Genomic DNA, 59,520 nt, shown 5'->3' with positions numbered 1-59,520 from the left:
TTCCGATTCCAAATCATTCTCATTTTGATTACAGTTACGAACTAAATACCCCGTTAGTGAGGAAGAGAGTCGAAGTGTTGCCTCAGTGGCCTCAACCTCTGTCACCTAGTAATATTCTTGATGAGATGGAATCTTGTGCACCATCTTAGACGGAGGCTACCAATGGATTTAATTGGGGGAATGGTACCCACACCTTGCATTTGGGTGTTTGGAAGCTTATTGAATCCATGGAGGCTCTTGAAGTCATAAACATGTTAACAGCATGGTTGACTGGGTTGCCTTGCGATGTTGACCGCCATCTAGGGAGTTTTGCAAGGAGTTCATGTCCTCGATTCCTAGCTTTATATTTTGACTGCAAATGTAGACGGTTGTATCCACTCTAAAGCTATGTAAATTAGCTGTCCCGTCAAAAATAAGTACATTTCAACATAAAAAACAAAAATTTATGCTTCTATAAATAAATCTACCATATAATTATTTTTCAAAAATGTGATCCTGTCATGCTGTCTTGAAGCTTCCATATTTCGCCCCACCATGACATTTGCATTTAGACTAAAAAGTCTATCATCCATGTCTTTATTTAATGCCTATTGGGCCATTGGCAACCTAGTTTGAAAGCATGCTCCAATCTCCAACTTGGCCAACATCCTTTCCTTTTTACTGGATGCTTTTCTCCATGATTTAAGAGAAAGTTCAGTGGAGGCAAATAGATATAATGTGATTACCACTTGCTGCATTGCCTATCATGTATGGCTAGTAAGGAATCATCATGAATTGGAGAATATATAATAGGATGCTGCAGAAAGCTACTCAGTAGGTCTTAGAGTTTATTTACACTAAGATGGTGGAGGAATTATTGATAGCTAAGGAATTCTAAGGCTCTTTTGCAAATTCTAAAGTGATTTCGGTATCTTGGGAGGTTTTATCTTCTGGTTTCCGCAAAATCAACTTTGATGACAAAATAATCAGATCTAATAATAATGGTAGAATAAGATTTGTCATATCGAGTCTTAATTACTTCCTAGTTGTAGCAGGCGGCATGCATCAATTTTTTTATCACTATTGTTCTAATGGCTCAGCTGCAGGTGACTTGGGAAGTTCTCAATTATGGCATTTAGATTTTTCGAGGGATGTTCATTCTTTTAGAAAGTGACTTGAAAATGGTGACTAGTTGGATAATTAATTTTGCAATTGACATCAACCACTTCTTAGTGACATCTTGGCACTCTCATCTAACCACATTGCCTTTGGGACAACCCATATTTACATAGGATCTAATAGTGTAGTAGATTGAGTGGTCTAATTTGTTGCAATTCATCGGAGACTGTGTGCTTTATGAATCCTTCGCTTTTGTTCTATACCACCTTTAGGATCTATTGCATGCAGATTCTTGTGGATGTATTTATACTAGAACTTATCTGAAAGAAAACAAGCTATCTTATGAGGACCAAGATTTTTAGCTCTAAGAAAATCTCCCGATAGAGCAAGGTTGAAATTGTTGAGGAAACATATCACTCAAGATTCAAACCCAAAACCCTTCATTTAAGAGGTGGAGGGTGTACCATGGAGTTGCATGCTTAATTACTGATTAAATTTTCACTGATGTTAACAAGTAAATATTTTAATAGTAAAATGACTCTATTACTCGTTTGTACCAAAAATATTGAAAGATTTTACAATGATCTAATTTCATGAACAGATCTATTGGTTGCTAGTTAATTGTGAATATCAAAGTTTAAGATAACAACCTTTTTCTTTGAAAAAAGGGGAAACCCTTGATTTCGTTGACATAATGAAATTAGACTAAATAACAAACATTATTTATCTGTTATCTTATTTTGACAACTATAGTTGAGCATTTCTGTTGCTCATCAGAGTGCCATATATTTTTCAACAAAGAAAACAAATCCTAGTTCCAAACATATGTGAAGGAATTTTATTTTATAAAAGATAAAAAAATTCTAAAAGCATTAACTTGAGCTTTGGCGATTAGATAATTTGTTTCTGCTAATCTTGGCTTTCTCTGATTAGCTGCCAAAGGTGATTTTCTTGCCTTGGTTCATATCTTGCGATGAGAGGAGAGCATCCCACGGATAATAATAGGAAATACAAGGTTACAACCAAGCTCTTAAACACAAATCAAGACTGGGGTGGTAATATTCTCCTTTTTTGCTATCCAATTGATGCATGTGATGGCATGGAGTTTATGGTACACGGGTTGTAATAACCATTCTATGGAGGAAAAAAAAAAACTTGGGCAAATAATGCGTACAGTTTTTGTTATCTCCTGCTAGTCTTCCTTGACATGGGCTGTTAGCTAATAATGCATGTTACAACTTACATTCTTTTATCTCCAAAAAAAAGTCTAGCCAACTATTGCTATGAAAAAAATAAAACTAATTATTTCTGTTTTAGGATTAAATAATGGTTTTGGACAAGTAAAACACAAATAAAGGGTGAGTCAGAGGAATTATCAGATGAACCAGATTGACTGTGGATATAGAATGAAATGATTCTAAATAGATTTATTTTATTCTAGGATTACCGTTCTACTTTATAATATTTTATTATAAAAAATTATTAGTGAAGAATTTCACCGACGTCGGAGAAGCTGGAGTCGAGGAGATCGCATCCGCCGCCGAGACCTGCAAGGAAAGTCTAAACCGAAGTTGGGAGTGCTCCGGCAAGACCCTCCGACGCTCAAGTCAATACTCTGCCTCAACAGAAATGGAGCACTCGAATGGGATTTTAGCAAAGTTTCGAGATAGAGTTTAGAGCTTAGAGAAGAACATATCTGGGGGTCCCTTTTTATAGACGGAGAGCGTAACTGATTGACAGCGACGTCTGTAACTGCCTGGTAGTGGGCCGTTCGGGGCCACGTGGAGTTTGTTACGGAGAGTAGTGGCGTCAGGGGGCTGTTCAGGACCACGTGGAGTTTATTATAGAGAGTGGAGTGGTGTCCGTTGTCGCGACTTGCCAGAGAGTGGTGGGGCCACGTGGAATCTGTTACAGAGAGTGGAGTGGGGTAGTGGCCATTGGCGTGATTTGCCAGAGAGTTCGAGCCTGACGACTGAAACTCGGTTGGGACGTCTGATAGGGCGGAATGGCTCTCTGTCTCTACAATCTAAGAGAAGCTCAGATGTTTTCGAGGTTGCTGACGAGTCCACTGTTGTCGGGTGCCTTGGGTGCTGATGCTGCAGGCGGAAGTCATCTGCTGTAGAAGCTCGGACGGGGACTTTCTGTTGGAGAAGTCCGATAAGAGTCCGATTGCTAGAGGAGTCCATCTAAAATTTGCCTAATGTAGAAGCTCGTCTGAGGACTGTCCGTCGGAGAGGTCCGATTCATGAGGAATCCGACAGAGGGTCGACCGACAGTGGAGTTCGGATGGCGTCATGGAGGTTCGTCCGCTGGAGGAGTCTCGAGGACACTGGAGAAGGTTGAATATTGGAGGAGTCCGGGATTCAATTCTGTTGTAGAGATTCGGACGGAGTCCGACTCTAGTAGGAGTTTGAAAGGAGGCCGCTTATTGTAGAAGCTCGGACGAAGACTGATTGCTGTGAAAGCTCAGATGGAGATTTTTTATTATAAAAGCTCGGAGTAGAGACCCGACTGGTGGAGCCTGTCCCGTTGTAGAAGTTCGTCTGTGATCTATCCACTGTAGAAGTTCGGCTGGGATCTGGCTCTTGTAGGAGCTCGGGTGAAGTCCACTTGCAATAGAAGTTCGGAGTAGAGATCCGGCTGGTGGAGCCCGTCCGTTGTAGAAATTCATCTGGAATCCATCCACTGTAGAAGTTCGGCTGAGATCCAGCTCTTGTAGGAGCTCGGGTGAAATTAGCTTGGATGAAATCCGGAAGACGGTTGACCGCCGTAGAAACTTGGATGGAGTCTGGTTACTGCAGAAGTTCTGCTGTTGGAGAAGCTCGGACATTGATGAAGTCTGAAAAAAGTTCGGAGTAAAGTCGTTCGTGGTCGAAAGAAGTCTAGGCTGAGATTCGGAGAATGATCGATCACTGTAGAAAATCGACTGATAGTGAAGCTCGGAGAGCGTTTGGAGCAGTCCGATAGATGAATGGAGGAGCTCATTATTGGAGAAGTCCGGATGGTATTATGGAAGCTCGGACGATTGGGGGAGTTCAGAAAGATGCCACACAAGGTCGGGAGCTGGAAGAGCCCTGGAAGGGTCGACCTTTTACGAACTTCGGCTAGGGTTATTTTATACCCAACACCAGTCCCCCTACTTCCGAGTTCGGATTCCGAATGAAGGAAGTACAGAGAAATCTTCACAATCGAAGTTGCCTCCCTCGATTTCCGTACTCGATTGTTTTAAGATATTTTGGCGTTTGGCGCGCTGGTGCTAGAGCTTTTTTAAATCAAGGCGATCCGAAAAGATTTTTTAGAGTTTTTGCTGGAGCGTTGCTCTAGGTACGGTGCAATAATGATTCTGTCAGTTGTCAGCCACCTTTAGCTGCCTGCTACGATGAGTGGGCCACGCGGTGGTTACAGATCGGCCAGAGAAAATATGTGGTCATTATTGCGACGGATCCCGTCGCCTATTTAAACCCGCCTCCCTCCTTCAGGGGTCTCACTTTGTCTGGAAGTTTCTTCGGTCCCTCCTTCCTGAGAGTTTCATTCTTCCCCAGCATCCTTCTCGGCCTTAGGCGTTCTTCGAGTCGTCTCCATCTCTGCATCTCTGCATCCTTCGGACCAGCCTAGTTAGTTCCAGAACTCCTCCTTTTTTCATGGCTCTGTTTCTAAGCTGTGCCGATCTTCTTTCGTTGCAGATATGGACGCGGATGCGGCTCGGATGTTAGCCAAGAGTCTCAAGGCCCACAAGAGGAAAGACACTGCAACTTCTGGGTCGGCGAAGAAGGCGAGGGTAGAAGAGACAGATCCGGCCGTGCTTCGCCTTGATCGCCCAGAGCCCGCGCTTGTGGTACATCTTCGACTGCGAGTACTTTTCGATTCCGCAGAAAGGGGAAGAAAAAGGGGGACTGGAAGAAGAAGTTAAGTATTTAAAGCAATCCTCGATGATGGCTGGATCCGAGAGTTCGAAGTCTGAAGAAGCCGAGCTTCCTTAGAGCTTTTTTACCTTCTGTTCTTCCATGTATTCTTTTCTTTTCTTATCGTTTTTCTTTTTTAGCCTTCAAAGGCTTTATAATGCGCACTTTACTAATAAAATGAAAAGGAATTTTCTTATTACTCTGTCTATTCTTGCTTTCAGTTGTTGTTTACCGAGCTTTTTTCATCTTCTGTCTTGTTCGATATCGACATTGTTTGAAGGTTCCTGATCGTCGCCGTGTTGATTCGCTCTTAGGGACTGAAGATTTTCGACAAAGATTTTCTTTCTCGTTGAGACGAGGTCCCTTGAGTCTTGGATGTAGTTTATTTTTTTTTTGGTGTAACTCGTCGTTTTTTTTTTTTGTGTTAGGGCGAGGGTTTTCTTTCTGCTCCTAACGGGATTGTAGGGGTGTAGAGGAGTTGCTGAGGGGCTTTTCCCTTCATCCGATCTCAAACAATCAGATCTTCGTTTGTGTCAGGATGAGGTTCTCCTCTTATTTCCGACACAATCAATTTCAGCTCATGTTAGGATGAGGTCTTCCTCCTGTTCCTAACGTGGCTGCGGGGGCACATAAGGACCATTACAAGGGCCTCTCTCTCCATCCGGTCTCTAAATAATCAGACCTTCGACTTTGCTTGTGTTAGGATGAGGTTCTCCTCCTGTTCCTAACATGGCTGTGGGGACGCATAAGGACCGTTGCAAGGGCCTCTCCCCCCATCCGGTCTCTAAATAACCGGACCTTCGACTTTACTCATGTTAGGATGAGGTTCTCCTCCTGTTCCTAACATGGCTGTGGGGGCGCATAAGGATCGTTGCAAGGGCCTCTCCCTCCATCCGATCTCTAAATAACCGGATCTTCGACTTTGCTCATGTTAAGATGAGGTTCTCCTCCTGTTTCTAACATGGCTGTGGGGGCGCATAAGGGCCGTTGCAATGGCCTCTCCCCCCATCCGGTCTCTAAATAACCAAGCCTTCGACTTTGCTCATGTTAGGATGAGGTTCTCCTCCTGTTCCTAACATGATTGTGGGGGTGTATAAGGACCGTTGCAAGGGCCTCTCCCCCCATCCGATCTCTAAATAATCGGGCCTTCGATTTTGCTCATGTTAGGACGAGGTTCTCCTCCTGTTCCTAACATGACTGTGGGTCGCATAAGGGCCGATGCAAGGACCTCTCCCCCCATCCAGTCTCTAAATAACTGGACCTTCAACTTTGCTCATGTTAGGACGAGGTTCTCCTCCTGTTCCTAACATGGCTGTGGGGGCGCATAAGGACCGTTGCAAGGACCTCTCCTCCCATCCGATCTCTAAATAACCGGACCTTCGACTTTGCTCATATTAGGATGAGGTTCTTCTCCTGTTCCTAGCATAGCTGTGGGGGCGCATAAGGACCGTTGCAAGGGCCTCTCCCCCCATCCGGTCTCTAAATAACCGGGCCTTCGTTCGTGTCAGGATGAGATTTTTCTCTTGTTCCTGACATGCTTAACTTCGATTGTCTGAAGGAGCTACTCTCTGTCATTATAAGCTCATACCAAAAGAAAAGATATGCGAATATGAAAGAATTTTTTATTTAAGGTAAAGTTATCGGTAATACATTCGTAGATTTTCCGAATTCCATGGTCGTGGAAGGTCTGCTCCTTCGAGCTCTTTTAAATAGTATGTTCCGAGCCGAACCACCTCTCTGACTTCATACGGGCCTTCCCAGTTAGGGGCGAGTTTCTCTTAATTCTGAGGTTGTGAGACAGCGGCTCGCCAAAGTACTAAGTCCTCCGCTCTGAAGGATTTGCTCTTGACCTGGGAGTTATAGTAGTGGACCACTTTCTGCTTGTAGGCGGCCATTCGAACTTGAGCTGTCTTCCGCTTTTCTTCTAATAAGTCGAGGTTGGCTTTGAGATTCTGTGAGTTGCGCTGCTCGTCGAATGCCACAACTCGCATCGACAAAAGTTTGAGTTCGATCGGGATCACAGCTTGTGTTCCGAAGGCTAAGGCAAAGGGGGTCTCCCCTGTGGGCAGTCTTTGGGTAGTTCAGTATGCCCACAACACATGATAAAGCTCATCTGTCCAAGTTCCCTTTGCTCTTTCAAATCTCGCCTTGATTCCTTGCAACAAAGTCCTGTTAGTAACCTCGGCTTCACCATTTGCTTGCGGATGGGCTACTGATGTGAAGTTATGGGAGATGTTTAAGTCCTCACAAAATTCAGCAAACCTTGCCCCAGCAAATTGTCGCCCATTATCAGTAATGAGAGTTCTGGATAAGCCGAACCTACAGACAATTGACTTCCAAACGAAGTCCTGCACCTTAGCTTCTGTGATTTTCGTCAAAGGTTCAGCTTCGATCCACTTGGTAAAGTAGTCAATTGCCACCAGGAGGAACTTTCGCTGCCCAGATGCCATGAAAAAAGGTCCGAGGATATCCATCCCCCATTGTGCAAACAGCCATGGAGCACTCAAGGGTGTAAGTTCGGAGGCGGGTTGCCTTTGGATATTTGCATATCTCTGACACCGATCACACCTTCTGACATATTCGATGGAGTCGTGGTATATGGTAGGCCAGTAATAGCCTTGTCGGAGCAGTTTGTGGGATAAAGATCTGGCCCCCAGGTAACTTCCACAGACTCCCTCATGTACCTCCCACAAGATGAAGTCGGCTTCAGAAGGTCGGAGACATTTCAGGAGGGACAAAGAGTACGACCTCTTGTACAGCTTGCCTTCATAAAGAATATATCGAGAGGCCTGGTTCCTAAGCTTTCGAGCTTCTTTTGCATCAGGAGGAAGAACCCCATCCTTGAGGTATGCAACCAGTGGGTCAATCCAGCTGGGTTCATGGTTGATCTCCATCACAAGCTGCGGTTCTTCCGTACTTAGGCACTTCAAAACTTCGAACAAGACTTCCTTGGGCAGTTCAGCCGGAGCCAGTGTAGCCAACTTGGAGAGAAGGTCGGCTCTGGTATTTTCTGCTCTTAGAATCTGCTTGATGTCAAAGCTACCGAAGGCAGGGATGATCTCTTTTATCTTTTCGAGATACTTGGCCATACTGTCCTTTCGAGCTTCATAGTTTTCGCTGACTTGTCCCACCACCAATTGGGAGTCACTGTAGACTTGGAGCCGATCTACTTCTAACTCTTTGGCGATCCTCAGTCCTGCAATCAGAGCTTCATATTTTGCTCCATTATTTATCGCAGAAAATTTGAAGCGCAGCGCGTACTCCGCAATAATTTCTTTTGGATTGACCAAGATCAGGCCCGCGCCTGCGCCTGACATGTTGGAGGAACCGTCCACGTAGAGGGCTAAAAAACCATCAGGGAGATCTGTTCTTTCTTCAGGGGAGTTCGACTGGAGCCCTGAGTTGTCAGCTTCACCTCATTCAAGTTCGACCTCTTCTGGAATAGTGCACTCCACTATGAAGTCTGCTAATATCTGAGCTTTAATTGCTGGCCGATGTTGATAGTTGATGTCGAATTTCGTGAGCTCGACTGTCCATTTCGTTATCCTTCCAGAAGCATTCGCTCGATGCAGAACCGCCTTGATCGGCTGGTCGGTGAGCAGTGTTATGGCGTACCCTTGAAAGTAAGGTCGGAGCCTTCGAGCTGCAATCAACAAGGCGTAAGTTAGTTTCTCTAACTTAGTATACTTGGTTTCGACGTCTCTCAATACTCGGCTAATGTAGTAGATCGGCCGTTGAATTTTTGCTTCTTCCTTAACCAGAACTGCTGTGAGAGCCACAGAGGAGACCGCCAGGTACAGGAACAACTCCTCTCTGGGTTCGGGCTTTGCCAATAGTGGAGGTGAGCCGAGGTAGCTCTTTAATTTTTTGAATGCTTGCTGACATTCAATGGTCCAACAGAAGTTCTTCGACTGCTTGAGGGTCTGAAAGAAAGGCAGGCATCGTTCAGCCGACCTTGAGATGAAGCAATTCAGAGCTGCTACTCTCCCAGTAAGGTGTTGAACTTCCTTTATTGACTTCGGGGCGGTCATTTTCTGGATGGCATGAATCTTTTTCAGATTTACTTCGATCCCGCACTCCGATACCATGAAGCCCAAGATTTTTTCTGAGGTTACTCCAAAAGCGCACTTGGTCGGGTACAGCTTCATCTTATATTTTCGGAGGGCGCTGAAGGTCTCCTTAAGGTCGACAACATGGTTCTTTGTGGATTTGCTTTTTACAAGCATATCATCCACGTAGACCTCCATGTTGCGGTCGATCTGCTCTTTGAAGATTTTATTCACCAGCCGTTGATAGGTCGCTCCTGTATTTTTTAGGCCAAAAGGCATGACCCTATAACAATAAAGACCACGGTTAGTAATAAAAGCAATTTTTTCTTCATCCTCTGGCGCCATCCTGATTTGATTGTAGCTAGAAAATGCATCCATGAAAGTGAGGAGCTCATGGTCTGAGGTTGTATCCACTAATTGGTCAATTCTGGGCAGAGGGTAACTGTCCTTCGGACAGGCTTTGTTTAGCTTTTTGAAGTCTACACACATCCTCCACCTGCCGTTCGCCTTCTTGACAAGAACCACATTGGAGACCCAGTTCGGGTAGTTGACTTCTCTGATGAACCCGGCTTTCAGGAGTTTATCAACTTCCTCAGCTATTGCCATTTGCCTTTCCGGTGCATGACTTTGAATTTTTTCCTTCGTCGGCCGATGTTTGGGATCAATAGCCAAGCGGTGCTCCATGACTTCTGCATCAATCCCTGGCATGTCCGTTGGAACCCAAGCGAAAATATCTGCATTCTTTTGTAGAAAATTGATGAGCTGTATCCGTACCTCTTCTCCCAGGTTAGAGCCGATCTTCACCACATGCTCCTCATTTCCATCGCTCAAAGGAATTGAGACAAGATCTTCAATTGGCTCACCCTGTTCTTTAGCAAGGTCGTCACGTGTGTCCAATCCATCAACCGGACAGAGGTCGGACTGATCATTTCTTTGTAGGGCTATGTTGTAGCAGTGTCTTGCTAGGGCTTGATCTCCTCTGACCACTCTGACTCCTTGGCTAGTAGGAAATTTCAGCTTCAAATGATAGGTTGATACCACAGCTCAGAGGGCGTTGAGGCCAGATCGGCTGAGTATTGCGTTGTAGCAGACGACGCCCTTACTACCAGAAAATCCACTTGCGCTTTTGATTACTTTGGGTACCGGCCTACAACCACGGTTAAAGTTATTACCCCTTCCACTGGCACAGCATCGCCAGTGAACCCTACCAACGGAGAGTTTATCGGTCCTAATCGACCATCCGGAATGGACATTTTCGAGAATGCATCGTAAAACAGAATATCGATCGAGCTTCCACTATCAACAAGAATGCGGCGTACATCATAGTCAGCAATATTTAAAGAAACTACAACCGCATCATTATGGGAGAATTGAATCTTCCGGGCATCTTCTTCAATAAAGATTATAGATTCTTCAGTCCTCTACCGCTTGGGCGGTATGGCCGATCCACTGGCTACTCCCTATCGGGGTCCTCCAGAGATGGTGTTGACGATCCCGGTTGGAGGCCGATCTTCAGGCTGTTTCTCCCTCTTTGATGGCTCTGACTATGGTAGGGCCCTCGACCAATCCTCCCTACCTTCAGGTCGACGTCGGATGAATCTGTCAAGCCAATCTTGTCTGATGAGCTCCTCGATCCGCCGATTCATCTCTTGGAACCTTTGGTCCTGGAGATCTTCTCGACTGCGAGTCTCGAGGGTCTCCTGGTGGAACGGAGGTAGGGACCCTCCAAGGGTGGAATCGTGATCGGACGGAGGGCTCTCCGCCTTCTGCTTCCCCTTTTCAGGAAAGACGGGGCGACTGACCTAAGTGGCCCATCCGATCGTCGGATTCTGGAACTCCGATGATGCTGTTTCCAGCTGCACAAATGCCTGCGGCTGTTGTGGCTGCTGCTGCAGGGCCTGCACTGCTTCGATGAGGCCTCTGACCTGCTGAACCAGCAAGTCGAACTGCTCAATGCCGACTGCCATTGTCGGAGGAGGAGGAGCCTGAGAAACTGGAGACAAGGCCGGAGCTTGCGGGTCTCGCTGAGATCTGACCGTGGAGGTCGTGGATCGCCTGGTGGATGCCTTTCGGGAGGCATCAAGTGGAGATTTGGCAGGAGAAGAAGGAGAAAATATCGAAGAAGATGACCGAAGACAATCCCGTTGAGTACTCCTTTAAGAATAAGGGTACTGCGAAGACACAGCATCCTTCCTCTAGCGCCAATTCTGTTGGTGCAGAATTCTGCCGATGTCGGAGAAGCTGGAGTCGAGGAGATCGCATCCGCCGTCGGGACCTACAAGGAAAGTCTAAACTGGAGTTGGGGGTGCTCCGACAAGACCCTCCGATGCTCAAGTCAGTACTCTGTCTCAACAGAAATAGAGCACTCGAATGGGATTTTAGCAGAGTTTTGAAATAGAGTTTAGAGCTTAGAGAAGAACATATCTGGGGGTTCCTTTTCATAGATGGAGAGCGTAACTGATTGACAGCGACGTCTATAACTGCCTGGTAGTGGGCCGTTCGGGGCCACGTAGAATTTGTTACGGAGAGTAGTAGCGTCAGGGGGTCGTTCAGGGCCACGTGGAGTTTGTTATGGAGAGTGGAGTGGTGTCCGTTGTCATGACTTGCCAGAGAGTGGTGGGGCCACGTAAAATCTGTTACAGAGAGTGGAGTGGGGTAGTGGCCATTGGCGTGACTTGCCAAAGAGTTCGGGGCCTGACGGCTGTAGCTCGGCTGGGACGTCTGAGGGGGCGGAATAGCTCTTTGTCTCTGCAATGTAGAGAAGCTCGGATGTTTTCAAGGTTGCTGATGAGTCCACTATTGTCGGATGCCTTGGGCGCTGATACTGCAGGTGAAAGTCATCTGCTGTAGAAGCTCAGACGGAGACTTTGTCCGATAAGAGTCTGATTACTACAGGAGTCCGTCTGAAATTTGCCTGATGTAGAAGCTCGTTTGAGGACTGTCCGTCGGAGAGGTCCGGTTTCATGAAGAATTCGACAGAGGGTCGACCGACAGTGGAGTTTGGATGGCGCCGTTGAGGTTCGTCCGCTGGAGGAGTCTCGAGGACACTGGGGAAGGTCGAATGTTGGAGGAGTCCGAGATTCAATTCTGTTGTAGAGGTTCGGACGGAGTCCGACTCTTGTAGGAGTCTGAAAGGAGGCCACTTATTGTAGAAGCTCGGACGAAGACTGATTGCCGTGGAAGCTCGGATAGAGATTTCTTATTGTAGAAGCTCGGAGTAGAGATCCGGCTGGTGGCGCCTGTCCCGTTGTAGAAGTTCGTCTGTGATCCATCCACTGTAGAAGTTCGGCTGGGATCCGACTCTTGTAAGAGCTCGGATGAAGTTCACTTGCAATAGAAGTTCGGAGTAGAGATCCGGCTAGTGGAGCCCGTCCATTGTAGAAATTCATTTGAAATCCATCCGCTGTAGAAGTTCGGCTGGGATCTGGCTCTTGTAGGAGCTCGGATGAAATTAGCTCGGATAAAATCCGAAAGGCGGTCGACCGCCGTAGAAACTTGGATGGAATCTGATTACTGTAGAAGTCCTGCTATTGGAGAAGCTCGGACATTAACGAAGTCCGGAAGAAGTTCAGAGTAAAGTCGTTCGTGACCGGAAGAAGTCTAGACTGAGATTCGGAGAATGGTCGATCACTGTAGAAAATTGATTGATAGTGAATCTCGGAGAGCGTTTGGAGCAGTCCGGTAGATGAATGGAGGAGCTCATTATTGGAGAAGTCCAGATGGTGTTATGGAAGCTCGGACGGTCGGAGGAGTTCAGAAAGATGCCACATAAGGTCGGAAGCCGGAAGAGCCCTGGAAGGGTCGGCCTTTTACGAACTTCGGCTGGAGTTATTTTATACCCAACAAAAATATTTACGATACTATAGCATCATCATTTTTTTTATAATATATTTTGTTATTTTTTTAAAATAATATTTTATTATTTTAACTCTCTTTCTTTCTCACCCCTCGCCTCCCCATTGCCGCCTCCCTTCCCACTGCCCACCTCCCCACCACCGGCCTTCCCGCCCTCGCTTCTCTACCGTCGCATGCTGTCCCTTCCTCCTCTTCTGCCCATCTCTCCACCTCTCGAGCCACCACCGCATGCCGTCCTCTTCCTTCTCTTTCAGTCCATTCTCCGCCGCTCAAACCCACCACCATATAGCCACCCCGATTCCTCCTCCTTCTCCATCCATCTCTCCGTCGATCGGGCCCGCCACTTGCCTCCCCACCATCACGTGCTGCCCTCTTCTTCCTCCTCCTGCACCCACCTCTCTACTGCTTGCCCCCTTCTTTGTCTTCTTCCACCCATCTCTCCATTGCTTGGATCTGCCGCCGCACGCCATCCCCTTCCTTCTCCTTCGCCGCATGCCGCCTCCTTCTCCTCCTCTGCTGCCACTCACCTTCCCACGGCCATACACTGCCCCCTTCTTCCTCCTCCTCCACTATTTGGACCCATTGCTCGCCTTTCTATTGCCGCACGCCGATCGCTGACGAGAAGGGATGGTGCTCTATCAGGGAGGAGGGGAGGGGCCATGACTTTCAAAACATCCTACTAACTTTTTTTATTTTCATATTACATTTGAAATTTGAGTTATTTACTGTACTAGCTACGCATATGATAAATTAAAATTGATTGACGATAAATAGATCAATACCATACATTCATCTTAAAATGAATGGTTAGAAAATAACTCAACAAAACTTTGGAGTATCATAAAATCCTAAAATTATTAGACAGATTCATAGTAGGGAGAGAGATTCTCCCACGCCACGAGCAATGTCGTCTGCATTCTTTGGTCGAACCATCGAACATGCGGTCTTGCTCCCAACTAAGGGTGGCAATCAGATTGGGTCGGGTAATAAACGGATCGGGTCATAAACGGATGGGATCAGAAAATCGTCAATCCAAATCCTATTTATTTATTAAATGGGTCAAAAATTCAAAGCTGAATCTGATCTATTTATTAAACAGATAATCCGATCTGACCCGTTTAATCCGTTTATTAAATAGATCAAATTAGGTTAAATGAGTTAAACATATTAAACAGGTTAAACAGATTGAATTAAATGGATCAGAAACAGGTTAAACAGGTTTTAAATAAGTTAAATGGGTCTTAAATAGATTAAATAGGTTAAACAGATCGGATTAAATGGGTCAAAAATAGGTCAAACAGATTAAATGGGTTATTTGACTCAATCGATCTGAAAATTAAACGAGTTAAATGAATTAACGGATGAGATATCTAAAATTCAAATCTAATCTACTTATTAAATGGATTAAACAAATTGATCCATTTATGATCTAAATATATTTAATTTAAATTTAAATATATTTTTAATAAATCGATCGAATTGACAGATCAAATTATATTTTATCGATCCTACTCCCCGACACATCAAAAGTTGACCGCCTCTCATCGAAAAGTGCAAAGCTACCGTCGTGATCCCAATGTTTTGCATACAAAAGCTGTCACCGCTCACGAGAGACTCCAAACAACCATGCGGATATAAAAAGCAAGAGTGGTGTGGAATGATGAGTGCTTCCAAAGGGAAACCTCATAATTGCTAACCATTAGTCATCGTTCTGCAAGCTTGACCGACATATTCGAGTACAAGGCATGTGTGAGCCAAACCAAGGGAAACACAAGTTATCAGTTCTCAAACACCATGAAAAGAACATGAATGCAAGAGACTTCCACCAAACATGACATGATCCTTGTGTAGGATGGCTTGGATATGTTACTTTAATCTAACATACAGTACTTGAGCTTGTCTGGCATCAACAATTTGCAATGTAGTTAACGTTAGTTGCCTTTATCAAATTTCCTTTAGCTAATATACTGCGCCTAAGCATTCTGAATTTAGCCATAGCTTTTTATAATTATTTACCACTGTTATTAGTTGTTTTTGGAACATGCGGCTGGAGACCAAGACAGAGAACTGGAGTAAATTGCATGAGCAACGGAGGAGGAAGCCAGCGTCCAATTCTTTGGTCAATATTCTCTCTGTTTAGCAGGTTGTCCATACCAAGATGAGCTCGCCAGCTTATCTCGGCCAATACGGAAGGCTATAGGAATTAAACTGGACAAGATATCCTGAATCCCTGATATCTCGGCCAATATACAATGACTGAGACGTCTCTGGTAAACCTCCCATTTACACAATGCTTAAGATATCTACAAACTGAGTTGCTAATAAGAGATTAAACAAAGAAAAAACAAAAGGCTGGCCTAACTGAAAAAAATCAATTGGCCAAGATCATAGGAGTTGACAATTTTGCATATATCATATTGATAAGTGCAATACATATCAAAATTCTGACAAAGATGAAAACCAGGACTGGCAATCAGCCAGTAAACTATAAAGACTTTTCTTTTCTTTTCTTTTTTTGTTAAGAGTAAGGGTAGAGTACTTCAAATGTCTATGATTAATAGGCTAATCCCTGAGACGAGAGACCTTGTTAATACCTTAACTAGGTGCAGTTTCATTAATTTGTTATATACCACAAACCTGTTGGCAAAAGATAAATGGTGAGGGCCCAGAATAAGTGGGCACCTCGGCCGAAGGACTCAGGAGGATCCAGCGATCGTGCACAGCAGCAACTGGAGACGAGGGACAGAAAAGACTCCAGTATGCCATTAACTCCGGCATCAAAAGCTACCACACCAGAAAGCTCATCTTCCCCGCCACCCACCCCTTCATAAAAACCATCTATTCACCTCTTAAAGACTTCAACTACAATTTCCCACATCCACGCAGAGAGAGAGTGGGGGATGGTGGGGGGAGAGAGAGAGAGAGAGAGTTGGATTGCTGCCATAAAACCTCAGTAAATTGTATGGTCAATGACCCATGCAAAAGTTCAAAAATAATGGAAAGGTTGGCTTCTAAAAGAGGCAGCCTTAAATGTTACCTATGAATGCTTGGTCCTTTGAAAGGCCCCAACCAGCTACTGTGAATCCGTAAGTCAAACAAGCAAGTAAATACTCAACTGCTACCATTCAAGAGACGCATGATCTTTCATGACTTGGGACATCAGAACCATGTTGGGATGCTTCGATGCAATATGGCTTGGAGATCAGAACTTTCTGAGGTCAGAGGTTCAATTCCAGGCCTATCTGCCATGCAAAACAACAGCAACACGACATCAGACTCACAATGTTGGGTCATGTTAATGGATTTCCTTGTATACGCATGAAGGATGCATAACTTCTAACGGCTTGCTATGTGGGAGGTGCAATCTCTTAAAGTACACTAAATAAATGTATGGAGTATCTTCTTTTAACAGGCTCTACATTGTGCACAATCAGAATATTGTGTCTGTATTTTCTAATAGCCACCATACAATATCAAGGATCACCCTGAAGTGCTTAACTTTATATATCATAAATAAATTAACTACAGTATTTTGACATAAATATTTTTTTTGATAATTGTTAAATGTTAAATTAAGCTGGGGGGAATGCTATCAGAAATAAAAATCTAAATATCCGTTGAATATAAAAATATATATATATGAAAGGAAAATCTAGTGGGTATAGAATGAGGTCACAGATAAAATTTGCGCCCAAGAAATGCGCACTATGATGAACTTGAGTGCCTGGAACTAGATGCATAACACAAAAGAAATGGAGGATTACATGAAGATCCATCCACCTGGATGAATCAGTGGGTTGTCATAAGATATAATGCAATTTTGTATGCAAGTGATATGAACAGAAAAAAAGACACAAACTTATGCGAAATAATGAATCTGCATTTAATAAACCAATGTGGTGTAAAATACACCAATTAGTTAAAAAGGATGAAAGACTGATAAATGGCACGGAAGCTTTGGAACAAGATTGATACGGAAAAGATAGCAGTGGCTGGCATAGTGTCAATATAATTCCAGATAGTTGGTAATGATATACCAGTTTCATTTACAGAAACAGAGGGGTTTGTTCTTTTACCAAGACACATGGCAATTCATTAGGGATAATTGATCCCCAGCCCTTCATTTAGCAGCTATTTACACGTGGTCCTCTTGGCCAGCCACTTGATTACCGTCCCTTGGATTTGATGGCCTTTTCACATTAACTCTCTCCTCTCTGTAAGTTTGTATAAAACAAGTCATGACTAGTGCCAACAGGTGGATTGTCAAGACTAATCATAAAATTAAACATGGCGAAGGACTAAACATAAAGCGGCAATCAAACCAATGGCCTGAAATCAATTTGCCCTGTTTTTATTTTTTATCAGACTTCTTCCACAATGAGCACTCGAGGAGGTTTTTGATCATATTTCACGAGATCTGATGTCACCACAAGGAAACAAAAGATATCTAAATGTCAGAAAGAAAGCTTCTATTCAGACATAATGCCATCATGCTAGGGAAGTAATGTCATGATGAATAAAGTGTCATTATGCACCAGATTTAGTGCGAGTCTAACTTAACCATCTGGTGTGGGATCAAATGGATAGACGATAATTTACATAAACTTCCAATGAATTACTCATTACAAGAATACAATGCTACCACCTTTGCGGGACTGAGGGTTCTAACCATGTTCTTTCCACCCCACCTTAATACAGACATTTTAACAACACAATAGACATAAAGAGAGCATTAGATTAGCAGCAGAGCTGTTCAAAGAAGTAAACAAAGACCACATTTTGCTTGAACTTCTCATAGTCCTTCAATGCATTATATTGATGGACATTTGAGAAACCCCACTAAATAACGGTCAACTCGTTCTGACATCCATATTTTTTATCAAGTCGGTACAAATCACATAATCAATGAGGAGGAGATGACTACCAGAAACAAAGAAATGCAATTACAAAGATTAGAGTGACTGTAAACCAAAATTAAAATGGAACAGAATGTTATTCTCTTGGCAGACTAAAGAGAGATAACCAGCAATTACTCTTTGAGACAACAAACTGAACTTCGTATACAGAACATGTAAGTATAAAGTTACCATACAGTGTACTTCATCCATACTTCAGAACATGTGATATACTATACTATACAACTGTTCTCCTTGAATTTGGCAAGGGCAAAATCAAAATTATGAAAAGCAAGGAGATATCCAAAAAGGAACAGAATCACAAAGCAAAGTTATAGTAGAATCCAATAAGAACTCATTTTACGGTAAAGAATAATATAAAGATCATGTCAACTTGTTCAGTAGAGGTTAAAACAGGAGAAATGTTCCTTCGCTTGAGCAAACTGAGTGTAGGACATGTGATATTTAAACTTCTTTGAATGACCTTTCCTGCATAGAAAAATCTGATGAATTGTTGAGGAGTGTTTTATTTAGAACTTATATGGATTGATTTCCAAATAGCTATTATAGAAGTTATCTGCAGACCTCTCAAGGATGTATATCCAAATTGTCATTTAAACATCCATAATAACACATAGAAAATAGGTAACAATGCCATACAAGTCAAAACGGATGGAAATGCCAAAATTTTTGCTCTATAAATTATCACGGGTTTCTGAACAGAAGGGATTATGTACATTATACGCCAGAATCTCCATACTAAAGAAAAAAAAAAAAACAACAATACCAAGCTCTATACCTCATCCATGGGATGCTCTGATGAGGAAAGAATTTCTAAACCTCAGCACCAATAGTTTTTGATCTTTTCAAACTTTAAGAAGAACCAGTGAAGCTAAGCTCAGTATTGCATATGCCACTCCACACGATCATCAAAGTCCACACTACTTGTACAATCCAACAAAGCATTCTTCTGCTGCTCATACCGGCAAATATAGTTCAACCCAACAAGAAGCTCACATATAGCTGCCTCTGTCTTCTCCCTATCAGCAAAATATAATGTCTGAAGTAGAAGGACATTTTCCCTCAAAACAATCTGCTGCTGCTCAAAGTTGCGCTCAGTCTGCCACTGGATCATATTATGAGCCATCGGTGCGAGCCAGCTCAATGTTTTCTCGATTGCTTCCTTCCAATCATGTGCAAGAGGTGCATCATAGATAGCTAGATTCTTGACAAAAGACTTCAGACTCCTTCTCAAAGCCAACCTTAAGCTCGAGGGTAGCATCTGGTAGAGATCATCCCTCACCTCCTCCCCAACTAAAAGTGGATAACGCAGTAACTTCTCAATGATAATTACAATATTTGCATAATGTAGTGCAAGAGCAGAACCGCCGACAGTGGAGGGTGGAGCAAGCTTCGTTAATCTACTCTTCAGCCCATACCGTGATCTCCTGATCTTAACACTCCTGTTCGGCCCCTGTTCGTCACTGAAAGGAATGATAGCACCAGTCCCAAACCGGCTGTGGCAACTCCGATTCTCGAAATGGTCATCACTGATCTTCCATGAAAGAGAGGTACCCAAATTGAGGCACTCCATGAAAAGCCTCCCGGGGCTGGCCCATTGCCGGAGACCATCCCTGTGAAAATTTACACCAGAATCTGCTTCAGCTCCCATCTGTGGAATCTTCTGGGATTTGCCTTCACTTGCATCAGACTGAAGCAACCCAGAATGAGCTGCGCAGTGACCGGAAGGGATAATTTGGCCGGAAAGCTGCCGACTTTGATCAGAAACCAAGCAATCCAAGCCAAGAACAGACTCCCCGAACACATGGCGGATTCGGGAATAGATGGTGCAGACCGCCTGGGCGAGGAGGAGGACGACCTTGTCATAGGTCTGGTTCCAGAGGGAGGCGTCCCTGAGGTGCCTCACATCGCGCCGCTGCCACCGGATCTTCTGCTCGAAGGCCCGGCGGGTCTCCTCGTGCACCGGCGTCGGGGGGAACTTCTTGGCGGACTGCTCGAGTTCGGTGAGGACCTCGAGCTCGGTGTAGAGCGCCGCGGTGGAGGAGACGAAGCGCTCCATCTTGCGGACGGTGCCGTCCATGTCTTTGGAGAGGAAGCCGAGGGCGGCGGGGTCGATCCGGCTGGCGAGGAGGTCGGAGTAGACGTGCTCGAAGCCGAGGAGAGCCGGGTGGGAGCAGCGGCGGCCGAGGCGGGAGGCGATGGCGGCGACGCGATTAAGGTCCTCGAGCTTCTCGGCGAGAGCCAGGGAGAGGAGGTACGGCTCGTTGGCGGAAACAAGGTAGCGGACGGCGTGGGAGGCGAAGGTCTGGGAGCGGAGGCGCGCGATCTCGGAGTCGGAGAGGGAGCGGTAGAGGTTGACAGCCCGGGACATGGCGTTGGCTACTTCGAAAGAGAGTATCCCGACGGTGCTGGAGACGGCGGCGCCGCCATCCTGCGGTGGCTGCGACACCTCCTTCTTCTTCCTGGCCGTGGCGGAGGAGTTCTCAAGGGAGAAGGCGGTCCGCATCTTGTGGATCCAGGGCTCGGCCACCATGGCCGAAATCTCGAAGCAGATAGGAACCAGGTCGACGCCTTTCCTCTTCCACTTACCTCCTAGAGTTTCCCAGAGGGATATCGAGATCTCAGGGGGGCCTCTTTTGATGAGAAAGAAAAAAAAAATCAAACGCCTTTCCAATCGACAAATGGGAAAGATCCAATTTTTACAGCGAATTCCAAGAAAGGAAAGGATTCCCACAGCTGGAACATTCAAAAGAGGCGATTTCTACTTAAAAAAGAGAGAAAAATCCAGATCTTCTCTACTCCCTGTTCACGATTCCATCGATTCGAGCCTTCCCGCTTCGATCTAAGCTCCAAGCATCACACAAAACAACTGGAAACAAGAGGCAAAGCCGGGAGAGAGAGAGAAGGGATTCCAGCTTCTTTGGTCTGGATTGGGCTTCGGGTGCGCGGATTGAGGGACGAATCTTCGCTGTCTCCAAGTAATAAATGAGTGAGAGGGAGGGAGGGAAGCGCTCGGACAAAATAGACCAGGCAAGGAGAGGTCTGTATAACACTTCTCTGTGGGCTGGAGGGCAGTGGAGACGTTGGCCGTCCGTATTTGTTTATTTGTTTTGCTTTCGAACGCATACCAAAACCACGCGAAGAAACGCTTTCTGACCCCTAACGTCAGGAAGTCATAAGCACCCGCATTTGTCAGGTTATTTGACTTTTTTCGCTTGATCCTACCACCTTGTTATGAGAAATTATTCGCCGGTCTAAAAGATATTCATAGGTAAGATGGATGGATTTGGACAGATGGAGATAGATATGCATGCAAAGAACAAAGAAAAAAAGTCAGAATTCTCTATAAAACTTTTAAAAAAATAAAAATAATTTTTGAAACAAATCAAGCATTAAAATATCTAAAAAAAAATGTCCGGAGGTTAACAAACACATCCTCATTGGAAGGGGAAAAAAAAAAAAAAAAGTATAGAAAACAAATCTTGATATTTTTTTTTCTTTTGAAAATAGGAGTCGGGTCTCACTAAAAAGTCCTCCATATTGGTAATAAAAAAAAAATCCATATAATAGAGCCTAAAAATAAAATTGGGAAAAAATATCTCGGTATAAAAAAAAAAAAATTGATATTTTCTCTTTTGAAAATAAAAATACTTTTTTATTGGTAATCCATTGTCAGCATTTTTCTTCTAGAAATCATCAGCACTGCCAAACAAAAATCCCAGTATAGGCATCACGAGTCCATCGATTCCAAAGCTAATTTTGACAGCTGTCTTCTCATTTTTTTTAAAAAAAAGTTACATCTTTGCTAATTTTGGCATGACCCCGCTGCGGGCTTCCGTGATTACAATATATGGTGGAACGCTTATCAAATTCTGCAAGTATTGCTCCTCTCGAAAAAACAATTGAATTCCGCTAGAAAAAAAAAAAAAAAAAGAAGAAAACTAAGCAAAACTGTCATCTAGAAATTGTAAACACTCACCAATCCTTCTGTATACATGATTCTTGATGCAAGTTTGTTTCGTAGATAACATCCCCATTTGCATTTTCACAAACTTAACTTGCAAAGGAGTGGAATATCCTTCACAACCAGTGCAGATACTATCAAGCATGTGGAATGGTTACAGGTGGGCCATAGATGGGGAACCAAACAAGATTAGTTGGGCCAATGCTCCTTGCATTGCGCGGTTTCAAGGTTTTAACATTGACGGGTACGTGCACCTAATAAGAATTCTTTTGTTTTTCTTTCGGAAATAGGAGTCCAACCTATTGGCGAGTTGGGGACCTAATAAGCTAGCCAAGACTGGTAAGGATCCTCCCTTCTTTCAATCTAATAAATAAGCACCAAAAAAAAAAAAAGTCACGCACAAGAGATACAATGACATGCACATGCGCAAAAAAAAAAAAGAAAGGGTGCAAATTTTCAAATCCCAGTATTTTTTTATTGCATTTTGCTTCATAAATTATCGGTGGATAGAAAGATATAGTTCTTGGTGCCACTGGGATAAGTTTCTATACAATTATTTATTTTTCTATAATGTATTTATTTTCTAATACACTTTATATATTTTTTGTTTATATATTTAAGTTGTTTATTTCTATATATGTTTTGTCCATTATATTAGCAGTTTCTGGAAAACCTTCAAAATGAAAATATGTTATGCTGCTTTGAACGGAGCTATATGAATTTTCTCAACAATTGAAGATATTGGAGGAAAAAGCCATACATATATAATATGTTGATCATACTTATTCCAAAAAAATGAAATTTATGGAAGAATAAATCCATCTAGTCGAGGACATAGAAATTACCAAAATAAAAAATATATTACATTGCTTTGAATAGACTTATATGAAATTTCTCAATAGTTAAAAATATTAGAGGAAAACACCATACGCATGTAATATGCTAATCATGCTTACTTCATAAAAGTAAAATTTAATTATTTTTTTAATACATTGCATGATATTAGTTTACTCATGATGGATTAGCATAGATCTAGAAGCATGGTTGGATTATGGAAGAATGGGTCCATCTAATTTAGAACATGGAAATTACCCTCTATATATAGATTCACATTGTCTATTTTAGCATAATTCTAGTTTTTTGTTGTGGGTATTTCATTTTCTATCAAGTTGAAATGGGGGAACTTAGATAATATATTCATCTCAAAAAATATTTCTTTAGTATATCTTATATCAAGCATTGTGTTTTGTTGACAAAAATGGTCATGTTCTTCTTATATTTTATGTTCATCACAAATAATCTTCCTTATTTTATCACAAATTTAAAGTATGCAAAATATTTTTAAAATGACTGAAGATATTTGCATGTTATGTTATTGCTGATTGATAATTGTTTGCATAAATTATGTTAAATTTCAAAACAATTCAAAGTGCTAAAATAAAAACCATGGATAATATGTGCACAATACTTATGTAAGAAAGATAATGTTTAGTTATTTTAGGAACAAAAATATGGTCATAAACCAAAATGGATGAGATTGTGTGACCTAAGGTGACTAAGAGGAATTCAAGCTAGATTTTGAAAGGTGATCTATTAGACATTCAAGTTGCGTGGTCTATATAATGCCATAGTAGTTATGAATCAAAGCTACAACGATTTTTTTTATTCTATTCTTAATATCTACTATTATTATTAGAATTTTTCCTTCTTATAATATCTTTCTAGGTAGTTTATATCAAAGATAGGAGAAGTTATAGCTAAATCAAATCATGTCAAACACTTTATCTCTAGGTGTAATAAAGTTTGCTCATATGTCATGATGGATTAGGTTAGACAATGACTAGATGAGTTGTGCTATTTAAAAAGTAAGTCCAAATTAGATATGCATGGTAGGCCATTGTTATATTGGGATTTAAAATATACATATTTAAAAAGAATCTATTCATGTGTGAGGAGTGGCAATATCTATACTATTATATTTTGCAAAAAGAGAAAGTATTGAAAGGGAAATGCCTTCTCTTTCTCAAAAATCTAGAAAAAGGGGATAAAATTATAACAGTTTACTTGATTTTAGGTCAATTGGGGTATCAAAAATCTGTGGGCTTTATTCTTGTGCATCAGTTTCATTATATTTCTATCCCCTTTCCTTGCCTCTCCTTATTAACATCACTAGATTTTTTTTTTTTTGATCATATTTCTAGCATTTTTTTGATATTATTATTTTTATTAATTAGGTTTAAATTATGATATACTTTGGTTATTAAACTTTGCCCATAGAATTCTTTCTCTAAATTATGTATACACTCTTAGATGATACAGACATCGTCTGAGATACTATGGCTTTCGATAAATCCCTTACTTAGGATTGATGAGTTGGGTAACAAAGTTTTCAACCTATTTATCATAATCTTCATTATAGTCTTATAAAGAGTGATGTAAAGACTAATTGGCTAAAATGGTTGGGTTTGGATGCATCTTACCTCTTAGGAATAAGGTTAATCAAAGTTTCATTCCAAGCCTTGAGCATTCTCACTCTACAGAAGAAATACTGAATGGCAATGACAACATGACGATGACAATAAGTCAATATCTTCTAAAAAAGAGAGGGCACAAACCATTGGGTTCTAGCATTTTGTCTTCAATCATGGATGTGATTGCCTCATTGGTCTTCTCTTTTGCCACCTGGTAGGTTAGGCTAGTGTTCTTTGCATTAGCAATTGTTTACTTAGATGCAAGGAAAGGTTAGTGTAAAGCACCAACTAGATTGGTAATCCACTACATCCAAAAGAAATGGAGCATCTCTCTTCTCATTGCATCTACATCCTTCATCATCCCCCCACTATTAGTCTTGGATACAGTTCCTTTGCTTTTAGGTAATTGTAGACTAGTAGAAGAATTTGGAATTTCTATCTGCTTCCTTAGTCCACATTATTTTGAATTTTTATCTCTTTCAAACTCTTGATTGCCCTAGCCGGTTGTTACACTAGATGAATCTAGATCCTATGAATGCAAGGTTAAGAAGATCATTCGTAGCAATAAATTAGTGGAACTCCCTGATACCAACTTTCTCGAGTAGATTTGCTCTCTCTCTTATCATCAGGCCCCATTATACAATTGAAATCCTCAACAATAGGAAGGGAGACTCTTTTCTATCACATTAATAATTTTATTCCATAAGATATTGGAAGTATTTATACTCAATATTTGCATACACTACAATCAAGATCTAAGGATAATCATTCGATTCAGAAATCATAAAAAGAACTTGTTGGTTACGTCGGTGAAAAATATCAATTGTAGTACAACACATTCATCAAATAATAATTATACCCTTCGATAGGCTAAAGGATTCTATTGCATAAAATCCTCAATTATTAGGGAACCTACACTTTATCCAAATAAGGCTCTACCAAGGAGATGCATCTCAAATAATACACACATATCCGGATTATAGATTTGGATTAATCTCTTGAAGAAGCTACTAGAGGAAGGTTTCCTTACCCTCCTACAATTCCATATGAGGATCCTTATTGAGATTCATAAGGAGGTGGAGAACTCTCTTCACCACAGCTCTGGCTAGCACCATCCACAATATGCCACCCCTCCTTACTAAATCTATTACCACCCCATCCAACATTTCTATGTTTTATACTTTAGCTTCTTCAGCATCACCTTTCTCTCATGGTAGATGGATCCCCAACATTGGCACTACATTGTTCTTTAGTTTTTAATTTTCACATGATTGTCTTCCCCATCCAGTTTTCATACCATGCTTCGATCTCCTTCCATAGCCACCAATACAAAACTACAATGCCAGAAGTGCGGTATTCACCACAGCGAGTACGAGTCCCCTGAACCTTAGATGCCTCCACCTAGATCTCTGAAGATGGAGGTCCTCCTTCATTAGATCTAGATCCATTGGCTTGAGGGAGTCAATTGTTGGCACAGTACTCCTTTGTTTGATTGGGGGATTGCTAGCTTCTTCAGAGTTAATCAAGGAGTTAGATCCCACTCTTGGCATGCCCATAGGCTCAGATGGACCAGTGCTTAAAGGCACCCTTGGCTTGTGGACCAAAATAGCTGCATTCACTTGAGAGCTATGGACTCAAGGGGAGCATGGGCTCCTGGCTCCCTTTAAGAGGGCGTTTGGTGACCCAACTGGGATCACCATGGTAATTTAAAATCATTAGTGATCTAAATCTTAGGATGATCTGATCCCTAGTGATTTAAGATTATGATGTTTGGTTGGTCATAATATAGTGATTAAAGATCCCTGAATGTTTACAAATAACTTATTTGGTATCCTATAGGAATCTAAGATTATCTACTATATAATACTAAAAATATACTTGACATATCTCAGATGAAAAGTAAAAAAAATGATAGAAGAGAGATGAAAGAAGAGGAAAGCCTCAGATTACTATGATTGGATTGAGAAAATGAAATCACCACTTCGAGACATCCTCTCAATAAAGCTTTGAGAGTTGGGATTGAGGATTGGGACAGAAAAAATTTTAAAAAAAATATCTAATAAATTTTATCTCTTTTTAATCACTCGGATAAGAAAAGAAAGGATTTTATTTTCTTCTTTCATAGAGATAACACCCCAACTACCCATCCAGCATGCATAAATAATATAGCGTACGCATGCGAAAAAATATCATGCAGAAAAAATAGATTTTTTCTTTCAGGAAGTCTTTCGATTATAAGGATATTTTGGTTAACGTATTTTAATATAAGATTATCGTGATAAAATAATGTTGTATACCCATCCTCGAGAGCAGATTTTCTATCACCGCAGTGGATGGTGATTTGAAGAGTGGGGGTGATTTGAAATTACTGCTATGTAGGATCACCATAGTGCAATCAAATGTAGTGATCATATTATCTTCACCCACATCACACTTGATCTTAAGTGGATCAACCCATACCAAACGCTCCCCCAATAGGTAGAGCCTAAGCTTATCTCTAACATAGGGAGGTTCGAAGGATCGTGATCATCATCTTGGCTCACCTTCATTATATCTTGGACTAGGCCCATTTCTAGCAATTTGAAACTAGACCTAAACCCAAAAGAATTCAACTATATGTCAACCATCAAGAGACTTTTGTCCAAGGATCTATGGCATGCCAACTTTGTTGGTTTCTGCCACTCAATCAAGTCGGGTGGGGAACCTGGCAAACTTGGTCGATTTTGGAGTGAGCTCGGTTGTGATGTGGATAATCCCAACATAGATGACTCGGGGGGGGTGGGGGAGGTATCATTGGAGGTTGTTGATCTCCTTCTCGATAATCTGATGGGTCATCCATGATAATTGCTAGGGTTGGCCTTGTGCCACCCTTACCTAGATCCAACCTCTCTCACCAATCCTATGAGAGATTCATCCCTGCTGGAGGATCCTTTCATTATCTTCGATCTACAATCATCTATTTTTTTCACCCATCAGTTATTTGATGGATTACCCCAGTATGTACACGAACATGAGAGCACCACTCATACAGAGCACTCCTACAACTTTCATCTCACTCACTATGATGATGCCATTTTTTTATGTTTGTTGAAAGAATGCTTTTTTCACTTAATAAAAACCAACAACATGAAATAATATTATTATTCTATTATTGTTTGTTATTTATAATTTAGTTTTAAATGAACCAATCAATAAAAAAATAGGCAAATAAGGATTTTCAAAGGCAATAATTTGTACATATTCAAATCTAAATACTCTTTTCATTAAGCTACTTAATTAGAAAGGTCCATATTTAGGGCTAGAAATGGGGCAGGCTAGGCTAAGCCATGCTCCTCCCGAGTCTAGCATGAAAATTTTTTCGAACTTTAGGCCAGGCTTAGGATTGAATTTTTTTTTTTGAAAAATCTAGACTCAAGCCCGATCTGAGTCTAGTTTCTAGCCCGACTAGATTCCGATTAGGCCTATTGAAATTTATGGACATGAACTCTCATCCGCCAAACCATTTAAAACATGATTGTTCATTAGATACGAATAATCTAGAACCAAATAAATAGTACATAGTGATACTGTTCTCATCCAGACCAACATGTTCATAAGATTTAGTTGATCTACATGCTTAATTGACAAATTTTGTTCTTTGAGAGTTCAGTCCAAAATTTTTCTCAAATTTACCATAAATGGAGCTAGATAGATTTATTAACTAACCCTAGACTACAAATTCAAAGTTATAGGTGATTTGGATATTTAAAAGCCTATTCCTTATCCAATACATTTCTACAGAAGGCAATAAAATCTAGCAAGTCATAGTTTAACTAGTTAGTTCAGTTAAGTTTTAAAAACATCAATCTCCACCAATTAAAAGGAAATAAACATACAATAACTGTATAAAATTTTTTACTTTGGGCTAGAGTTTAGACTGAGGCTGAGACTTAGCCATGCTAAATAATTTTCTAAGCTCAACATGAGAAATATATAGACTTTATGTTTGAGCCCAAATATGGTCTAAACCTAATCGAGCCTAGCCCAATCTAAAGTTATCCTAGCCCGAGCCCACTTCCAGCCTATTAATATTCTTTTATTTCTTTTTAATTAAGAAGGCTTTTATAAAGAGGTTAGAATTATGCAATAGTATGCAATCTATATGTCACATTTAGAAGTGAAAAAAAAAAAAGAAAAATCTTAACCACTCTTCCATGGCCTCTTGAAAAGCAAATGAAATAAAGAAAAATAAAATATTATATCATGCCATCCTGATTGTAGAATTTTATAATATTTTGTTATCTTTTAAATAAGAGCCATAATATTAATGACTCCAAATATCCATCAAGCCCACATATTAATCACACTAATGGTGTATTTTCAACATCTTAGCTTTGTTTTTGTATATGAAAATCTTCTATGTGATTAAATTATCACTTTCTTTGATCTTTATAATATTATATATTAGTGTCGCCATTTTACATCCAAAAGTCCACTAATGGCCCCATCGGTCCCTACAAGCAACAGATTTAGCTACTACCATCACCAATAGCCTTGAGGACTTTTTCTTAATGCTTGGGTAGGTTATCATCGATATTGAGAGCCTGTTGTATCATCTATGGCCTTATCAACATCATTTATATTATCAACATCAACATGTATCATCAACCACACCATCAACATCATTGTTGCCACCCATCACCTAAAGAAGCTCCACCATAAATATCCCAAGATATATATAACCCTCGATATCATTCTTCATGGCATCGACAGTATTTGTCAACATCATCACCTCCATGGTGATAGTATCACCAAGGGTATCATTATTGTATAATGCCAACATCATCACCTCCAATGATAATTCCACCATGACCGGTAACAATAGTAGTTGAGGACAGAAGAGAGAAGGAAGATGAAGAGTGTGGGGGTCAGGGAGTGGAGTTAAGAGAGGTTTCATGGGAGTTGACAATAGCTCTAGAGATGGTGATAAGGAGAGGATCGTGGGGTAGGAAAAGGGAAGAAGAGAAGAAGTTTTCTATGGTGCTCTTTTTTTTATATAAGAAAGATAGAAAAAATCCTAACCATCCATTAGTAAGGATAGTTAGGATAATATCTTTTAGTAGGTTAAGAAATTGATTGCCATCCTTTTTTATTTTTTTAAAAGATGTCCCCTCCCTGCCATCACCCGCCACCTACCTCCCATTGCTACCTGCCGCTTAGGCTCATCTGACTCGGCCGCCCTCTTCCTCCTCCTCCATCTTCAACCCACCACTCCTCTTGCTCCTCTCCTCCTTCGCCTTCAATCCACCCCTCCTCCTCCTCTTCTCCTCCTCCATCTTCAACACCCCCCTCCTCCTCCTCTCCTTCATCTTCAACCCACCCCTCCTCCTCTCCTCCATCTTCAAACCACCCTTCCTCCTCCATCTTCAATCCGGCCCTCTTCCTCCTCCTCTATCTTCAACCCACTCCTCTTCCTCCTCTTTCTCCTCCAAGTTTTGTGATAAAGATCTAAGGATTAGTTGAAGAGAAGAAGGCTGTTCGAAAAGAACGTCTCAATTTTAATAAAATTATGCTCCTCTGTCATTTATCTCACTATAAAAATAATCCTGGATTTTAAGAAAACTACTACATCAGCTATGCACATGACTAGCTATAGGCAGTTACTGGTGGATTAATCTGGACCATCCACATTAGATCGAATAGCTAGAATTTTAACTTTGTTAAAAGATGATGTTATCTTTTGGAGCACCATAGAAAAATCCAGATAGAATCATAGCAAAATATGAAGATTAAGAAGAGTAGAGAAAAGTGCACTTTAGTTTTTTATACCTATTTATCAATGATATTATGGGCCAGATAATAGGCTGGATCATGTTAATATAAAAGATAATTTGATGGCCTTGATTACAAACTATTTAAATTTTAGGATTCAAGTGTAATTTGCTAAAAATTAGAGGGATTGAAAATATAATTTTCTTTTCTTTTAAATAAGAAAAGCCAACTTTTCTTTGCAATCATCTCTTATTGAGGTTTAGTGACAAGATATTTCAAATTTAAGTTTTTAAACATTTGTGCTTTGTTTAAGAGTTAAAACCCTTTTGAACATTGATTAAAATAATTTTTAATATAGCAAGGCAAAGGATCAAGATGAAAATTTTGAATTAAGACAAGAAGAATGATTTTTAATCTAAGACCTAATAGAGCCCTCCAAGTCAAGGCTTCAAATTGCAAGCTAATAATAAACATTGATATTTTGTGATGATCATGATTCTAAAGAGCATAGCATATCGCTAGTAAGGAAATGAAATGTCAATCTTTCATTTTCTTCTCATCTTTATCTTTTTCTCATCTAAAAGTAATTTTATAAAGACTAGAAATATAAAAAAAATAAGAAATTATCTCTTTTGAGGATTTGCAATTGTTCACTAAAATTGGTGCCTCCTTTAGAGAAAAAGTTTTAAAGGACATTTCATAACTTAATAAAGACCAATGAATCCAAAAGATTGAGTTCTAGCTATGTACTCTAAATACACATGAAAAAAGCGAGAAAGTATTGCACTGTAGTAAAGGAGGAGTCAAACTCCATCACAGGACACAAACTATAATATCCAAAGTTTTCAATAGAGGCACTCAAAAGACTTATCTGGAACCACAAAAAAATTCAGTCTAGAGGCTCACTCATTTAAAAAGGCATTTCATCCATATCATATTTGATTATATATATTGCAATGATAATGCTACTTACATAGCTAAATTATCATTGTTATAATACAATATTAGATAGGCATCATAGTAACTAAGACTTAACCACATGCTCGACATTTAAGAAATGTAGAGATTTCACAAATAAAATATCAAATTAATGATATCTTTGCCATGGTCCACAAGAAGAAAAAATTAAAATAATGAAAGATTAATCTGCAAGAGAGACGGGTCATGTTCCAAGGAAACAAAGGATCCTTGAATGAGATCAAAAGTGTATCTAAAATGAGTGCAAGCCAAGAACTAACCGGAGACGAGCGGTGCCATAGTGTTTGTTTTTCTTTTTTTTTTTTTTACTTTTTGAAATTACTTAAGCACTCACCTTATAGTATTCACAAAGGAATTCTACTTTAGAGAGATGGGCCTTTCACAATGGTTGGGTCTTTCCAAAGCTTCTCTTATCTTACAACTCAGACCTCCAAGTGAAAAAGAAGAAAATGATGGCTCTTCCCGTTGACACTAGAAAAGATTACTAGGAATTATTCCAAGAATTTATCTTTTTCAAAGAGCAAATGCATTGCTTCTTCTTCTTGAAGGTTCAATCAGCTTGATATTAATGCAAGAGATTTCCACCTTTCAACTTTTTGATGCCAATATTCCCTATCCCACTCAATTTTTCTTGGACACTGATGTTTGGGGAGCATAATTCAAACTAAAGTCTAAAGAGAATAAGATCTTTGAACTATTGAGTTTGGTTTGCGATCAGAGAATGTGAATTAGAATGATCATAGTCCCCAACATGTTTGATTTATGACCGGAGGTAGAATCGAAATTGGATTTAAATACTAGATGAGGGCACTTCCATTCTCTTTTGAATCAGAATAGAAATGAAACTTCACAAACCAAACTGGTTGGAATGGAAGTCACATATTGTCATTTCTTTTTTAGAGTCCAACTCCCTCCAAGCAAATATGCACTAAGGATAGCTTAAAGAAAAATCATACTCCCGAATTGCTTGAGACTACTCTCTAAGAAGGGAAAAGAAGATGTGACGACAAATGGGTAAACAGATGTATGGAGGCAAATGGATGATGGAGATGCAATGATGGGTTAGTTTGCAATGCTCTCATAATTTCCACCTTAATATCTTTTCTTGAAACCAATGATCCTTTAAGAGCTTGGAATAATGAGACTCTACGAGTATTAATAATCTTCCCGCTTTCTAACCTTTCAACATGTTATGTCCTACCTGACTAAAAATTTGTGCATGTAAGTTTGGTCTCTTAATCAAGAAAAAAGAGTCGAAGATTGAGTTTATATTATCCAACATTTTCTTTGTCTTCCACTAATCATTTGATTTTTTAGTTTTTGTGTAGTTACTGTACTTTTCTTCTTGGGAAAAAGGGAGGGAAAACACTGCTTGTAGTTACCAATTATAATTACTTTATGTATGTGTTGAGCTATAAAATAAGCCAACCCAACATGACTTCCCTAATTCTACATTCTTTCCTCCAATTTGTGGTGTAGCGATTGGATTATAAAAGCAACATCTATCCAACTCATCAAAGAAGAAAAATATCAACAGGATTCAGGGCATTCACTTGAAAGTTTTTCCAAGATTACTCCATCTTCATTGCCTAAGAACACTAGAGGAGGAGCTTGCCCATCTTGTCCAATGTTGAATAGAGCGGCCATCATTATTATGCGACAATAGTTGGATTAAAGGCGAGAAAAAACATCAATCTGCCAAAATTCAAACACCAAGGTAAAATTATTCAATTGACTAGCATACCATCGGAAAATTCAAACAACAGATAATCTGATGAGAAAAAAATTAGCATGGATTGCAACTGTGCATACTTTGTGGCGAGGAAAATGAAACAATGGATTATTTATTAGCCATTTGTATAATTACAAAGATGGTTTGGGACCATTTGAAACAATCTTAGTCTTTGAAGATGACATGATAACAATCGAAAAGCTTTGGACTTTTTTGGGAGAAAAACACTAATGGCCAAGGAACAAAATTAAATAGCAATGGATTGTCTTCTAGCCACAGCATATTGGACTATATTGGAAAGAGAGGAACCAAAGAGTTTTCTATGGAGAAGCTACCTTTCCATGCATGGTTGCTTAATAAATAATTTTTCTTTTGAAAAATTGGATAGCCCACTACAAAGGCAGACATGAAGGTCTCCTCAAGAAAATACAAAGAAAGCTAAAAGAAAGGTTTAAAACAGCAAGTATTATAGCATTAAACAGGGTTAATAAACAACACATATTACAAAAAAATGGTCAATAAGTGATAAACTAGTTTTCTATGAATCATAATTTATCATTAATTACTATCATAAGGCAATAAAATAAAATATTCATCATGAAATATTACTTAAATAATATACTTTGGCAATAAAGTTATATTTTATTGCTAATATTCGTCACTAAATTTGCGGTGCCAAATACTCCCACTTGATTTTTTTTGTTGGAAAACTTTTGACAACAATTTCTAATATCTCCATAACAAAAATTTATGGTCATGAATATTATGAATTTTAGTAATTAATTAATGATATATTTCTGTCATGAATTGATTATTTATTTTAACGATAATGTTAGAATCATTCTCAAATATATACTTATAGATATATGAAATCCAAAAAAATAATCTCTAATAAATTTATTCATCACTAACATTTTTATATTTAGTAATAAAATTATATTTCATCGTAGATAGATCCTATTTTTTGACAAGGATAATATTTTATTGCTAAATATTTATGTATTGGGGATATATATAGTTTTGTTGCATAATATAGATTTGAGTAAATTACACCAACCCCTCTCGAGGTTTGGGATAAATATATAATCCCACCCAATATTTTGAAAAGATATACATAACCCCAATCAAATATAAAAAATTAAAATTTAAAAATTAAAATTATCAAAATAAAATATATAAAATATTTTAAGATTCAAATAGGATAGAGAGTGATAGTATTAGTAAGATCATTAGTTTATTTAACTGAAAAATATTCTTAAGGGATTACATATCATGATATGATAAAAGTTAAGTAGTAAAATATATATTTTCAAAATGTTGAAAGAATATGTAATCATCTTAGAATTCAAGGGGGGTTATTATAATTTGCTCTATAGATTATTTAGTAAAGAAATAGTATTTTGTCATCCATTTTTCAATATACATTTACAAAATAAATTATTTTTGTTACTAATTATTTAATTAATTTTTATAATAATAATATTTTATAATTAAACTTATCTTTTACATAGTTCGATCATAAAATACTAACTATTTAATGATGAAATAGATTTTATCACCTATATATTATTATATAGCTTTTATAACAGAATAGTTTCTGTTGCAAATTATTTATATCATTTAGCAGTGATAGTATTTCATCATTAGATATATATTTATTGACAATATATATAGTTTATTATAAAATATTAACTATTTAATGATAAAATAGATATTATCATCTATATATTATTTTATAATTAATAATTTTTTATGTCAATCATCATTATAGATTGGGAATAAAATCAACTGTATTGTCAAATAATAATTTAAGATATCATTATGAAACTTGCATAGAGACCGATTTAATCAAGAATTTGTATTATTGATCCAACCTAATTTATGTTAAATATATATTAAAAATTAAAATTATTTATATAAAATATGTAATATAAAGTATTAAAAGTTTTCTATATGATATACTATTATTTTTAATTATGGTATGGATAAAATGAACCATGGATTATTTATTTTTGAAGGATTTTAGATAAAATATATATGATTATAGAAATACATTGAAGTTATTTTAAATATTTAAAATATTATAAGAAATAAAATGAAATTATTTACATGTTTATTTTTACAAAAAGAATAAGATTGAACTTATTATAAAAATAATTAATTATTAAATATAAAATATTATAATATATTTGAAATGAGTATATTTTATAATACAAATATATTTGAAATAAGTATAATAAAATATAACTTTATATCACAAGCTAATGTTATTATAGTGGTTGAATAGTAGGTAATAAATAAAGAAGTCCTAGATTCGAACCTAAATCTAATATACTGAATATAAAAGCAAATTTAGTTGTATAATATTTTACTCATTTTTGATCCTAATTTATAATAAAAATATTTTATCTTCAATATTTGATTTTGAGTAATGAAATAATATTATTGCTAATAGCTATCATTTCGTAATAAAAAAAAATTCATCACAAAAATATTTTACAGTGAAAATGCTTTCATTATGCAAAAATTATTTTTATAGTAAAAAATAATGCATCTGATCTTTAGAGCCGACTTTTTGCGATAAAATAGATGTTTAGGTAATATTGTTTGTTCACTTTTGAGCTATCACAAAATATGCATGTGTTTAGAATAAAATTTATTTCATTACAAAATATTCAATATTTATAATAAATTATTATTTTTTTCATTGATAACTTTTAGCAGTGGGGCATTGGTTATGAATCTAATGACAAAATATTTTTCATCGCCAAATATTTTAGACAACAAAATTTAATTTTTAGCAATAAATTATTTTATGACTAAATATATAAATTTTTATAGTAATGTGACATTATAAAGATCAGTCCTTTTCCTCGGGCCTATTTACTTCTTGAATTTTATTTTCTCTAACACTAATTATCAATCAATATGCATTATTCTTTTGGTTCTGCGTGCTTTCATAAAATGATGACTCATCATTTTATAAAAGCAAATTCAGTTGTATAATATTTTACTCATTTTCGATATTAATTTACAATAAAAATATTTGATCTTCAATATTTAATTTTGAGTGATGAAATAATATTATTATTAATAACCATCATTTTGTAATAAAAAAATTATTATAAAATAAGTAAAATATTTTATAGTGAAAGTACTTTCATTATGCAAAAATTATTTTCATAGTAAACAATAATGTATCTGATCTTTAGACTGATTTTTTGCGATAAAATAGATGTTTAGGTAACATTGTTTGTTCATTTTTGAGCTGTACAAATTATGCATGTGTTTAGAATAAAATTTATTTTATTGTAAAATATTTAATATTTTATGATAAATTATTATTTTTTTCATTGATAACTTTTAGCGATGGGCATTTGTTATGAATCTAGTGATAAAATATTTTTTATCATCAAATATTTTAGACAACAAAATTTAATTTTTAATAAAAAAATTTTTTATGACTAAATATATAAATTTTTGTAGTAGTGTGACATCATAAAGACCGGTTCCTTTCCTCGGGCCTATTTACTTCTCGAACTTTGTTTTCTCTAACACTAATTATCAATCAACATGTATCCTTCTTCTGGTTCTGCATGCATTCATAAAATGATGAATCATCATTTTGTATTTCATGCATTTCTCCCCACAATGCTGTAAAAAATCTGATCAAAAATAAAATACCGGATGGTACCCCCTCCCATTTTATCAAAAAATTAAGAGAAGAAGAAAGAATAGTTGAATTAAAGGGCATGTTCCATGATAGCCCATGATTACTGTCCCCATGAACCTTCGTGACATTTTGGTGACTGACACAAGCGGCCATATTCATACTAGCACTCGTTAAAATAGTACAATGTCATGTGTCATAGTCCGACATAGATAGTGCTATGCAACATCAGTTCAAGCCTGACATGAACCATGATATTAGTTAATATATTTCTTTCAGCTAGAGCAAAGCCAAAGACAACTTCTGGCTATCAGGTTTTCAAATCCTTATCCAATATTCTAATTTGACGTTGCAAGTAGTTGCAAGAGACAAACAGAGAAATCTATCATCATCGTCCATGTTGAAGTTCTTGAGATATGCCATCTAAGCATTGAATCTCGAACTTCTGTTTGCTAAATATAATTAGAAGGACATCTGGAATGCACAACTATCAGTGGCAATAAGTGGATTAGCCATGACTACTCCACAGCCCAATATACTAGGCTTTACACATAAGCTTATTGAGCTTTATCAGTGACCAATAGAACCAATGACAACTAATTAGACGATAATGATGCCAGCCTTATGAAGATAGCAAAAGTGGGATCCTCCATGGTGCATCTTTTGTATCGTAGAGTGTAATACCCAACTCAAAAAGGATGAGATCGGGTCCACTTGATCAGCCTAGAATCTAGATTATCTTGGGCTGATCCAAATGGGCCTTTGGGCCATCCATGTGCATGGCATGTGATGGGGAGGAATACTCTCTATCAGAGTTTTCCTCTTCCCAGATTCCATCTGAGACGAAGAGTTACAGGGCTTGTTGAACTCCAATGAAGCCCCAGAACTCTATGTATAAATTTTTCTTCTTCCTCTAAGCATCATTCCTTATCCCGATCCACCACCTAAGATCCATCCAATTCTCTTGATTATTACCATTAAGCGTGCAAGGTGAGCGATCATTGATTTATCATCAAAGTTGAGGTATTGACCCCCTACTCTTCTTCACCTTTTCTTTTTCGAACCTCGAGAAAGCCATTAATAGCCTGATTTGAGTCACTGAATGCCAGATTCCATAGAACACGGTCTTCTCTTATTTCTTTCTTCTTTTCTAATTTGTTGGATCAGCCAATGTCACCGACTTTGCTTGAGGTGCAGTGGGCTAGAGCCACCAGAGTTTGCTACCATCATGGGCACCACCATCGATGTCATAGCCACTATCATCTGGGGTGGTAGGCCTAGAGCCTTTTCTCCCTTCCCCTATTTTCTATGAAAGAAAAAAAAAAAAAGAGAGAAAAAAATATTTTCACTATTTATTTTCTCTTTCTTCTCTTTTTTTCTATTTTTTTCTCTCTTTAAATTTTTTATGGATCAATGGAGGGTTCAAATACTTAGGCAAACCTAAATCGATTGGTTGACCCTAAGAGTGGTCTTGGACCTATAGTGTTTAGGTATTTTTCGTAACTTTCTACAATCCACGATCACCTTGATTTTTATGTTTGACCTTGATTACGCAGAGAAGTAATTGTCAGAAGGTATCAAGTGGAACATCTTATCCCTGACTTTGTAGATTAAGGAATATTTGTATTTGCTATGCTTGGATTTGAGATCAATAGAGATAATAATCCCTTTACATGATCACCTATATGTATCTATGTATTTCTGTATTATAAGTGGTGATTTTTGATTTTGTGCCGAATGATTATCGTCAGTGTATGATCAGTAATATAAATATGCAAAAATATGATTTTTTATTATATACGTGTATTACATATTGATTGTTTGCAATAAGACATCAATTGTTTTGAAATTGAGCCAGAAATATAAGATAAAATTATTGAATGGTTCATTGATTGTGTAAGAGAATTTGGTCTAGTCATAATAGGATTACCGGTCACGAACTGGATTGACATCTTGAATTGCCAATCATAGATTAAATCATAATACCTTAGTTTGCCACCTAGGCCGAAGTATGGATATCTTGGTTTGTCATTGCAAGCTGAAGTATAGAATTGTGGTTTGCCATTGCAAGTTGAAGTGCAGATATTTTGGTTTGCCACTACGAACCGAAGCATAAATTATGGTTTACCAGCCACGGACCAAAGCGCCACCTTGATTAGTACAACATTGAAAGATAACTACCAATTTGGATCATGTTAATGAGAATGATAAGTCATATAAAACCTCTGGTGATATTCATGATGGATTTATGATAATACATGATGTATAATGTATGCTTATATAATTAGTTGAGTTATATTGGATGCTTGACATAAGATTTTATAATTTATATTTTTCTCTATCATACTGCTTATTTATTATTTTTAAATTATATTGTTAGATTGATATTGTTGGGGATGTCTGGCCAGGACATCACCACCACATGATCTTTTCGATACCACTCACATTGCACTCGATTATGTGTAGATACCGTAAGAGAAAGAAAGAAAAAAAATATAAAATAAAAAAAAAATAATCAAGTATGTGGATCAGTCAAAAGGCTCGCTTCTACGAGCATACAAAGCTTCACTATGAAAAAGAAAAAATTTACAAGAAAAGATCACACCCTCAACTCTCGTACACCAATCTCTGTCTCTCTCAACAAGAAGCTTTCTCTCATAAAAAGTTTCTCTAAGAGAATCCTATGAAGCGACTGCTGTCCGTTGTCTGACAGTCTGCTTAAAGCTCCCTACTTCTGCTCTCTGTCAGCATCTCTCAGCCTCTGCTCTCTACCTTCTGGTGCTTCAGGTGCTCTGCCGACTGCTACCACAACACCCTGTCATCTTTGTTTCGCTCACAGGGTTTTAAAGACCTTAGATCAAGCCTAAAACCAGTCAAAAATGAAGTAACAGTTCACTTAGGACTCCAGAAGCTTTTCGACCATCTGATCGCACCTCAGATCAAAATCTGACCATCTGATCGTGCTTCAGCTCACTGCCAAACTCTCCTGATCTCTCTGAAATCGATCACAACCATCGATCATGATCGGCTAATCTCTCAGCCGTTGGATAGCGCAAATAGGGCCATCGGTCCATAGAAACCTTCATAGACTGCAAGAAATAGGCCTGGAAACTGTGCCAGTCCACCATGGACCGCAAGAAACCCATGTGGAAACGATCTGCCAGTCCACACGGCATACCATGGACCACCGGCTCATGGTGAGCAGCATGAAATAAAATTGCTGTGGGCCATGCCCGCGCTTGCTAGGCCGGGTGCCTGCTTCACCGTCGGCCTCCACCGACCCATGGGCCCCTCTGACGGCCCGTGGGCCATACCAGCCTTCGTGTTGGCCTTCTATCGCGTGTATCTTCACCGTCTGGGCTTCATTTGAGCTGTTCTTAGACTCGTAAGACTTTGTTTGTCATTCTGGATCTCATTCTAGACTTATTATGGATCAAATCTTGAGATATTTTTTTTAATAATCTCCACCTCGACTCAATCTTCGACCTCCACAATAACTCTGAGAGCTCATCTCCTGCCCTCATGCCCTGGGACAAACACCTACTGCTTATGGATAAGCAAATATGGGAGTTGAGCCAGGCTGCTCGATCCTATCTCTGTTATGGGCTGTGTTCACTTTGACCTGAGACATGCTTGGGGTAGCCTCTTGCAGTAATAGGAACTTCATCTTGCGACGTCGCCTGTCATCCTCCCGAGTCTTCCATCCCATGCCTGATCCATCTACTTCTGAAGCTCCACCTCGTACTAGGCTCCCTGCCAAGAGGTAGTGTCCTTTATACTACCTCTCCTTTATGACGATCCTGTTGCCGCATAAAATCTTCAGGATTCTTCTATCAGCTCTCCACCTATAGCTACTTGAATCCAATCTGCTGAGAAAAATTAGATTTCTCTTGAAGCTGGACATGTATCAGACCTCACCCAACTTTCTCACTGCTCCATCATGTGTCTCCATGCTGATCGTCCCGATGCCCTTGATCGCATAGCTCGATCCATCTGGTAAGTAAATAGTACTTTCACTATTTTTCAAGGACTCAAACAGTTTCTCTCTACAATAGACATGATGAAAACAAGCAGAGTCTAAAATTCACTACTGAAAATGAGTAGATATCTCATTTAAGACCATAAATGCATCAACGATCTCAGTGTCGCTACTAGCTGCCACCATAGTAGCCATCATTCGATCCTTGAGTTGAGAGTAATCTCTAACACGATGCCCCAACTCGTCACACTGATAGTATTTGATCTTATTGTAGTCCCTCATTCTGGATCTGGACCGCCCACGTTGTGATCTACTGTCGCTTCATCTTCTGTCGTCACATCCTCCAGTCACCACCAGAACTGAGTCACCGCCTGAACTCGAAGTCCGATTCTTCCGCCTGAGAATCTCATTCTAGAGAAAAATACAAAAGTCACCTCTTCCATCTTGATGGTGCTCTTTCCTACTAGAAGAGAAGTCACCAAAGATTCGAAAGAGGAAGGAAGTGATGATAGCAAGACCAACGTCCCGATCTTCTTCTCAACTTTCTCACCAACACTGAGGAGGTCAGTGAGGATCTTCTGAAAGTTGCTTAGATGCTCCTGCACGCTCTGTCCCTCAATTATCTACAGCTAGTAAAACTACCTCCAGAGGAAGAGAGTGTTGGTAAGAGACTTCGTTATGTACAACTCCTCGAGCTTCGACCATAGCACTATCGGAGAAGTCTCATTAAGTATATGAATCATCACATCATCCGTCAAATATAAATGGATTGTGCTCACCACCTGCATCTGGAGCCGCTTCCAAACCATCACCTCCATGGTAGTCGACATCTCGCACAAGAGAGTGTCGATCAATCTCTACTAGATGAGCATGTCCTTCATCCTTGACTGCCAAAGGGAGAAATTACTCTTTCGATCAAACTAGCTGATCTCCATCTTAATTGAGCTTATTTTTTCTATCTTCTTCAATCTCGATTAACACCATCATGAACTGGACAACCTCGTATACTGGTACTGTCTGAGGTCTAATATCAATTATTGGGGATGTCTGACTTGGACACCATCACCACAGGACCTTTTCGATATCACTCGTATTACACTCGATCACGTGTAGATAGCGCAAGAGAAAGAAAGAAGAGAAAAATACAAGACAATAGAAAATAATCAAATACGTGGATCAACCAAAAAGCTCGCCTCCATAAGGCATGCAAAGCTTCACTATGAAAAAAAAATTATAAGAAGAGATCACACTCTCAACCCTCGTATATTAATCTTTCTCTCTCAATAAGAAGCTCTCCCTCATAAAAGCTCTCTCTAGGAGACTCTCCTGAAATGATTGCTATCTGCTGTCTGATAGTCTGCCCGAAGCTTCCTGCTTCTGCTCTCTGTCAATGCCTCTCAGCCTCTACTTTATGTCGTTTGGTGCTTCAGGTGCTCTATCGACTGCTACCACAACACACTGCCATCTCTATTTTGTCCATAGGGTTTTAAAGACTTTAGATCAAACCTAAAACAAGTCAAAAATGAAGTAACAGTTCAATCAGGACTCTAGAAGCTTTTCAACTATCCGATTGCACCTCAAATCAGAATCTGGCCATCCGATTGCACTTCATCATGCTTCAACTCGTTGCCAAACTCTCTTGATCTCCCTAGAACCGATCACAGCCATTCGATCTGACCGACTGAGCTCTTAGCCATTGGATAGTGCAAATAGGACCGTCGGTCCATAGAAACCTCCATGGACCATGAGAAACGGGCCTGAAAATGGAGCCGGTCTATCGTGGACCATATGAAACCCATGTGGAAATGATCTATCGATCCACACGGCATACCACGGACCACCAGCTCATAGTGAGCCGCGTGAAATAAAATCGCTGTGGGCCGTGCCCGTGCCTGCGCTCATTGGGCCGACCCTTGCGCACTCGCACTGAGCCGTGCTCCTACTCCACCATTGATCTCCATCAGCCCGTGGGCCCCTCTGATAGTCTATAGACGGTACCAACCTCCATGCTGGCCTTCTATCATGCATATCTTCTCCGTCTGGACTCCGTTTGGACTGTTCTTAGGCTCGTTAGACTCTGTTCATCGTCTTGAATCTCATTCTAAGCTTATTATAAATCGAATCTTGAAATATTTTTTTCAATAGGTACGAATATATGGGGATTTTTATTTGCCTGTAAAGCTTGCACCACCAATTCTCTCTTTTCTTTTAGAATCGCATAGCATTGGTCGAATTGGAGATAGAGTTTTGAGCATTGGAAGCTATTAGTTATTAGTTAGTTGATTTTCTAATATCAAATGGATGTTTGATTTTATAAACTTTATTATTTGATAATAATGGATTCATTTAGTTGGTCCAATATAGTTAAAACTTATGATTGATATGATGCATTTGATTTTTACGTTCTATAAGTTTTACCTGATCTTTAAGGCTTGCACTAGGGTTCATGCAACTGTGTCATGTGGTTGACATAAATGATAGGTTTGGGATGTGATATGGAGGGCTATGCATGCCCTGATTGCCACCATGCCACCCATCTCAGACATGGAAGTCTTTTATATAATCTTCCTATCTAGAGTGCACTATAGTACTCTGCACCATTGTCGACGTAAAAAACAACCATTTTCAATGCTTATAAACATCGTAAAATAACCTCTTGATGCTTTCAAATGCATCAAAAAAGCATCCATAAGTGAAAAGTAAAAATTAATATTTTCGATACTTTAATATTGCATCAGCATCTATCAATGCTTTTAAAAAGCATCGACAGCTAACAATGCTTATAAGCATCGATAAGTTTTTTAAACCTGTTGATGCTTTCTAAAAGCATCGGTAAGTTTTTTAAACATGTTGATATTTTCTAAAAAATATCGATAAGTTTTTAAAATTATCGATGCTATTAGAAAGTATCAGTAAATTTTTTAAACCTGCTGACATTTTTAAAAAAAGTATTGATAAGTTTTTAAAACTGCGGATGCTTTATAGCATCAGCAATTATAACCATTACCAATACTTTAAGGCATCTGCAATATTTTATTTTTAAAAAAATAATCCAAAAATAATCCTACAGAAATATATAAATATGTCCAAAATTTATAAAAAAAATTAAACTCCAACATAGACATAATAAATACTCTACATAACATCATAATCAATACATAAATCTATCCAAAATTTATAACAAAATTCAAACACCAACATAAAGTCATAATAAACATTCCATATAGAATAATAAAATCATGATTGCATTGTCCATCATGTTCATGAATTACAATCTATAATCAAATAGAAGAAAGCAAAAGAAATCTATAAAACTCAAAAAAAAAGTATAAAGACGTTAGGCAATCAGTGATCCATAGGAGCATGATCGTCATCAACTTTATAACTGCTGGAACTATCGGAAGCCTACAACAAAAATATAAAAAATTTGATAGTCGAGAATACAAAAATCATAACATAAATTAAATAATTAAGTATATAAAAAATATAAATATAGTAAGATTTGTATCCTAAAAAAGTCAATAAACATTTATAACATGGATTCTGAATCTTCATGGTGGATACAAAGTGTCATAGCTCTACCTCATCGTCTCCATTCGTGCCTCCACCCATGCCTTCAATTGCTCCTCAATCCGTGCCTCCAATTACTCCTCAATCCATACCTCTATCTATATTTTCATCTGAGCCTCGAGCATACGAATATCCATATTGTTAGAACTCTCTCTAACATCTTGAGTATATCAGTGTACAACAGATGATTGAGTGGAGGTGACTCCAACTCCATAACTCCTTACCTAATCATAACGGTCTAGTCCGAGCAACTCTATCATCACCTGATCCTCGACAGGACTGGCCTCTATAGATACTGAGAACTCGCCAACACACTCTACAATAAGAGACGAAGCTTTTCCTATATTCAAGAAAAAAATATACATTAATTTTACACTTAAAAATAAAATTATAAATCATTGTACTAAATGATTATCAATGCATACAAATATATCTCTCGACTCGTCGCTTACAAAATGGTCATCTTGATGAATATGAGTCATCCTGTAGAACTCCACCTGATCAGGCTCCTTTCCATACTCATCCATCTAAAGAAAACATAAATTTCATAAAAATATATTAAAGAATATTTGTAATGTACTAAAGATTTTGAAAGAAATATATGAAATCTTGTCTACGTTGCGTATAGCTCTTGGATCCTGATATATAAGGAACGGACAGAGCTGCTCGTGCAGCTTTATCAATATCAAAATATGCCTATAAAATAAAATAAATAGTGTGATATATCTTATATATATATGTACAATCTACATCTGTAATAAAAATAACATAAGATATATGATGAATCTATATAATTACTTGTCTGCACTTAGAGAAGCAATAATGGACAAGCTCCCTCCACTAATGAGGATCCACATCAGGAGGAAAAATACGAGCAAATCATCCTTCACTAAATCCTCTCTCTTATAGTCACTCTACAGTGCTATCTTAATTCTTTCCACTTTCGATTGAGAGACTTCAACATCCATTCATGGCATTTGGAGGGAATACAAATTTACTCTAGAACAAAGTAAAGAAAGATATTTGATTATTAAATAATATAATTAATTGAGTACAAATAATTTAACATAAATTATTAGGTCATCTTTTTATCTATACTATCCATAGAATCTCAAGCTTATATGTAGGAAGTATATTATTTCATTTAGCATAGTTCAAGAGATAAAACTGACCTTTCTGTGTAGTAATATCTAACAAGCTCATCAACAATCTGACAGCCTTATTGATGGGCTGTCCTATCTGATTATACTGGATAATGATCCTCTCACCCTCAACTAAATATCAAATATCACTGGTCCGTGTGGGTCCACATCTAGTTCGTACTCTCCCAGATACATCTACAACAAACATATAAACTAGAAAAATATATTATGAATCAATCAACAAAAATTAATACTTAAATCTTAATAGTTATAATATATAATATTTCTATATGAATGATGAAGGACCGGTCTTGGACTGCTGTGGCTGTGTCGATTGTCGAGGTATATCAGAACACGATCCACCCTTAAAAGTCTATAACTCCATATCATCAAATCATCTACATCGAGGCATGATGTCACTTAGCATTTACAAATAGAAATAAAATTTAGTTAACATAAATTATTAAATAATGAATATTATACTGATTAAATTGCTAATAAGAAGTAAGATCTACTAAACGAATATGATAATATAATACAATATTTCATACAAAATGTATATATCTTAAATATCTTTTATTAGTTAAAAATCAATCAATATTTTTTCTTTTAATATCCATCCTAACCAAACTCATAGTATTTAGATAATCAATCAAGACAAGATTATAAAGCATACACTGCATATAAGTTTCATCATCCTTTACTTTCAACCTCTTTTCCATATCATACAAGTTCCTAGATTTCGTTCTTACCATAACAATCCATTCTTTATCTTTTGAGTCTTATACAAAAAAATACTTGACAAGCTTAAGATGAAAAAATAAATAGATTATTCTTGAATAATAAAATAGTATGTATCAATCTTGAAAAATTTATAAGTATAAATCTATACGTATCTTGCTTCAAGCCTTTTAGTGAGTTTATATCCACCTAATTACATCGAAATAATATTACTTTAAATTTGTAATAATAATTTCATTCAAAAATATCCGTAAGTACACATAATAAGTATTTTCATCTGCTTCCACCATGATTCTGTTATTCTAGATTTTTTAAATTCTTTATAAACTTTTATATGAAATTTGAATTTATTAATGATAAAATCATTATATCTATTGATAATATTGTTAGAATCTCGAGCAATGAGAATTGATTCATCTAAATAGTTACTCTCCATCATCATTGGTACATAAAAAATATGATAGAATTATTAATAATTATTTGATGTTAATAAATGTATTTCAAAATTAATTTTTTTCTCACATAGATGACTAACCTATTTAAAAAGTCATTCAAGGAATAACTGGATCAACCATTATTGCTCAATCTTTGGATTGGATTGAATGCTATGATTTACTCATCTCTGAGCAACCAAAAATTTACTATAAAAAAATTAATTTATTGATTAAGAATATTACAAATGATGATAATGAAAGAAATCAACATATGACTATACTAATCTACGATACTGAGATATTATGTCACTATAAAGTAACACATAATAACAGACCTATGTCAAGGATTTTTTATCAAGAACCATACTTTCAACCTTCTCCAAAACTCTTCGGTAGTTGAGAACTTAAAAATTTTTGAGTTATCGATAATATCATAATTTTTTTGAGGTTGATTAAAAATAGTCTCTATACTTTCAAGATATTTTGAATAAAATATCAAATATTTTTTAGCAATATATACTTCCACAATTAAGCCTTTGGATAGGCTCTATTACGTACATAATCCTTTAAATCTATAAGACATTTTTAAAAATTAAAAATTTATTAAAACATCAATACAAGTACGACACTACTAATATTAACGATTTCTAAATTACAACTATAAAATTTAGCAACATCACCTCTCAATAGAATACATCCATCTATAGTATATCGGTCTACTAAATTTTGCTTTCACCGCTAAGTGAATAAGTAGATGAAACATGATAGGAAAATATTTGGAAAGAAAGATCATCTCCATACGATAAAGTAAAAATGCAACACCAGACTCTGATTGATCAAGCTCTCATAGATCAAGAACTTTAAAACATAATGACTTAAAAAAATAATAATAATCGAGAAATAATAGCAATAACTTGTTTTGGCATTGATGATCTTAAAGCCAATGAAAAAATATTTTGCATCAAAATGTGACCATTATGGCTTTTAAGATTTGAAAGTTTGTGCTCTTTGGGATTTATACATCTTGAAATATTTGATGCATAGCCATTAAGAACCTTGATATTCTTTAGAAATATTAAAAAAAGATCTTTCTCGTGAATAGACATTGTGTTATATACTGAAGGTATATAAACTTTACCATTAACATTCTCTTTGGGATAAAGCTCCTGTCCTATGCCCATTTTTTTGAAATCTAAATATGTGTTTAAGTTATCTTTACTCTTTTCATCAAGATTTAACAATGTTCCAATCGAGTTATCACAAATATTCTTCTCTATATACATCATTTCAAGATTATGTCTGAGAAGATTGTACTCCCAATAAGATAAATAAAAAATATTTTTTTTCTTTCACAACTATTTAACAACTCTATGTGTAGATACCTTTATTGTGTCATTATGATTTCGACTTTCATCTATATGATGATCATCATCATAGAAGTTGTCAGCTTCCTCAAACACCCCTGCATCAAGATTACAAGTAATGACATCCTCTATCAATCCTTTATTCATTGAGCTTTCAACGCCTTTCGTTTCTCTTTTCTTAGAATACTTAGAGATCTTATCACAATTGTCATTTATACCATACATTTGTATAAGAACTTTAGTTTCAGATAGTGGTACAGGAGCAGATCATAATTCTATAGTACTATCAAATATATCTTGTTGAAATCGAAATGGATGGTCGGCTTTCAACTATAGACGATAGCTCATATAGCAAAACTTTCCTCTATATTTTAACCAATATAAATAGATAGAATCTTCACAAAAAGGATAAGCAATATGCCTCTTTGTGCTCCATCCGGATAAATTGACATATGCAGAAAAATCATTGATAGTTCAAATAAGAGCTACTCTCGATTTGAATGTCTAACCACTGTAAATATCAAATACATCGATACCCTTCTATAGCTATTTTAATTCCTTTATTAAAGGTTACAAAAATATGTCACACTTGTTTCTTGTGCTTCACTGGAATCTCCTAAATTTTTAGCACCAAATTTCATAGCATCTCTAAGCAAACCCCTCATATCATCTTTTCTTATAGGATTTTTTTGTAGATTACTGGTTCCAATATCAAATCTATATTCTATATGTGAGGATTAATTACATGAAGATGGCAACACAGATTCTTCATAAAATATCTATTCAGTATATCCTCTTACAAAATTATTCTACACTGAAGGTTCTTCAACATTTTGTGGATCAAAAGAAGAATTATTTACATATTTATGATATGGATAAAAAATCTTCACATTTATTGATCCTTTCTCAACAGCAAATTTAATGAAATTTTATACTCCTTCAAAATATTTTTTATTAGATCTTGATTTATTTATCTAACTTTTGTCTATTATATGAGAATAATATCTGAATAATATTTTACCTAAAAAATTATATAAATAATATATTAGTTGAGCTGTCCCCATAAAAAAATAAAAAATTCAATCTCATATATTGTTATGTTAACACAAAGTCACAACTCTAGTTCAATCAATTTGCTTTCTCTTAATAAAATAAAAAAACGAGTCTCTATTTTAATCAAAAACAATAAGATAGTTATAGAATATACGGCAACAATAGTCTAAGCAGTTAATGATTAACAACTAGTTAATTGAAACAAAAATTTGACATAAAAAATAGAGGATTTTATCAAAATCTATGAGACAAATAATATAAAAAGCATAAAATACGTAAATAGTGGATCAACAATTGCCTTTTTCTAAATACATAAGTTTGATTAATATAACAGCATCCTATATTTCTATTGCAAACATACCTGTTATGGCGATTACAAGAATAATTAGAAAATCAGGTATTTAAGCAAAATCATAAATGGAATTCAGGGATCTGGTTCTAAAAGCGTAATAAGACCAATTATGGTTGATTCTTGCCATGACATTGTGCAAAACTACCGTTACACATAAATGTTGTTTAAAATTGATTATTCAAGTGGTTCTTTAATACACTATAAATATAGCATATATTCAATGCTTAATCTTCGTTCGAGTCATCTTTTGCCTGGATATGGTTCAATAAACTTATGTAATTCTCCCTTACTTCTCACCCTTATACTGGTTTTCGCAAGCTTCATCTACTTATTTGCAAAACTAGCTGCATAGTTTTAGCACATATCCACTAAAATACCTCATCTATGTTGGCATGTTCATGGTGCCACTTAACTTCAAATGATGTGACTTGCAATAAAATTTGATCAAAAAGTTATCTCATAATATTTCTTTCCTAGTTCCAGTGGCATCTTGCAATTGTTCAATTCCTAATGGAGTAGTAAAAATAATCTGTTTTGTGAAGGTATGGTCCCTATGTCCTATATGGAATTATGGAATATAAAAACGCTCACCACTTACCAGTCTAAACCAACAAAGTGTAATCTGCATTATATGATGAAGGGAAGAAATTTATAATCTGACTTGTTTGCAACCCACAATCACATATAATGAAACATCTAGAAGAGCATATTCATGGTGCCTACTGATCTACCCAAACAGAGAGTACTAGCATCAGCATTATATGGCAAAGCCACTGTGAGCAGGAATTTCATACCCCAATTAGCTCTCATCCTGCAATCATATATAACAAGAAATCTAACAGGCCATAATCTTGATGTCACAAAACTAAACAAAGCAGAGAATTGGCATCTTCCGTATGCGGCAAAGCCAAAATTTGGGCAACAAATTCATACCACTACAGTAAAATGGTTAAATACTGACTCTATCTATTAAGTACTGCTCCCGCATTCACCACCACGCCCTCTACCCCGTCTCTCTCTACAAATACCTCACTCCCTCGCCGCCTTCCCTCTCATCTTCTTCACCATCTCCTTCCTCCTCTCTCTCCCTTGGAGGCGCCGTCCCGATGACGACATGTTCCTGTTCCCCACCAAGTGACGGTGGCAATGATGGTGGAGAGCTCTGCTACGTCGTCTCCCTCGTGTTTAGTCACCAGTTCTTCGCCGTTGGATGGGGCGTTGATGGAGCGGATCTCGAACCTGGAGACGTTGTTGGGGCTGGAGGATGAGGCGGTGGAGGGTGGGGGAAAGTACGATCTCGGGCTGCGGATCGACATCTGCTTCACCTCTTGATCACGATGGACGGCTCGGATTTCACTTGGTGATTTTTATGCTCTATTATCTTGCTTTATTAAGTTTGAACTCATAAAATAGAAATAAAATAGCATTGATGTAAATATTTTTCGATAGACGGCTCAGATTTCACTTGGCATTTTCGTACGTGTCTGGGGAATGAGATTGACATGTACGTCGATGCACGTCCCAAGCATTCTTTTTTTCTGCTTCTGCGAAGTATATTATTTTGACGCGCTATTTCTTTTTCACCAAGTCGTCACCATTTTGCCAACCTCCGTGGATAACTCGTTACGTGGCAAAGATAGGTAAGTTTTTTTTTGAAGGATTTGTTGGGAAAACTTTCATCAGCTGGCTTCAAATCGCTGGATTATAGGTCCGTATTTTAATAATCGCTGATCCATATTTTCATAACCGCAGACGCTTTAAATTATCGGTACCGGAAACAAATTGCCTACACTCTAAAGCATCGGCTCTGGTCCACTGGAGTTGATTTTTCTAATCCGTCTTTTCTTTCATATTAGAATAGAAAATATATCGATGTGATACAAAAATATTTAAATATTTATTTTTATTTTTTATTTATTAATATTTTTTTAATTTTTTTAAAAAATTGAAAAATTATTTTACAATGCTTATAAGCAAAGACAGTACTTGTATAATACGTTAATGATCCAATATACTGTAATGTACTTTAGTTAGCTCCTATCTAGCAAACATATATGATGGAAAACCTGGAAAGATATTATCTTGACACCAATGATCTGAGCAAATGCGTCACATTATGTTATGAAGCCAAGATTCAACCATGAAATTCACACTCAAAATGGCTCCCTCCAGCGATCAAACCAAATTTTAATTATCTAAAAGCCCCATTAATATCAACAGTAAAGGCAGAATTCTTCGATGATATTTGTCATTTAGATGCCATGTTGCAACCGATTTGATCCACTAGACCTTCTTGATTGCACGGTACCATAGCTTACTTTAGTTCCAATTTAATAAAATAGGATTTCTCTGGATCAGAGATGAATTATCTCTCCAAATTATATTGACCAATCACGATTGTTGTTGGGTATAAAATACCCCCCAATCGAGTTCGTATCAGGAGTGACCACTCGAGGATTCTACCGACGTCCGACCAGTAGGGCGACTTCAATTGCACGTAGACTCCGTCCCCGACTCCGACTGTAGAAAGACTTCGTCCGGACTCCTACGGAAGCCGGACTTCGTCTCCGACTTCAATTGCAGGTAGACTTCGCCCGGACTCTTACGGGAGCCGAACTTCGTCTCCGACTCCGGCTGAAGGAAGACTTCGCCCGGACTCCTACGGGAGCTGGACTTCGTCCTCGACTTCAATTGCAGGAAGACTTCGTCCGGACTCTTATGGGAGCTGGACTTCGTCCCCGACTTCAATTGCAGGTAGACTCCGTCCCCGACTTCGACTGCAGGAAGACTTCGTCCGGACTCCTACGGGAGCCGGACTTCATCCCCGATTTCAATTGCAGGTAGACTTCGTCCGGACTCCTACGGGAGCCGAACTTCGTCCCCGACTCCGACTGAAGGAAGACTTCGCCCGGACTCCTATGGGAGCTGGACTTCGCCCCCGACTTCAATTGCAGGAAGACTTCATCCGGACTCCTACGGGAGCCGGACTTCGTCTTCGACTTCAATTGCAGGTAGACTTCGCCCGGACTCCTACGGGAGCCTAACTTCGTCCCCGACTCCGGCTAAAGGAAGACTTCGCTCGGACTTCTACGGGAGCCAGACTTCACCCCCAACTTCAACTGAAGGGAGACTTCGCCCGGACTCCTACGGGAGCCAGACTTCGCCCTTGACTTCAATTGCGGGTAGACTTCGTCCGGACTCCTACGGGAGCCGGACTTCGTCCCCGACTACAATCGCAGGTAGACTTCGCCCGGACTCCTACGGGAGCCAGACTTCGTCCCCGACTTCAATTGCAGGCAGACTTCGTCCGGACCCCTACGGGAGCCGAACTTCGTCCCCGACTACAATTGCAGGTAGACTTCGCTCGGACTCCTACGGGAGTCGGACTTCGTCCCCGACTTCAATTGCAGGTAGACTTCGTCCGGACCCCTACGGGAGCCGAACTTCGTCCCCGACTACAATTGCAGGTAGACTTCGCCCGGACTCCTACGGGAGCCGGACTTCATCCCCGATTTCAATTGCAGGTAGACTTCGTCTGGACCCCTACGGGAGCCGGACTTCGCCTCCGACTTCGACTGCGGGAAGACTTCGTTCGGGCCCCTACGGGAGCCAGACTCTGAGCTCCTACGACAGATTCCGCATGGCTCCATCACTCTCTGGCATGCTGCAGTAACGACCACGACTCTGCTCCACTTCCTGAGACAGATTTCGCGCGGCTCCATCACTCCCCGGCAGACCACAATAATGGCCACGATTCTGCTCCACTTCCTGCGACGGATACCGCGCAGTTCCTCCACCCTCTGGCAAGTCGCGATAACGGACGTCGCTCCACTCCCCGCAACAGACTCCACGTGGCATGTCCCGGTGATGACCACGATTTCACTCCACTACTCTTCACAACAGACTCCTCCTGACCCCGAGCAGCCCATTGCCAGACGGTTACAAACCTCGCTATCAGTCTGTTGCCTCCTCCGCCTATAAAAGGGGGACCCCAGATACGTTATTCTCTAAGCTCTAATTTTTATCCCAAAAACTCTGCTAAAATATTCGTTCGAGCACTCCATTCTTGTTGAGGCAGAGAACTGACTTGAGCATCGGAGGGTCTTGCCGGAGCAACTCCAACTCCGGTTTAGACTTCTTTTGCAGGTTCCGGCGGCGACCGCGACTCCCTCGACTCCAGCTTCTCCGACGCAGGTGGATTTTTGTACCAACAATTGTAAAGAAGACAATCACATCAGGCGAACATTGGAAGGCAGTGGGGACGGAAGAGGAGGATGATTTGAGAAAAAGATTGGGATTTCAATCAAAGAGATGAGAGATAGTGATAGGCGATGCACAATAGAGGAGGAGGACAGTGGCAGAGAAGTAAAACGATGAGAAATGACGATGGGAGAGGTGGGAGAGCAGAAAAGTAGAACGTGAAGGTCAGAGCAAAGTATGATGATCGGAGCTAAAGAGTCCGCTTAAGATTGACAGCAATGAGATAGAGAATTGACTCGATGGAGAAAAGGTCTAAGATTTTTAATTGAGGATGAAGGCACCAAATAAATAGAGGAAGTTAAATTTTTACGGGGCTTCGTAGATTCATACTTTTTTTATTATAAATTATAAATATTTTAAAATATTATAAAATATCGATGTTTATAAAAAGCATCAGTAGATAGATGTAGTATTTAACATTTATCGGCGCTCCTTCCTAGCCTCGGTAATATTAAGTCACTATTTTTTTTTTCCCCTCTTTAGTGGTGTTTGGCAACCAACAATGTATTTGGCATGATGGTCTCAATTTCCAAATTGAGTTACAGCCTTCTATTTCCAAGATGGATGACTTGATGGAAATCTGCACGTGCACAACCCTACGGTGCAAAAAAGGCACCCCAGGGATCCAAACTCGAGAAAAACGTAGTCCCATGAAATTCTTGGAAGGATTCTCCCAACCATTTGCGATCCTCCGATCTTGTAGAAAGTAAAAAAAAAGGTCACTGCTCAAACCTCAATAGATAAGATTTTATTCCTTTTATTACTCTTATCTAACTCACCTAACCGGAGGCCCCAATGCCAGACAATTTAATTATGGGAGTAGAGAGTGATTTATCACATATTGTTTTTGCACTATTCAGTTTCCACAAACTACTAGTCAACCATCCTTGTTCAACGTTGCTCTTCGCTCAAATTTTAATCATAGTAACACTGTTACTCGCAGCACATCTCCTCTGTCATAATAGTTCAAATAAATCTTGGCTTGCATTTTAGTAAATCTTTTTAAAAATCTCCTGATTTTCTTATCATTATTCTTGCTTTAAGGAGCTACTGCAGACATCAATAGAAAGAGAGTTGTCAAATATGATCTTAATAACTTCTCAATACAAGTTTATTTATTGAAAAAATCAACACATCAAATCTTTCATCAGAGTAAATAAATAAAGCGACAATGAAACAACCCCTGAGGCCTTCCTTACAACAACGAAGCACCCCATATCTTTAAAAAAAGGAAAAAAATTCTAAGAAGTCATATGCTCAACAGTACTCTTTGCAGCATATTCTGCTACATATTGAATTAAGTTTGTCATGTTCGAGTAAGAAGAGCCACCCTTCTCCATAGCCTTCTTTGCTTTCTCTCCCAACTCCTTAGCCCTCCTCTTCCTCTCCTCCCCCTCCTCCCCTCCATCCATCAATCTCTCCACAGCCTTGGCAACATCCTCCCTTCCCACCAACACCCCATCCTCTCCCCCTCGTCCCCACTTCGTGGCAGTCCTCACCCCGACCGCCACCCCAATCCCCAGCACATCCACAACCAAGTTCTCATTCAGGAATTGCTCCGAAAAGAGAGGCCAAGTAACCATCGGCAACCCCGAACTCACGGCCTCCAGAGTCGAGTTCCAACCGCAGTGCGTCACAAAACCTCCGACCGCCGGGTGCGCCATAATCATCACCTGCGGCGCCCACCCTCGGATCAGAAGACACCTAGAATCACCATTCTTCTCAAACTTTTCCAAGAGCCAATCCTCCACCTCCTCCGAAGACCTCTCTCCTTCCCTGACCACCCAAATGAAAGGCCGGTTCGACGCAAGCAGACCCGAGCCCAGCTCCATCATCTGCGCTGGTGTAAATCTACCCATGCTACCAAAACTAACATAAACTACAGACTCTGGCTTCTTTGAATCAAGCCAATTCAAGCACCGCATTTCGTCGAACATGGACTGGTTACCTCTCTCCACCATATCCGACCTCCCCTTGTTATACAACGACACCGGCCCGACGGTCCAAACCTTCTTCATAGTGGCAGCCTCTAGCCGTTCAGAGTATCCGAGCTCCAACTCATCAAAACTATTAACAATCTCTCCATCCATGGCCAGTTCCCCTTCCCTCACCTCATCGCACATCTCCTGATACTGGGGTAATAAATGGAAATGCATCGGCAGTTGCTCTCTTGTGATCTCGAACCGATGAGGCAAGCCGGGCAGCACGAAGGGCTCGGTAGGGGAGGACACGGTCTCATGAGACTTGTAAAGATGGAGGTTGTGTAAACAAAATAGAGAGAAGCAGCTGAAGCCATGGAAGAGAAACCAAGGAACCCCGAACTCCCGAGCAATCACGTACGTCCATGCGAAGCACATGCCGGCTATGATGCAGCTCGGGGCAGGTTTCAGCTTGTGGAGATGGTGCACGATCTGTTCCCTCAGGAGCTTGGATGCATTGTAGAAGGTGGTGATCATGGCTGTGGAAGTGATGCTGTCCATGTTCTCGCAGCCCTCTGGTAAGCCCACCTCCGTGGTGGGGAAGTGGAGGGGGATGAATTGGATTGGATGGGTGGAATGGGAGATGCGGTCGATGGTTGGTTGGATACGGGAGGCATTGGCTGGAGTTGTGAGGACGGTGACGGTGACGCCGTGCTCGGCGAGCAAGCGGGCGATGTCGATCATGGGGATCATGTGGCCTGGGGCTAACCATGGGAGCAGAACAAAATGGAGGTTTTGATGATTGGAAGTGCTAATCTCCATGGCTGTTTTCTTTGAGCGGAGTTGGGAATGAAAGTTGGAACAATTTACTATCTTCTGAGAATGGGATGAAGGTTTGCTTCTGGCATGGAAACAGATGCAATGTAATACTTATAGGTCAGATGAGGCAGTTGGAAGTCTCCTAGCAACTAGGATCGATCTCTAATTGAGTAAACAAAGGCTGGATGAGTTTTTTGCCTTAACGCAACCCCTTTTGAATGGAGCTATGAGCACATCATGACAGTTAATTTGTGTGGGCACAAATCAAGTCAACCACCGCGGTGCTTTCAACGCATGGCCAGACAACTACGGTGACATTATCTATCTATGCTTTGGCAGTTTCACATCAAATCAATCTCCGATAGCCTAGACGCAAAGTTGTCAAAGATATCATAAATGTAAAACATATTAAAGATTGATTTTTTTTAAAGACATTAAAAAAATTTGGATATTAATTATAATATAAAAATATTTTTTTAATATTATTTTTTTAATATTTATTTTCAAATCTACGTCTCTATCTAATTTATTTCTCAAAATATGGTAGGTTGGTTGAGTGGAATCCAATGCAGCCAAATAACATGTTTAACATGTGATTTCAAGTTAAGATGGTATCCCATCGTCGATATTTTAAAATATAAATTAAAAAATAAAATTATATATTAAAAATATAATTTCACGATGAAATCATATTTTTAATATGTGATTTTTTTTTTCTCACTCTCTCTTTGTATTGAAAGTTTTTTTTTCCACTCTTTGCACCGAGGGGCACGGACGGAGGACAGAAGAGGCATGGGTGAAGGATGGAGAGGGAGGTTTGGTGGTCACATATTTGTCGGGGCCCGAGGGGAGGGGAGGGGGTGGTGGTCGCATAGAGTCGGAGATGGACGACGGGTACGGTACGGACGGCGATGGAATAGGGCCGTGGCGAGTGCGGCACGAACGGCCACAACCTAAGCCTCACGAGGGGAGAGAGAGGCGGAATGGGCGTGGGGCCTAAAGGAGACTGCATGGAGGAGCGACGGTCGAGCAGAGATGCTGCCGGTGGTGCACCGAAGGGGGATGGGTGCCGGTTGGCCGCCGATAGAGGAAGGCAGAGGATCTACTGAGGGGAGAGTGAGGTGGAAGGAAGGAAAGGGAGAAACGAAAAAAAAAGATTAATAATAAAATATTATTATTTGATGAATAATAAAATATTATAATTAATCAAACAATAATATTTTATTGTTCATCAAATAATGATATTTTATTATTCATCAAATAATTATAATAATTTATTATTAATCAAATAATAATATTTTATTATTCAACAAATAATAATATTTTATTATTAATAAAATAATTATATTTTTTATTAATTTTTTTTAATATTTTTTTTTCGTTTCTTTCTTCCCTTCGTTCCACCCCACACCCCCCTGGCCGATCCTCTGCCTTTCTTTGCTGGCAGCCAACCCGCACCCACCCCCCTTCGGTGCACCATCGACGGCACCTCCGCCCGGCTGCCACTCCTTTACGCCGTCCCTCCTGGGGCCCGCACCCATTCTACCTTGCTACCATGGCCGCCTCCTTCTCCCCTTGCGAAGCCCAGGTCGCGGCCATCCGCATCGCACCCATCGTGGCCCCACTCTGCTGCCGTTTGTGCCGCACTCGTGGTCCACCCCTAGCTCTACACGACCATCACCCCCCTCCCCTCCCCCCTTGGGCCTCGGAGAACCCGCACACCATGCGACCACCAAACCCTCCCTCCCCCATGGCCCCCGGCGAACCTGCATCCCATGCGACCACCATCACCCCTTCCCTCCGGCCCCGGCCTTTCCGTTCTTCACTCGTGCCCCCTCTATCCTCCATCTGCACCCTCGGTTTAAAGAAGCGGAAAAAAAAAATCCGATACAAAGAGAAGAGAGAGAGAAAAAAAAAAATCACATGTTGAAGATGCGATTTCATCGTGAAATTATATTTTCAACATACGATTTTATTTTTTAATTTATATTTAAAAATATCAACCGTCAGATGCCACCATAGCTTGAAATCATATATTCAATATGCTATTTCATTGCATCGGATCCCACTCTACCAAACTACCATATTTTAAAAAATAAATTAAAAAGAGGGTTGGATTTGAAAATAAATATTAAAAAATTAATATTTAAAAAAATTTTAGAAGTGTTGGGTAACAGAGAGAGATTGTTGGTTGGATCAGATCAGATTGAACAGTCCGACCAGAAATCAATGTGGTCAAATACGGACAAACAACAAAGAGCAGGGAAAAGGGAGCGAAGGCTATGTTCCTTTCTGGTGGAACTAGTCCATCTGGAGACTTGGTCTAACTAAAAGTTTTGCTGGACGGTGACTGTTAGGAACGTTTGATGGTGTCATGGCAACCGTCATTGTGCATTGACACGTCCACAGGTAATGCCCCACTGTGAAATAATGACAACACAAGCCTATGAGGGGAGGACCAGATATTTCTTATGTACTGTTTGCAGGTTGTTTATTGGTGGTTAAAGCAACGATCAAAGATGTGGCTTGGTATTAAAGCAATTATAGAAGCATATTACTCATTATCAGGACAAGTTTCAAATTTGACAAAGTCCCAATTAATGATCAGTCCAGCTACTCCAGTCAGAATTAAACAACAGATTAGAAGTCTTTTGGGGATCAATGAATGTCAGGGTAATGGAGTGGATTTCTAGTTGGAAATGGGAAGTGCTATCAATGGCTGGTAGTGCTATCAGCGTTGTCATCTATATCCTTATACATCTTTTCCGGCAACTATGTGCCAACTGCTACTTTAAATAGGCTGGAGAAGGAATACAGGGCTTTTCTCTGGGGTCATACATCAGATCATAGAGGTTTTCATCTTATTGCTTGGGAAAATATTAGCCAACCAACCGATATGAGAGGATTAGGTATTACTCCATTATGTATCAGAAGGAAAGCTTTCCTGTGTAAGTTAGCCAGTCAAATTCTATTTAATACCTGTTCTCTGTGGGTTAAAGTGGCTAAGTACAGGTTCTCAGGTTCTTGGGTTAACTATAATAAGCCCAGGAATTGTTCAGCTATATGGAGGAAAATAGTTGACTGTGGAAGGGTTGTTCAGCATCACTGTATCTGGTTAATTGGGAGTGGCAATGAAGTAAATTTTGTTTCTGATCCTTGGATTTCAGCTGTGCCTATAGCTGAGTGGCCTACCTACATTAACATGAATTCAAAAATTGGTGATCCAAAGGTGAAAGATCTCATTACTCCCTCTCAGCAATGGAACTTGAGCCTTATCTCAGCAGTGATGTCCACTGAAATGATGACTCAAATTAGCAAAATGCCCTTATCGCAAGCTAGTTGGCCTGATCAGTTATTATGGGATCAAAATTATTCTAGTGAGATAAGACTCAAGGGTATTTATTCCATAATTTGGAAACCTCAAAATTCCTTGAATCAGAATGTTGAATGGTTATGGAAGTTAAATGTGCCTCCGAGAATTAAAATATTCTGATGGAAGGT

At 39.0% G+C, this 59,520-nt stretch overlaps 2 protein-coding genes and 1 pseudogene across 5 annotated transcripts; all 3 read right to left on the bottom strand.

Annotated features, from left to right (window-relative positions):
• Positions 1-15,896: 15,896 nt before the first annotated feature.
• Positions 15,897-20,894, bottom strand: LOC105053579 (protein PSK SIMULATOR 1). Of its 4 annotated transcripts, none has more exons than XR_012135482.1 (2): positions 18,599-20,894; positions 15,897-16,146 (listed from the first exon to the last, which is right to left on the bottom strand). XR_012135482.1 is itself a non-coding variant. In XM_010934793.4 (1 exon), exon 1 carries the CDS (start codon positions 20,351-20,353, stop codon positions 18,698-18,700), a length of 1,656 nt encoding a protein of 551 aa, XP_010933095.1. In that variant the 5' UTR covers positions 20,354-20,894; the 3' UTR covers positions 18,475-18,697. The 4 variants fall into 4 exon arrangements, 1 of the variants encoding a protein (XP_010933095.1); XR_012135483.1 differs by lacking the exon at positions 15,897-16,146 and adding an exon at positions 16,984-17,118; XR_012135484.1 differs by lacking the exon at positions 15,897-16,146 and adding an exon at positions 17,301-17,321.
• A 26,034-nt stretch (positions 20,895-46,928) lies between these two features.
• On the bottom strand, positions 46,929-47,535 carry LOC140852567 (uncharacterized; annotated as a pseudogene).
• A 6,830-nt stretch (positions 47,536-54,365) lies between these two features.
• On the bottom strand, positions 54,366-56,201 carry LOC105036785 (UDP-glycosyltransferase 73C3). The gene has a single exon (XM_010912520.4). The coding sequence runs from the start codon at positions 56,020-56,022 to the stop codon at positions 54,523-54,525; it is 1,500 nt and encodes a 499-aa protein (XP_010910822.2). The 5' UTR covers positions 56,023-56,201; the 3' UTR covers positions 54,366-54,522.
• Positions 56,202-59,520: the final 3,319 nt, after the last annotated feature.

This window comes from Elaeis guineensis, chromosome 11 (genome assembly GCF_000442705.2).
Source record: "Elaeis guineensis isolate ETL-2024a chromosome 11, EG11, whole genome shotgun sequence".
NCBI lineage: Eukaryota > Viridiplantae > Streptophyta > Magnoliopsida > Arecales > Arecaceae > Elaeis > Elaeis guineensis.
Note: the sequence above shows the minus strand (reverse complement) of the source record. Positions and strands in the feature narration are given on the sequence as shown.

Excerpts from the sequence above, each read along its gene's own strand:
- LOC105053579 (XM_010934793.4), bottom strand. The coding sequence starts at position 20,353 with ATGGTGGCCGAGCCCTGGATCCACAAGATGCGGACCGCCTTCTCCCTT.
- LOC105036785 (XM_010912520.4), bottom strand. The coding sequence starts at position 56,022 with ATGGAGATTAGCACTTCCAATCATCAAAACCTCCATTTTGTTCTGCTC.